Here is a 72,089-nt window from a genome sequence, read left to right on the forward strand (position 1 = left end):
TTTTGGCTAAACCATAGCCCCAAGGCGAACGCTCGCCCTAGGGAATGAGTGCTCGACCCAAGGTCGATTCTTGTGTTCCTTAGCTCCATAAGTGCCAACAAGGCCTTAAAACCCTTTTTCGTTATATGGACCCTCATAAAGTTTTCTAGTATAGCTTATAACGATGAGTCGTGTTTCGTTATAGCAGGGATTCACGATGTCGAAAAACTTAAGCGAGCGTACGAGGTAAGTAACCAATTGCGAACACTTTCCTTAAAAACGTGGGATATGTCAGTTGACTGATCACACGTATGATATGAGCATGTATACATTTTTGTATCCCTTGGTAACTACTTTAATAACTTATTGATAAGATGCATTGTATGACATGGTATACTGGTACGTGCGGTATAATGGCTATGGGTTTACTATATAAACTTGATTTTATGGTCAAATGTGTGTGTGATATATGCAGCTTAGATCCAATGGCTATTTCGTGAATGACACAGCCTTAACGGGCGGTCACTAGAGGACTTACATCATTAGTAGCGTACAATATTCGGTCGGGCTGCTAGAATTATAGACCGTAGCGTATAATATTTGGGGCACCGGTATTGTATTACAGGTTCTTCGGAACAGCGTCAACCCTACTGAGAGGGGGTAAGATCTCGGGTAGACCATATATGATAGTTATGACCTATAAATCATTAGTCTTTATGCATTAAAATACTTAGGCGATTACCAATGGGAGTACACCACCCTTTATTAAATCGAATCATATTTTTAAGGTATATTAACGGAAACAACATCTCTTTTTAAAGTTTACCAAGAACTGCACGTTTAATTCTACCTAATAATATAGAACTTATGTCATACCTAATTGTAAGGTTTACTTACTAAATCGTTAGACTTACGATGTTACTATCCTTTTAGGGAATTGGTTATCGAGATTATGGATTGTTTAGGGTGGATCCAATAGCTTTTGCTCATAAAATATAGTGTTTACATGCTTATTATATTTGAATTTTTTTGCTGATGTGTTACCTTTTTATTGGATGCTGTAAAAGATGGGTTTTACACTACATCCTATTGAAGGTATTCTCCTATTTTTATATAATTTTATCTTTTCTTTTTGGGAAAAATATAATTGTATTTGATAAATCAATCAAAAGGAGAGAGTAGATTGCTCCCTCAAAAGAATATTACAGATACATTCTAGAGCTTCCTCCATCCAAACTTTATCTATGACACCCTGTTTAGCCAAATTGGCTAGTTTACGGGCTGCTATATTAGCTTCTCTACTAACATAAATACCTTGCAATCTACGTAGAGAACGAAGAATTCCTTTGATGTCAACCACAATATGCCCAAACCTGGTTCCACTTTTCTCTATTTTGGACACCTCCTTTACCTCCAGCAATGCATCACCCTCCAGGATTATATAATTGTTAAATCTTCAAAAGTATTAATTTTAGTTAACCACTTTACTAAAATAACTAGGTTTAGACTTAGATGATCAATTGTATTAAATCATATCTAAGGAATATCTATATCTTTAATCTAGACTATAAATTCTATATAAGAATAATTATTTACACAATCCTCAATATCAATTACCCAAAATACCAAGATATTGGCCATGTAAAATCTCATTCATTGATTGTTCACATTTGAGTCAACACATTTGAGTCAACTATTCACTTAGAATTGAGTATTTATACAATTTAGAACATAGGTACTTTGAAAACTCTGTCCTCACGGTGGTCCAGTTCAAGTTCAATGCATTCCACATATACTAACATACTAACTTGAACTTTACTTCAATGACCAAGGCCAGGACAAGTCATTCTGATTCTATCATATAATACTTTAATATATTATAGCCTAATTCATCAACGATTATGAATTCAATTTTTTTTTTTTTTTTTTTTTAATGAATTATAATTGCCCAGATTAAATATCATAATTCTCTAAATAAAATAACATTATTTGAATAATATCAAATTAGTTTTAGGACACTCTACCCGAAAGAGGACCCATTACCTTTTATCAAATGCTACCAGAGTTCATCAACTCAAATCCAAAACTTCTTTTAACACTCGAGATACCTCCACCGTGAATAGAAATTATAAAAAAAAAAAAAAAAAAGAAATTATCCCCACCGACAGTTTTTCTTTGAGAAATCTCGAGGTTCGACAGGTCGGAGAGCAGAAACATATTAACACAACCACTGAGGCACCTATCTTAGTGAGTGCTAGCATCATATCCAACGTTCCATCAATGAACATATCAATTAAGTAAAAAAATAAATAAATAAAAGTACTGAAAAAATATAAATGTTTCAAGCTTCTATGTATTGTACTCTGCTCAGACAAAAAACATAATACCAAATCGACACACGGAAGATCCTTATCATAATTAAATTCTCAACTCAATGGCACAGTGCCACGTCAATCTTACATATCAATGAATTGTACTATATCACAAGTAAAAAAAATAACTAACAAAAAAGACAGACTGGCTTCTCATTGAAGGGCATGATTCCCAGAAAATACTACTTTACATCAACAAGCCATTCTGGATATCATACACATATCTTTGGAGCCCCAATAAGCACTGGAGGAACATCAAGTAGGGCAATAGAAAAAACAGAACACGACTCGGGCATCTCGGTGGCTATATAGAAAGAAGCCTAAGATTGCGGTAGATACATTTTCAACTTCAATCAAATTCAGTAACAATATGAAAGTCCCATAACAGACGTTCGTTTCCCTTTCCAGCAACTGGTGCAGTTACCCAATGAATTAATTTGAAGTGGAAAAAACCTCATAAAATTTAAAAAAGCTCCTCTGAATTGAATTTGTTCCAAGCTTCCTGTGACAATATTACCAAACTATTCATGTGCACAAGCCCGATAAATGTAACCAAAGTACTATTAACCTATCCAATAACAAAATAAGACCAAAAAGGTACATCAACTTTTGCAAACGCTTCTCGCTTAAGGTACAATTACAAGTTGAATATCTGTGTGAATTACATCATCGAAGTTCCATTAATGATTGCGAGTGAATGCAAGAACATACGCGATAATGCCATATGCATCATTCTATGTAGGCAGCAGCTCCTATAATCTGTGGTTGTTTATTCTCTTTTACATCCATAATGCATAAATGAACTCAATGTTTGACCAGTTTACTAGCATAAATATGTACATCTAGCAACAAAAAGCCAACGTATCCACAAATTACTAAGTAAATATATCAATTGCAAAGTCAACGGACCATGGCCAACCCCCATGACTTTTTTTTCCCTCTTTCCCCAGAAAGACTAATTAAAAAAGATAGGGCAACAAAATTGTTTAGATGGATTTGAGATTAAGTACCTTAAGGAGGTCAAACACCTTCTCCGCAACATATTTCTGTTGAAGAGTGGCACCTTTTTGTTGCACCTTATCAGGGTGGATGCACAAGGTAGCCTTCCTATAAACCTTTTTAACTGCAGGCGCTGTAATCATATCAGTTAAAGAAACTGGCTGCCAACCACATTCAGGCCAGAGCACCTGGTCATCAACAGAATTGAATCCAGTCAATATAAATTACTAACATAAAGAAAAGACAAATTTTACAGGTAAGGTAATTTTGAGAACTTAATAACAGATCATAATTTCCATGCAGAACTGAGCAGAAGTACCTTTAAGTTATTATATCATGGTAGGTCTTTCTGTATAAGTTATTTAATTAAGACACTTCAAGCTGTTGGCACCCTGACTATTTTTCTTTTCTCCCTTTCCCAAGGGCCAAATGAATTATCCCTACGTTAGGGTTTTTGAAGAAAACCAAACTATCTCCAATCTTTTCAGCAAAGACCTGCACTATGCTTCCTATTAATCAACTGGACCTTATACAGTTTTTGTTCTTTCCAGTCCCCTTATTTTTCTCTTTAATATTTCTCTAGAGCTGAGCACTCTTTCATAATCCACAACCCAGCTTTTTCCCCTCATTTTTACATTTCTCCCACCACCTTTCCTTTGCAAGATGTCAAATAACCTTTGGATCACCAACTACCAAAGCTATCCAGCATCACGCCCTTTAAGGGAAGGATGTACATACATAATTTAATCAAGCCAAAAATCACGACGACATAAATTTTAAACAAAAGTATAAGAAAATTACATAGATCCCATACAATTTGAAAGTTTGGTATGTAATATACCAAGCATAAAAAATTGCAACTCCTGAAATTTCCAGCCAGCTTAGCTCATGGCATTGTAACAAAGACTTCAATTAACCAGGGATAGAGGTTTCAAAGAATGGAGAACATAACTGTACAGGCCCTGGGCTCAATGGACCAAGAAAGGCCGTAAGTCTTCCCACATTAACTCAAGGATGACTCTGTCATTCCGGTTTCACCATATAGAATATGATTTTTAAAAGAATTAAAACTCCAAAAGGTGAATGGATTTTGATAGACAACCACATTTATAACCTGAGATCACTGGATACACATCATATAAGAATTTGGGACAGATAAAACCAGGATCTGCAGGTTTGGAACTCTATACAAGAGTTGTTTCCTTTCAAATGACAATTGCCTCTTCCTGCTGCAAGGGCGTATAAACACCCCCCTGTGCACATGGGGGGTAGAGAGAGAGAGGGGGAGAGAGAAACTAAATCATATCCTTCATTTGACACTCCTCATACTTTAAACTCACATAATGCCTACAAATACTAACGCTTTATTTCTTATACATCCATCATCATTGCCCAAAATGCATCGGATTAGTAGTACTAACCTTTCTAACTCCCATACATTGTCCTCAATGAGGCTGTCCAAACAAAGAAAGCAACCATTGGAGGCACTCTCACACACCTTAACAAAGCCCAACCCACCAAAACAGTGTCACCCCCATATTTTAAACCCACCAAACGCATTCAAAGACTAAGCATTTTATACATCATACCTCGACAATCATTTCCCAAAATGTGTCTGATTAAGAGTACTAACCTTCCTAACTCCTAAATGCTGACTTGATAGGAGAAAAAACATCTAATCCAACCAAGTCATATTTGAAATCATTGCCCAAGCTCCCACAAAGAAAGTCCTCTTTAGTGTATTAAGTCCACTACCAACAGACTGGCATAAAAATAACAGATACAAGAAACAAGTAGGGAAGTTGGTTTAGGTAATATAAGCATAACTTACACCTTGGAGTGTTTGTTTTAGCCTGCCATCTCCTCTCCATTATCTTAAACTCAAAATTCTAAATCAAATAGCTTCATAAAATAGAGCCTAAAGCAGGCCCAAAAATGTCTCTTGAGAGAACCGGCCTTACAAGACAATGTGTCAACAATCTCTCTGACACCATGAACCACCCTAATCAATACCAACTCACTCTTTCCTCAACAGATATTTAGACAAAAGGAACATTCAAAGAATAGAAACAATACTCAAACACCTAAGTTGTTTAAGATGTGACCCCACTGAAAAATTATGGTAATGTCCACAAATAGAATTTTGGAAATAATCATCTTCCTTGCTTTGGATCAAAGGCCTTAAGCCACCCTCAATTTCCTTGCTGTTATAATGTTCAGGGCCTTCACTCTGCAAAATGACAGAGAGAGAGAGAGAGAGAAAAGAGGAAAGTGGAAAAAAAATCCCCTATCAAAATAGTGGCTCACCATCGATTGGATGTTCCTACTCTAGCAAATTTCATGAATTTATTTTTTTCTTCTTCCGATTAGGGGCTCAGCTTTGTATACTCCCTGTGTAAAAGGGTTGTACCCCTTCACGCTTTATTAATGATACAATTTTTTTTTTTTTTTTTGATAAGTAAAATTGTAATATATTAAGAAAGAGTTATTTTGTATCTTTATCTTTTATTATATATCTATATATATATATATATATATATATATATATATATATTTGACATGTCCGCACAAGAGGGGGAGGGGGATTCGAACTAGTGACCTTTGCTTCATGAGGTGTGGTCTCCAGCCGATTGAGTTAATGATACGAAATTACTAATAAAAAAAATAGAAGCATGACAATTCACGAGGACTGAATCTCTCTATGGCAAAAATGCATCTCCATTTCAATATGAGTTTCATTGATCCCACAAGTACCCATCAGCAGATCAGTACAAGTAATCAAGGGCATATAAGCTTTGAAAAAGAATTATTTTATTTTCTCAAACTCGTCTTCAGTAAAATACAGGGAAGAGAATATTCAATAATCAAATCCCCTATATTCAACATGATGAGTTCATTTTCTAAGTGGATCGCAAATTTTGACTCGCATCAAACACCTAAATTCAAGAATGACTACTATAGGCTGCTAAGTACTTTGTTAATATATACAAGCAGCAACAAGCTGATGAGCAATATCGAACTTGGCTGTTGAAATAGAAAATAACACATAAACGTATTCATCCCAAACAAACTTGGTGGATCTTGAACCCACAACCTCACCCTCCTTGTTCTTACAAAGAGAGGGGACACCTTTTCAACTAGAGCCCATTGGCTTCAACATGGCCAAGGAATTTTAAAAAGGCATAACAGTGCTGCACCTATATGATCCACACACACACACAAATACAGACACAAACATATGTGTAATGTACAAAGAGAATGCAGGCCAAAATACTAGAACGCATTAAATATATGTCAGATGCGAAGCATAAAAGAATATCTGAATGTAGATTAGAAAAATTTACGTATTGCATCGTTGAAAGCAAAGCACGCAAATTCCCCTCCTTCCCTGCAGCCCAACGCTTGATCTCAATATCCAGGGTTTCAGCAATCCTCTGAAATTAATGCACATCAGAACCACACAATTAGTAATGACTCCAGTAACTTCATGTTAGTTTTAGATAGCCTAGCATCCAAGACACACGAAAGGAATGAAGTTCTTTACATACATAAATACATATACATATATGTACACACGTTGACACGTGTGTGTGTGTGTGTGTGCATGTGTGTGAAGTATTAATTGCTTATCATATATATATGAAGTATATGAAATACATTGAATGAAGATAACAAAATACAGCAATATTTACAACTATTTTTTGCCAAACTAGTATAAAGACGCAACAACGATAAAGACAAATAATAAATAATTTTTTTTTAAAAAAAAGGCACAAACTGGCAGGTTAGCTGGGTTAAGGTGGGTCATAAATGTGTTGGGTACATCAAGATCTATTTACCCATTTATTACTAATTTAATAATTGATTAATACCTATACTCAACCCATTTATTTAGAGTGGATCTAGTGTAGCAAAAATATCACACCAGTTGTTCGCGGACAATACCTTGGTTTTTTGTGGGGCCCAATCCTAACTGCCTTCTCTATTAGAGCTTTATTTTTATGTTTTGAAGTTGTATCGGTTTAAAGGTTAACCTAGCTAAGTCAAAATTAGTTCTTGTGGGTATTGTGGATAATGTACACAGGCTGGCTGGCATCTTGGGTTATGGGGTTTCCTCTTTGCCTTTGAAGTATCTTGTTCTTCTGCTGGGGGCCTCTTACAAGACCAAGCCTACTTGGATTGGTGTGGTTGAAAAGATTGAGCGTCAGTTGGCTAGTTGGAAAATGATGTATTTGTCTAAGGGTGAAAGGGTCACCCTGATAAAGAGCACTCTTTCCAACTTACCTAAGTACTTCTTGTCACTTTTCCCTTTTCCCCCTTCCTACTGGTCTGGCAAATTGCATAGACCAAGACGAAGCCTACTTGAAATGGTGTGGTTGAAAAGATTGAGCGTTAGTTGGCTAGTTGGAAAAGAATGTATTTGTCTAAGGATGGAAGGGTCACCCTAATAAAGATCACTCTTTCCAACTTACCCAAGTACTTCTTATCTCTTTTCCCCCATCCTGTTGGTCTGGCAAATTGCATAGAGAAGCTCCATCAAGATTTCTTATGAAGTGGGATAGGTAAAAAGTTCAAATATCAACCGGTGAGTTGGTCCAAGATTTTCTCTCCAATTTTTTAGGGAGGGTTAGAGATTCAGAACTTGAGGATGTTCAATCGTGCTTTTTTAAGGAAATGGTTGTGGTGCTATGTGCATGAGAGAGAGGAATAGTGGAGAGTTGTTATCAAAAATTTAGCAATGCTTGGGGTGGGTGGTGTTCTATTGATCCCCATAAGCCGCATGGAGTAGGGCTTTGGAAGAATATTAGGAGGGGTGAAAGGATGTTTTCTACTCATACCATATTTGAGTTGGGAGATAGCTCTAAAATCAGATTCTGGGATAATATGTGGTGTAGAGAAATGGCCCGTAAGGAAGCTTTCCTATATTTATATAGCATTGCTTGTGTGAAGGATACTTCTATTGCATTTCACTTTGACCTATCTAGTGGTTCTCTTCAGAGCAATGCAAGCGTAGGTGAATGTCTAAGCTTCATTCTTTACTTTGTTGTATTCCTATAGAGCAAAATGGGAAGGGGAAGACAAGGTAGGCCCCTTCACACAAAGGGAAGTTCGATGTCAGCTCATTTTACAGGGTCCTTGCATGTAATGATGCTATCCCTCTTCCTAGGAAGATTGGCTTTTTCGCGTTGAAAGTGGCCTCTTTCACTTGGTATGGCCCTAAGAAAGATCCTTACCACGGACAGTCTGAGGAAGTGGCATGTCATTGTGGTCAATAGATGCAACATGTGCAAGAAGGATGGGGAGTATGTAGATCATCTTCTTCTACATTATGCCTTCTTCAATCGCTTTGGGTTGTCCTAAGTTATGCCTAATCGGGTTGTTGATTTGTTTGCCTGTTGGTAATAGGTGGTCACTCTCAAAGTGTTGTTGTATGGAAGATGCCCTATTGCCTTTTGTGGTGCCGCTGGAAGGAAAGAAACGATCAAAACTTCGAGGACCAAGAGATGACGTTAGAAGAGCTCAAGTCCTTTTTTATTCTCTTTATACTTGAACAGCTACGTTTTTAGCTCTTTTGGTGAGTAGTTTTAATTCCTGTGAAAGGTTTCATTAACTCCTAATTCATCTCGAGTAGACCTTGTTGTTGCAAGAATTCTTAATTCATGAGTTGTAGGGAGGCCCCGTCACAGACCATCACAAGGAAATCTCTAATCAAAATCCTAGGCTTTTCTCTTGTATAATTCATGTGTACCTGGATTGTGTTCTGCGCTTTTAATGATATTTTGATTACTTATAAAATAAAATAAAAATTTATTTAGGGTGGATCCCTATCCAACCATTTTTTTTTAAAGTAAATGGAATTCAACCAAAGGATGCACCCAAGTACAAAGGAATTATACAAGAGAAGCATCTAACCAGAAAAAAATAAAAGAGATAAAAATAAAAAATAAAAAAGGTCATCAAAACTAGAAATATGAAATCAATCACTGAAAAAGGGTATGGAAAAAGGCCATTAGCTCTAGCCCCATCCTCTCACTATCTTCAAGTCTCCAAATGCACCACATCAAACAGAGCAGAATCATCTTCCACATAGCTTCAAGAATTACCAAACAGCCTTCTCCAACAATCAAGGAGATCTCTCATCCAATGAGGCACGACCTACACTAAACCGAATAACCCAAAAATAGAGTACCATAAGACACTAGCTATCTCGCAATGGAGTACAAGATGATCAACGGTTTCCCCACTCTTTTTACACATGCAACACCATCTACAACAATGATTTTCCGCTTTCTTAATTTGTCCAAAGTGAGGACCTTACCTAAAGCGGCCAACCAAGCATAGAAGGCCACTCTCAAAGGGGCCTTGCTATGCCGTATACACCTCCAAGGGGAGGGATTTTTGTGATGGTGGATTAAGACTTTTTTTTTTGATGAGTAATAAAAATTTATAAAAAAAGCATAAGACACCCTTAAGAAATTTTTTTTTGTCTAATCTTCCGACTTACTTTTTATCTCTGCTTCCTATTCCTGTGTAGCAAAAAGACTTGAGAAAGTCCAAAGAGATTTCTTGTGGGGAGGGATTGGAGATGAGCCTAAGTAGCATTTTGTAAGCTGGAATCAAGCCTGCTGTCCCTTGCGTTCCAGTGGTCTTGGCATTCGGAAGATGCATAAGTTTAACCAAGCTCTCTTGGGAAAATGGCTTTGGAGATATGCGAATGAGAGTGAGGTTATTTGGTACAAGATTATTAAAGCCAAGTATGAAGATCAGGATGGTGGGTTCTGTACAAAGGAGGTTTCGGGTTCTCATGGTGTGGGTTTATGGAAGCATAGCCAACAAGGTTGGAACTTTTTTGCCAAAGCTATTCGGTTTGAGGTGGGAGTGGGTTCGAAAGTTCGTTTCTGGCATGATATTTGGTGTGGGGAACAATCTTTGAAGCTTGCCTTCCTTTCCCTGTTCAGTATTGCTAGATACAAAGAAGCTTTGGTGAAGAATAACTTTACTTGGAGGAATGGGGTTGTCGAGTGGAATGTCATTTTTGTGCGGCCCGTCCAGGATTGGGAGATGGATATGGTCCTTTCTTTCTTTGATCGGTTGTACTCTTGTAAGATCTCCCTTGGTATTGTGGATCGTATTCGCTGGTCCTCATCCAATAAAGGTAAGTTCGAGGTGAAATCGTTCTATAAGGCTTTGTCCAACTTCGACCATGAAGTGTTTCCTTGGAAGAGTATCTGGCGTACTAAGGTGCCATTGCGAGTGGCTTTTTTCGGGTGGATTGCGACCCTCGGTAAAATTCTGACTCACGATAATTTGCGTAAGAGGAACATTGTGGTAATGGAATCGTGTTGTATGTGTAAGAAGAACGGAGAGTCAGTCGATCATCTTCTTCTTCACTACGAGATTGCAAGTGCTCTTTGGCATACTACTTTTAGTCGGTTCGGGTTGCTTTGGGTTATGCCTTGCAGGGTAAGGGGCTTGTTTGACTGCTGGTAGACAGGAAGGCGTTCTCGAAGTGTGGTTGTGTGGAAGATGATTCATCTTTGTCTTATGTGGTGTTTATGGAGCAAAAAGAATGCTAGATGCTTTGAAAATTCCACTAGGACTTTAGAGGAACTTATTCATTTTTCCCTTTACTTGGACAGCCGCTTGGTTAGCTACATTAGTAATTAGTTTTTCTGACTTTCTTTTTCATTTTTCTCCCTCTTAGGCGCTCTCTCTTTATACTTCTTGTGTAATTGGATTGCACCCCTCTGTGCTTTAGTTTTATATCAACATTACTTATCAAAAAAAAAAAAAGTACACAAGAAAACCAAAGTTAACCCACAAGAGTCCCCCATAAGAGAAACTTCAAACCCAAAGAAACCCTATAAACTGACTAGAACCACTGCCTCTAGCTCCCCAAAGAAACCCTAACCCACAAAATAGTGCTACCTAAAGCCCGACTAGAGCCACTGCCTCTAGCATCAAAATTAATGGAGCATTCCAAATTCTTGAGCTCCCTCTTTCCCTTGGTTTTTGAAACAGAAACCCCGTCTTCAATATACCGATCCTTTTCGATAGCCGACAAAAGATCCTTAAGTCATTATAGAATGGTCTAACATTAAACAACACTGAGAAGTTCCAACAAAGCTTGTTTTGCACCGTCCTGTTTCAAATTAATGGATTACAACTAATTGAAAAACGAAGAAAAGAATTCCAACTCCCAATCATATGCCGCTCTATCCGACCATTAACCCATTTATATTATCACTTTATTTTTTGGCTTTTCGGAAATGTATTAATTGATGAAGCTGTCCCCCAATCCTCCTAATCGGGGGCTAGATGGCAATGAAGAGGACGATCGGAAGTTGGCATTGCTGAATGAGGTGAAAGCAAATTTCCTTTGGGAAACAAAGGTCGCGCAGCCTACGACTAAGGGCAAGAGAGAGCTGCTAAATTTAGAAAGCTCCATTAATCACGGCATTGTTAGCGCGTCATCTTGGGGAGGGAAGGGCAAGATTATTGTGTTGTAACGATTCGTGTGGGTTCTGAGGGCCTTTGGGCTTCTCTGAGTGTTTCTTTTTAGGGAATTTGGGTGGGTCTGTTGGGTGTTTGTTCTTGAGGGATTTTGGGTGGCCTGTTGGGGTTCTTTTGTGGGTGAGCTTCGGAATCTTCTCTTTCTTTTTCTTTTTCTAGTTAGGTGTTTCCGCTTGAAATACTTCCAATGTACGTAGGGGCGCCTTACGCTTTTAATAAAACTTGATTATTACTTATCAAAAAATTAGTTGATGAATTAGTAGTTGCTCCTTTTGTTTTTTAAGTACCCAGAGTAGTTCCTATACCTATTTTGTTACTTGGATCATTGACAAGCAGTATTCAAGCTCTCTTTTTTTCCAACTTTAGCTGCCACTTATATAGGCAAATCCATTAAGGGTCATCATGGACTAGTTTTTGAAATAGGCTTTTTATTTTCGTTTTAGCTTAAGACTTATGCAACTTATGCAATATATTCACAAATCAAGACAACCTGCTAAGGAAAGATAGCATAATATATATAAATATATAAAATTATATAATAAGTTATAAATAAGACATATATGATCTAGAGAGTAACAGTATTAATATCTTCAAGATATTAGGGACTTGCAACAAACACAAAAGTAAACAAAATTAAAAAAATAATAATAATAAAAAAAGGGAGATCTAAAAGATCTTTTTCCTAAAATTTCAGTTTTTTACTACATTGTGAAATGATTGATGCCCTATGGAATACCATCTTCACCCTTGCAGGGTTGCCGTTGGCTATGCCTCGTCAAGTGGTAGATCTTTTTGCTTGCTGGAAAGGGTTTTTTGGTGGAAGTCAGAACAGTATTATATGGAAGACGATTATGTCTTGCCTTATGTGGAGTCTCTAGGAGAGAAATGATCGGACCTTTCAAGACCGTGATTGGATTGTTGAGAAACTTATGGATTTTTTCTTTAAGATTCTATTACTGGACAGTTTCTATGAAGTTAAGCATTTCTAGCTTCCATTTTTTTTTTTCTTTTAATCTTTTTTCCTCCACTATCTAAGGGTTTTTCTTGTATACTTCCTGTGTATTTGCACTTTTTAATGAATTGTGCTTACTTATCAAAAAAATTTCCAGTTTCGTCCATTTTTTCCCTCCCCAGTGAATATTCTCTTTATATTGTATTATTTAATTCGAATATTCAATGTTGTTAGCTATCTGAAGAAGAATTGTTATGGATATATAATATTACGGTGTGCTATTTATAAAAAGGTTGTTCTATAGAATAATACCCATATATACATATACCTGTACATACATACATATTTACTTGCAAACATATAATTTCAAAGATTCATTATTAGTTTTTTTCTAGCTTTGAAACAAAAAAAAAAAAAAAAGGAATTATTTGTTATTGTATCGTGGTACATATCCCTCCGCAGTGGAATCCCCGTCACTGATTGCTTTTTCGTTTTCACTCCATCTCCCCCTTTCTCTTTCACAAAAGGAAAGAAAGAGAAAGCTAGAATTCAAAAGCCTTTTTCACATGACAAAAAAACATACAGCTCTCTGTTTTTGTATTGCGTTTCAGGCTTCTCTTTTTATTTTTATCACAGAGAAGTACTAGTGTAATCTCTGCTTGAGGAGCTTTTCTAATGGCAGAAGAAAGGGATCCTTTTCTTTTGGAGTAAGAGAAAACCCAACAGGGTGAGCAAGATCTAATTGTCTCGGCCCAACTGGAGTGGTATAGTAACAATCTCTATTTTTACCCTAAATTTTCTTAAGCAACCAACCAAAGCATAGATTGTTGCTCTGATGTTTCCTGTTGCTTTGGGTTTTCAAGAAATGAAAAGGTCAATGGGTCTAGGTGAAAAAAAAAAAAAATCAATTTTAAAATTTTCCACCTCACTCTCATGGCTGAGACTTTACTTTATCTTTTATTTTCTGTTTGGCTGCCCAGAAATCTTAAGATTAGGAGAATTATGTTTTATGTCTTTTTTTCTCCTAAATTCATGAATTCAACTCAGAAAAGAGTGGGTTGACATTTAAGAGTGAGCAAAGAATTGATACAGATGGGTAAAGCAACTCTTTTAAAAATAATAGGTACCCATTTATTACCCATGTAACTTCCAGCCATGATGAGTAACAACCCATCTATATACCCATTCTTAAATGGGTATTACCTGTCCCAGAAATCTAGGGCAGGTGAATGGACATTGGTTTATTTTTCCATCCCAAGAACAAATGAATCTAGCCAGTCAGTTAACACAGTTCTACTTGAGCAATGGAACATTGATGGAAACTACAGGTACTTACATGTCTCTCTGCTTGATCTCTCTGAGTTTGAAGGTCCCTCTGATTCTTCTCAGCCAATGCTTTGGCCTAACAAGAAAAGTCAATAACAAAAACTTCAGAGAAATTGCACTGATCATAAACACACCAATCCAAGTGGAATATGTACTTTAACCTCATTCTTCACTCGAGGGAACAGAGTATAAATTATGAATAGAAACAGATCACATACCGCACGCTCCTGGGCCCTCTGGTGGCGTTCCAACCTTGCCCTTCGTCTTTCTTCACTTTCCCCATCAATTTCCTGGAAATCTCCAGATGATGGAGCAGCTTTCCCCCCCCAAAAGATAAATATCAATAATAGTATCATCCAGTAGCAACATGAGATAGAGGACTAGAAAAGAATATTAGTGTGTTATTACTAAAAGCTGCACTCAAACTACCTCCAAAAATTGAAGAAAGATCGTCCACAATATTTGTTGTTGAATTAGCTTTCTTAATGTTTGAAGAAGTCGAAGCAGATTTCCTTGCTACTTCAGGCTCTTGCCTGTTCTGAAATTGGGTATCAAACAGCGGGTCCTGAAACATACAATCAGAAAATCAACAACCCAAAATTGCAGTACAGAGTAACCATATGTTTCAACCTCAGGTCCTCACCGAAGGGTTAGCCCTAGGCCTTGGTGCACTGCTAGCTCGACCAGCGCTAAAGAAAGATTCGAGATCACTTTCATTCTTTTGCTGATTCATTCTAGCGGATGCTGCCCTTTCCCGAGCCTCAGCCGCAGCCCTTTCCCGAGCCTCTGCAGCAACCCTTTCTACAGCAGCTCGTTCTGCTCTTGCTCGTGCATCAGCTTCAGCCCTTGCTACCGCATTTGACCTTTCCCTGGCTTCTGTAGCAGCCTTTTCTGCTCTTTCCTTCGCATCTGCTGCTGCCCTTTCACGAGCTTCAGCATGGGCCCTCTGGACAGCAGCCCTTCCAGCACGATCCCGAGCTTCAGCATTTGCCTTCTCAACAGCTGCCTTTTCAGCTCTTGTGCGAGCATCAGCAGCTGCTCTTTCACGGGCTTCCCTAGTAGCCCTTTCCACAGCATGTCTGGCCTTTTCCCTTTCCCTCTCAATCTCCCTCGCTCTCTCCCTTTCCTTCTCAATTCTCCTTTGTTCTTTCTCCTTCTCCTCCCTTTCCCTCTCAAGTTCCCTAGCTCTCTCCCTCTCTTTCTCAAGTCTTTTTTGTTCCTTCTCATCTTCCCTTTCCCTCTGCAATCGTTCACGGTCTAACCTTTCTTGTTTTTCTCTTAGTGCTCTCTCATCTAGAATAGGTCTCTCATCTTTTTCTGGCTGCACAGCATCTCTACTTCTAGCAGCTTTTGTGTTCTCTCTCTCCCTTACTTCCTTTGCATGTCTGAATTTAGCCTCAGCTCTATCCATAGCCTCCTTCATGGCAGCAGCGGCTGAGTTCATTCCCAATTCTTCACTAGAAAGACCATTTGAACTTTCATCAACATTATTTTGACTCCTACCCATGGCAAAATCTTCCAATTCATCAAAGGGAGATGCCACTGAGTCCCTCGCTGCAGCAGGAGCTGACTGAGGACCCTGAAAGTGTTGAGCAGAATTTGGGAAAGAAGTATACTCATTCACCTTCTTTCTTGAATTTGTGTAAGCAGGGGAAACTAACCCGCCCTTTGAATTTGAAACCTGTACCGGTCTTGGAGGAGGGGGTCTTGAAGGTGGTGGTGCACTTGTGGGTTGTGTGAAAAGAGGAATCTCTGATACAGTCAGCCATACATCATCAGATGAATCCGATTTTTCTTCTGATCTAGGAGACATATCTACCTGAACATTTGCCTCCTGAGAACTAGCATTCATATAGGAAGGGGGAGAAGCTGTTTGACCAAAAGATTTATGGGAATCAGTTGAAAATGTTGGCATGTTGAATGGGTTCTGGTGAGACTCCTGATCAATTTCAACAGGCAACTTCTTCTGTGAGTGGATTTCAGTACTTCTAATTGAAGTCTTCTCAATTGATTCTTTACTAGCAGAACTCCTATTCCAACTTGTGTTCACATCTGTCCTTAAAGGGCTCTTGTTCTTTCCCCTGCTATTCCTCTCTGATGAAAATGCTGGTACAGATTTCCCAAGGCCATCAAAGGGATCCATATCATCGTATACTCCACCATTAGCTGGAAGCGAACCCTCATTTTTTGTGCTTCGCGAACTGCTGAGCTTACCAATATCTTCCAATGGATCAGAATATTGCTCAGGAGATGAACCCACATGACGCGAAGTTGATTCTAAAATTTTGAAGGGGTCTTCCATCACGTTGGAAGTCGATTTAGCTGTATTGATAGTTGGTGCTGAGGACCAACTGGCCTCTGAAGTTGGCCTGTGAAAAAAGAAAAAAACACGGGTGATTCATCAATCAATTGATACTGGTACATCAGAGTGAATATATAGATGAATATTGGCATGGCGTCACACAAGATGAACAGACTAAAGAAAACCATAGCGCAAAAGTAGTATAACGCCATCAATTCAACAAATTTTTATTCCTTTGTTTTTTAAATACTTTTTTTTTTTTTTTTTTTATGACAAGGAACCCCTTCAAGGTAGGGTCTCTTCGTATACCCACCCCTATCAGGTGAGCCTCAGACCTGTGTAAAGCCCCTCCACACAGATCGGATAATACTCCAACTTTACCCACGGATTGGCCCCAAAGAATTGTTTGCACCTAAAGGGATTTGAACCTTAAACCTGATGAAAATGCCACAAAGATCAAGGCCCTTACCACTTAAGCCAACCCCTTGAAAAAAAAATGACAAATGAAACTGCATATATCCCATTTTTACACAATCAGCCTTTCTCATTAATAATATTGGCAGGAATACAGATATGGGACACAACTGGCACATTAATGCCAAAGAGAAGGCCAGTAAATGTGCAAATTCATCTCATAAATAATTCCATGGAATGATACACACAAGACACATAAAAGACACTTGCTCTTTTATGCCAAAGAAAAGACATGTTTATGCCCAATATCAGTATACTGGAATTTATTCTACACCTGAAAGCTGTAGCCTGTCACTTCCTTCACAAAGTGTTCAATAGTTTCTTATACAAGAGGTCATTTTGATAAATTCATTGTCAACATGGAAGACGAAACAAAATGCGTTCATATCTTTGCATTTCTTTGCATGGTATTTTGCGCATTAAATGCATTCATATCTTTGCATAGCTTTAGTAATTACACAAAGATTGCTTAAGAGAAATGCTATGAGTACTAATTTTTTTACCAAGAGATGGGTACCAAAATGATGTGAAGCTTATTCATTAGTACCTATAGCATTTCTCTTGATTAATTATTTTGATCCTCACAAATAAATAAGCTCCACATCATTTTGGTACTCATCTATTGGTAAAAGACTTGATAGCCCTAGCATTTCCCTATGTTGAATCATCTTAAGAAATAAAATTTCCTCCGAAGTCATAAGGTATAAACATGTAGCACCCCCACAAACACAGAAATATACTTACCTAGAAGCCCAAATTTATAGACATATGCAGTAACTTTCATGATTTCCAACCCATTTATCTCCTATTTATTTACCTCAACTTCAGTAAAATAAAAGCCACCGCCTAGCCAGTACCAGAAAAGGATCTTCTCTCTAGGGTTTGCGGCTGAAACCTAGAGGAGGAGAATCTTCTAGCCTGTATGAGGCTGTGAAGGATTTTCCTTTTTTTCTGTTTTACTTATTCATGCATCTTAAATGTGCACTATATGGGGAATATAGTGCACATTTAAGGTGGAGGAAATTGAGTGGCTCTCTCTCTCTCTCTGCTCTCTCTCTCTCCCTCTACATTTTTTAGGTTAGTAAGATAGTTTTCTGCCCTAGCGGCGGCGCTGTTAGGCGCTGTGCGCTAGGCTCTGGTGAGCCGCAATGGAAAGGCGCTTCTCCATAGAAGCAAAATCCTTTTGCCTGTCAGCGAAGGAAGGGTGTCCTGATTTTCGATTGGAGGAAAAGAGAAAAGGGTTCGTAGGGGTAATTTTCGTGAGTCAACCTTGTGCTTCATGGTTGGTGGATACGGTCGAGGAGGCGAGTCAATCTCTGTTGAAGGTTGATATTGCCAAGTCATATTGCGAGGGCGATAAGGCTTTGATGGTGCATGGGGGTGTTAATAAGGCAGGTAGTTTCCTGGAGGTGGCCGTCTTTGCTGAGGGAGGTCGTAAAGGAATCATTTGGCTACCTGCGGGCCGTGGTGTGAAGGGAAATGCGTTGGTTTGCAAATGAGTTGCGGAGGATGTTGGGTCCACCAGCCCCTGCGCACCCTGTTCTGGGGACGCAGCTCAAGCTTGGTTTGGGAGATTCCATCTTTGGATGTCACCCTGGGCGCTCTTTTGCGGAGGTTCTTCGACTGGCGTCTGGTTTTGAGGAGTCTTCCGTTGGGAGGAGGGTTAGATCTTCGCAACTCATTGATCTTTTCCCGGTGAAGGAATATTTTGAGCCCGGGTACGGTGAGTATGAGTCGCGGGTGATGGTGGATTGTTTGGAGTTGGAGTCGCCGGATCCTGCTAATCCTGTGGTAGGTTCCATCCCAGCGGCTGATCATACGAAGAAGAAGAAGAAGTATAAGATGATGCTAGGTCTTTTACGTTCTGTTTTGGGCCGGGTCCTAGCTGGGTTAGTTAAAGGACTATTAGTTGGGCTGGGTGTATTACCTTTTAGGAAAAATCGATGGGTTTTCTCTGCTTTCTTAAAAAGCTTAGAAGGCCTCGAGTTTGGGTCTTTCCATAAGCCCAAACACGCTGGGTATTTCAAGTCATGTTGGCGCAAGGGTATGAAGCGTCATGTTAAGTGTTTGTCGAAGTCTCAACAGTGCGGGTCTGCCTCACCGAGAGATTTTGTTTTCCGGCCGATCGTAGGGAGGCGTGAGAATCTGAGGCATTTGCGCCGGTCGCCAGTGGTCTCGCCGGGGTTTGCAGCGATGATTCCGAGCTTGCAATGGTGCGGCTGTCGTTGGCGGAGGTGCATCCGGAGTTAACTCAACAAGGTTGTGTGTCGGGGTCTGTGTCTCACAAAACGGCGACAGTCCCTATATCTCCGACGAAGGCTGCTCTGTTGCCGGAAAAAACCCAGAACTGGTTGTTGACTCTGGTGAGTACCCCTGTCTCTCCTCTGTCTCCGGTGGTGGTCTCTGCTCCGCCGGTGGAAGCTGGTGCTGTTCCGACGAAGAAGGTTGAACCTGTTAAGATTGCTCCGGCGAAAGGGTTGCTACGTCGGGGGTTTTTAGGGTCTAGAAATGTTTCTTCTTCCTCTCTGCCTGGGATGAAGGAGGCTTCTTCGTCGGTAAAGGGCTCTAAGGTTGTAGTCGAAGATTCACAGACCTATGCTATTTTAGAAAAGCATGCGGCTGAGCTGGGTTTGAGAATAAGCGAACCTTTTCCTCGAATGTCGGAGAGTGGAGCTCCGATTTATTCCTCCGTTTCCAAATCTCAAATAGGGTATACCCGGAGGGTGAAGGAGAAGCTTGCTAAGCAGTTGCAGAAGAACAAGGAGCTGTTCGCCGAGATTGTAGTGGAACCTTCCAAGAAGGGGGTGGGGAACTATTCGGAGGTGGTTGTAGATGCAGTGAATTTCGCCTCCAATGTGGGACTGTCTAATGGTGAAGGAGGTGATGAGAAAAGTCTTTTGAACCTCTTTTCGAATATTGAAGAGGAGAGGGAGCCCTTTACCTCTAAGGTAAAAGGGAAGCGAGAACTCAAGAATTTAGAATGCTCCATCAACTATGAGGCTAGAGAGAGACTTTCTCCGAAGCAGTGCCATCGTCGTTGGGGTTGTGTTGGGACCAAAAATGCATTTTCCTTTCCTCCAGAGGTGCATTAGGGGCTTGGTATTTTTTAAGGGCCAGTGGTGGGTTTGTGGGCTTCAGTCTTTGGGTTTTTTGGGTTCTTTCTTTGGTTTATCGTTTGGTTGTGGATACTAATTGGGTTGGGTTTCTTTGGGGTTTTGTTTTTTGGGTTTAAATTGGGCTACCTATGTATACTTTCTTGTGTACTTAGAGGCGTTTTGCGCCTTTTTTTTTTATATATACAATTTACTTATCAAAAAAAAAAACTATATGGGGAATATGGCAGAGGACCTCACGAAATTATGGGGGAAATTCTCTTTATTTGAGGAGGAAAGTGTGGGAGTTGAGATTGAGGAAGATGCACTGGCCGCTATAGTGGCAATAGGGAAACTGTGTCTCGTGGAGAAGCTCATCACGAATAGGGTAGTGAGCAACGAAGTCATCAAATATAATTTGAGAAGGGGATGGAAACTATTGGCACGACCACTTTCAAGGTGTTGGGTGAAAATCTTTTTTTCTTATTTGGCACCAGGTATCCGGAACTTCGTTCCGACTAATCCCGGGGGTGCACAGGCCCATGGCAAGGAGTTTTCCACAAGTGCACCTCTGTTAATTCAAGGGTGAACCCCCAGTCCAATGGTCCAAAGAAGTAGTTTACACTCGGTGGGTTTCGAACCTAAGACCTTGAGGAGCATACTCAAAGTCCCAAACTGTACAACTATTGAGCCAACCCCTTGGGGTTTTGGGTGAAAATCTTTGCATTATCTACTTTGAATATGAACTAGACAAATCAAGGGTTTTAGAGGGTAGACCCTAGATTTTTTATGGGCATCTTTTTTTGATGGAAGATTTTAACGGTCTCACCCCGCTTAAACAGATTGAGTTCGAAAGGGCTGCTTTTTGGGTTCGAATGTACAATCTTCCTTTGGCTTGTATGAGCACCGATGCTAGCTTCAAAATTGGATCTTCAGTTTGGATTTGTTAAAGAAGTAGATGTGACTAATGATTGAGTGGGTTGGGGGGAATTCTTGAGGGTCAAAATAAAATTAGATGTGTCAAAACCTCTTGCTAGGGGATGAATGCTGAAAATCAAGGATAAATTGGTTTGGATTGCATTTCAATATGAGAAGACCCCAAACTTCTGCTTCCAATGTGGTATCATTCGACATGGAGTGACGGGTTGTTTGCAGAGTCGAGGGCGGAGGAGCCTTGGAGAGGGAGCTAAGAACCAATATGGGTCGTGGCAAAGAGCGACTTCTCCTAGCAGAAGGCCAGGCAACGGACAGGGATGGAGAGGCAGTAATACGGCAGCATAGGCAAACGCGAGAGACCACACTAGTAGAGGCCGCTTGGCTAGCTCCTTTAGTGATTAGTTTCTCTGATTTTCTTTTTCATTTCTCTCCCTCCTAGGCGCTCTCTGTTTGTACTTCCCGTGTATGTGGGTTGCGCCCCTCTGCGCTCTTTTTATATATCATTATTACTTATCAAAAAAAAAGAAAATGAATTTACTACGACGAGATATAGTTCCTGATAGCCACTACCCTATCTGTGAGAGAGAGGAAGAGACAGTGAAATACACATTCTATGGAGTTGCCCATCAGCACAAGATGTCTGAGGTTGTGGTCCCAAAAAAGGCTCCAAAAATGTACTGACAAGGGGCTAACCTTTGTTAATGTGATTGAAAATTTGATGGGTGATGTGATATAAGAGATCTTGAGCTTATGACGGTGGTGACACGCAAAATTTGGTTTCGTAGGAACATTGTGGTGCATGGAGGTAAGTTCACTCATCCTAATCAAGCTTTCTGAGAACGAAGTAAGTCTCTGGATGATTTTAGGAGGATTAACATACAAGAGCTGGATACAAGGAGTCCTATCCATGAAGAATCTCCAACACTTTGGAAGAAACCCCCCATTGGTATGAATAAAGTTAATCGGGATGTAGTCGTAGAGAAGACTCATGGGCGTATTGGGATTGGTATTGTAATGCAAGATAATGAGGGAGTTGTTTTGGCTGCACATAGTACTACAAGGAATATATTCGTCGATCTTGGTGTAGAAAAAGCTTTGGCAGCTTGGCATGCAACAGATTTTAGTAGGGAGATGGGCTTTTATGATAGAATTTTGGAGGGGGATGATCTACAGAGTGTAAATGTGGTTAAAGGGGCAGGTAAAAATCGGAGCAAAATTGGCCACATAGGTGATGAGATTATGAAGAATTGCGCCAACTGAGATCTTGGAGGATTGAACATGTTAAGAGGGATTTGAACTCAACCACTCACTATTAAGCTAAAGAGGTTATTCTGTGTGTAACAAATAGAGTTTGGGTTGATCAAATTCCAAACCGTATCTATGGTATTGTAACTAGTGAGCAATTTGCCCCTGTTTGATTGATGTTTCATCAATAAAAATGTTGTCTGTTCAAAAAACAAAAAAAAAAAGCCCCCACCTTATTTCTTTTTCTTACTACTTAAAAATGTGTTTTCCCGATTTTCCCATCCCGCCAAATAAAATCAAATCCGACATTGACCCACAAATCCGAATCCAAACCAGATACTACTTACAATCTAACCTCACTCCACGAGGACTCGAGTCTGGACTCAATTATCCATCAGTACAAAAGGTCAATCCAATTGTACACCATAAGCAATATAACAAGCACTTTAACCACAAAGTATTAAATGGCATTTTGTTCAAAATCGAAATGCACCAAATTCAGTTATGAAATAAACTTATATAATTAACAAAACATCAATCTAAAAATTAATACAACCTTCATTTTAACAACCACAAACGGTTAAGCAGGTATTAATCAAAAAGAACAAATTTCATGCTTAGTCATTACCTAAATAGCTCAAAATTCGAGTTCAGCATCTCCTGTCTTGTACAGGATCATGCGAGAGATCCTATGGAGTAAGAGGATTGGAAAGTACCGTAGAGTTAGGAAGCTCTCTTTTTTGGAGAAACTTCGTGTTCAAAATTCAAGTTCAGCAAACGTGTTATGCAATAAACTCAGCTAACAAGGTACAAACCAAAATTATCGCTACCACAAAAATGTGAATCCAACTAAACATCAAAACCAAATTTAGCACAACTCATCCACAAAGAGCTAAATGGATTATGAATCAAACTCAAAATTCTAATACCTAGACTGTTTAAAATTCAGGTTTACTAAACATAATTAGGCAAAATTACCTTTGACTAGGGGCACTAGAAGCACCAAAACCGGGTAACAAATCGTCAAAATCCGGCACACCCTTCTCCTCTCTCTCCGATCCCTTTTCGCCCGAACCCTTTGACTCACGCTCCGCCTTTCCAAACCCCCCAAGAAGATCGTCAAACGCATCACTCCCCTCCGGCGGAGACGAAGAAGACACGAAAACGTCGTCGTACTTAGCCCTCGTCGACGAGCTCTTCAGCCCCGGGACGCCGTCAAAAATGTCGTCGTCGTACAGGGGCTTGTCGTAGACCGGAGGCGCAGAAGCCTTCCCCGCACCTGAATCGCGAAAGGTATCGAAATCGAACGACGTCGTCGCGGTGCTCTCCGATTTGGCCGGGTTCCGCCCCGAAACGAAGAGATCGCCGAATCCGGCTCCGAAATCTTGGGATTTGGGGTGTGGGCCCGTGGAGGAAAACAGTGAATCGTGATCGTCAAAGGAATTGGAGGAGCGAGGGCGCGATGATCCCAGATTAGAGGAAGAGGACGAATTGGAGGCCGCCATTGGGGCAGATTTGCCCTGCGGTTTGAAGCCCAAATCGGCGGCAAAGAGGCCCTGAAAGTCGTTCATATCGGGAAAGTTTGGGAAATTGGAAATGGAGATTAGGATTAGATTGGAGGATCTGATAGGATAGGGTGGGGCATGAGGTGGGAGGATCGGAGCCGGACGGTGGAGATGGGCGGAGATCCTCCGAGTCCTTTCTTCTTTTCGAGTTTTTGAATTGTTCTCTTTTCCCTGTTATTCTTTTCTTTTCTTTTTTTCTTCTTTGGGGTCCGTTCCTCTTTCGCTGCCTCGAGGCGTCGTGGTGGTGAAAAAATGTGTCTCGAGAGAGAGAGAGAGAGAGGCTGAACGCACAGCCAATGGGTCTATTTTCGGGTTAAAAAGTACACTAAAGTCCAAATTTTATGAGAAGGAAGCCACACCAAGAAATGGAAATACAAGCAACACCAAACCTCAAATATCTACTGCCCTTTCATTTTTACCTGTCTTTTTTAATTTTTCTTTGAATCCTTGGATGAGTTTACTTTTCTACGAATTATATGTATTTTGAACTAGTTCCTCTCTTTTTGTTTTCTTTTATCTTTTACTTTGTTTGAATCCTTGGGCATAAGAAATTTAGGGATAAATGTTAAATTAGTCCAAGTAGTTTCAGGTTTTGACAATTAGTTTTTTCAGGGTTTGAAAATATGGAGTTAAAAAAAAAAATCCGAACAGGTTTATATATATATATATAAAAGAAGAAAAAATAAGAGGTAGTTGGACCACTCCCTCTTGTCAGCTGGGGCTGGCCAAACCACCCATGGCCATTTTGCTTGGTTGGGTATTGATTATGTAGTAGAGGAACTAGATTTAGTTTTGAAATTTGGGGTTTCTCTGCTCTCATCCGGACCCTGCAGCTAGGCCAAGCATGCACCAAGTTGTACAATTCTTGGAGGGTGATGTTCCTCTTCCAGAGTTATCATCGCTTGCCCCTCTGTGCCAGCGGCTTAACATTTGCACATAAGAGAGGTTTCACTGATTTTGCCATGTCCCATTCGTCTTCAATGGACACGTTGTTCATGCATTCCTCTTATGTTACAGAATCGCTAATTCAATGGATTGGCTCTAGGGGTTGTTTAGTCACCTCCCTCTTATGTTACAGAATCACTAATTCAATGGATGGGCTTTAGGGGTTGTTCGGCCACCTCCGTTTGGCCGAAGGGGTGGCTCAACAACTCCTTCATTTTTTTTTTTAGGTTTATATATATATATATTGGAAAAACTTTAATTAATCTCTTAAGCTTTTATTATTTTTTCAATTACCCTCTGAAGTTCAAAAACTCTCAATTTATATATCGAACTTTCAATTTTTTTTCAATGTCACCCTCGGTTAGATTTTTCGCTAAATCCTAAGAGATGGGTATCGAAATGACCAAAATACCCCCTTAAAAAAAATTGTAAAGATTCAGGAGTTGCCACGATTTAACGAAATTTGAAAAAATGCCCAAGCCTGAATCTTTATAATTTTTTTTATTTTTTTATAATAAAAAATAGGGAAGTTATATCAAAACACTTTGGGTAATCACGCCAAAAAAAATTTGTCCCTAAGTTTTTTTTTTCGATAATTTATTCCTGGGTCAATCGAAATGCCACAAAAATCCATACCATCAAATTTTTTTAATTGCCGTTAAATTGGTCGAAACGTATCGTTTTGCCACGTCAGTATAATAATTTTTTATTAATTTAATTTAAAAATTAATAAAAAAAATAGAAAAGGTGGTAGGAAGCCACCCTTGGCCACCCCCATGGGTGGACTGCAAGCCACCCCAAGGGTGGTTAGGGGTGGCCTCCCAAGGGGTGGCTACGAACCACCCAAAACCACCCAAGGGGTGGCCGCAAACCACCCTCAGAGTGGTTTTGAAGGCCACCCCTAACCACCTAAGGGGTGGCTCGTAGGCCTCCCCTTGGGTGGTTAGCGGTGGCCCGCAAGCCACCCCTAACAACCCTTGGGATGGTTGCAATCTAACAGCAGTTAAAAAATTTTGACTATAGAGATTTTCTTGGCATTTCAATTAACCCAATGAGTAAATTGTCAAAAAAAAAAAAAAAAAAACTTAGGGACAAAAAATTTTTGGCGTGCTTACCCAAGGTGTTTTGATATAATTTCCCTAAAAAATAAGGATATTTTGATAATTTTGACAAAATTTAACAAAAAAACCTAACAAAGAAATGACATTGCAAAAAATTAGAAGTTCAATACACTAAATTGAGAGCTTTCAAAATTTGAGGGGATAATTCCAAAAGTTATGGAAGTTTATGGGGTTAAGTGAAGTTTCCCTGATATTTTTATATTTAGTTTTTTGAATATTTTTTAAGAAGTAACACATGTCACAATATGATTGATGCTGATGTGGCACATCAACAAATCTTTTCAACTTTTATAACAGCAAAGACCTTCTCTTTTTTCTTATCTCTAGGAGTGTTGAATCACTTTTAAACAAAAGCATGTTTAGCTTATGATGATGATGATTTAATGCTAGATATACCAATATGTATATGACCGAATGGAATAGAGCATATGTATGCCATTACAGCTAGAATTGTAACACCCCGAAAATTTAATTAACTGGTAATTAAATTATCGAGCGCTTCCTAGACTTATTTACTAAACTAATAGGTCCATAGGGATCTATATTCCTCAATTAGAATAATAAGGGGTAATTACATTTTTCCCCCATAAACTACAACACTATGTCAATTTCCCTCATAAACTACCAACCTTATTGCCAGACCCCATTAGACTACCCTTTTCTTTCCAAAACCCCCCTTCCGTCAATCAAACTCATTAAATCAAACGGTCAACCCGTCACGTGTGCCCCACATGCCATTTTATCAATTTCTATCCTGCTTTTGCCCTCACTTTGGACTGTTAAACCAAGCTAGAACATTTTACTATACTCACCATGTGTAAGTGCATGGTTAAATGAGAAAAAAAAAATTCAACAATCGCATGCCTCATCAAAAAAAAGCTGTGGGTTTTTTTTTTTTTTTTTTCTTATTTCAAGTAGAAATGTCATGTTCACTGAAGAGTGAAGCAACATCTGTGGAGCCCATGTGCCGTTGTGGAGTACTTGCATGTTTGAAGACTTGCTCTACGAAGGAAAATTAAGGACGGAGGTTTTACGGTTGCATAAATTATGCTGTAAGATTTTGAAATTTCTCTACTTTTCTCTTCTTTTCTCTTCTTATTCATAATGGGTAACATTTTTTTGTTCAATAATTGGATAAATTGTAGATGGGTAACCCATAATTTTTTTTTTTAAGAAATGTATAATGTTGCATGTGCTTTATAAACAACTGAGTTCACCATTTAATGACGAGTACGTCATGTTCATTTATACTCACTAAGTCGTCAGACTTACCCTTGTATTCTTTTCATTTTTTCTCCATATGTACAACTATGCTGTTATAGATAGTTTAGCAGAAGATGGATACCGTGGAGCATCCGGTTATCTTAGAGGATTCGACCCGGGAGATGCTTAAGGACTTATTGCAAGCTTAGGCGAATACTCATCGTAACTAGTAATTTTGAGTTATATTGTAGTCTTAGAGCTTTTATGCATGCTTGTATATTAAGGTATAACATGAATCCCTTGTAAAGATGATGGTGTGTATTAGTATGATTTTGATGTTCTTTGGTAAATGCTCTGGCTGTAATAATTAATGCTTATAGAATCTTTTTATTTCTGCTATTTAGTATCCTCTGTTTTTTAGGATTAGAGGTCCCTGAGTCTTGTTTGGAGTGCAATAAGGCTAGGAGATGAACCGTGAAATTAATTACCAGTTAATTAATTTATGGGGCGTTACAAAAGCACACATACAAACTCCCAATCCATCATATAAGACAACTTCAATAATTAGTATAACACAGGTTGGTAATAATGAGAAATAATGAGAGATTCATAAAGAGCGCAATAAGTGTTTGAAAAAAGCACTCAACAAGATCTAGGGAGAGAGCACTCCAAAAGAAAGACACACAACACACACACACACAAAAAAAAAAAAAAAAAAAAAAACTATAAAAGCAAGGGACAAAAATAAAACAAAACGAAAAATACCCAAAGCATGCACTAGAATGCAATAAGATAAGCAACAAAACTTCTAGTCATGCTAAACAAAAATGGACAAATAAACCTCTTAAACATGACTCTGAAACGAACCTTCCAAAGTGCAAAATCACTTCCAATGAAAATGGAAGGAGCACTTGGAACAGAGGTAGATCGTCTCAAAACAATGGGGGTCATTGAACACACTTAGGACGTTAGTCCAAAACTAAGTGAACTAGGCTTTGATACCAATTGAAAGAACAATGAAGATCGTGTTCTACCCCCAAATTGCTAAATAAACAAAATATGGAACTAAGCCATTCAACAAACATATAATATGCACAATGGAATTTAAAGCAACATCACCACAAAGTTAAATGCATATGCAATTTATATAACCAAAATAAATAGCTATACTTAAAAATAAAGAACATTCACACAACCACAACACAACATTTGTTGACGAAGTGGAAAAACCTTTGAGCACCTCAAAGAAAAAATCACTCAAGGGCAGCCAAACCCGGGAAATCACTATATCAAGATTCAAAGTTATAAAATAGACGATACTCTCTCCCTTGAGGACCTCTAAACTTAGTAAGAACAACAAGCTTACCAGATTGTCTCCATCGTGACCATTTTCAAGCAATGCATCTCCTTACCGACCCTTCGGTAGACTTCCTTGCAGTTGAGTGATGTGTATGGTGTGGCTTGAAATCAACGAAAAACAAAAAACCCAAGTGAGAAAGCACGAAGCTTTTTAGGCAGCCTTACTTGGTACACAAAACAGTGAAGGGTATCACTTCCATGAGTGATAGTAGCAACCCTTTCTTCACCGAGAACCTCCAAGCTCAAAGGAGCATAAATGAAAATGAAGAGGTTCAAAGAGTTTTGCATAAATAAGACAGGTATTTATAGATCTACAACTTTACTTCTTTTCGTCCTAACGGGGATTTTCTTCCGTTAGGACGAGAAGGCCAAAATTTGATATTTTGAGCCATTCCCATCATAACGAGAGTTAATCCTCGTTAGGACACAAAGAGTAAAAAAGTAGATCTAAATACCTGTCACGAGCCTGTCATGACGCACCTTCTAACCAGAAAACAAAAGCTTCAACTTTGCTCCCATTACTTGTCCCGTTCTGACAAGATTCCTGAATAGAAACCAGGGAGTCCAACTTTGCTCTTGTTACATGTCTCGTTCTGACAAGGTTCCCGACGAGGAAATAGTAACCTCCCGTTACATGTCCCGTCCTGACGAGGTTCCTGATGAGGAACCAATAGCTCCCCGTTACATATTCCGTTCTAACTCAACTTCTAACGGAGAAACAAAGACTTCCCATTACATGTCCCGTCCTGACGGGGTTCCTGACAAGAAACCAAAGAGCACTCCTTCAGTGCCGTCACGAGCTCGTTGTGACGCCCCATCCAACAAGGAAGGCAAGAACTCTAACAACCATCCAATCTTCACCTCGACACTTGGGGAAGAACGGAAAAATACAAACAAATGTTTTGATCATTCAATCAGGCCAAACTAAACCTAACACATTCGATTAAAGTGGCCCCGAATGAATGATAGTGCATTATTGTGTTGTTGGTTGTTGATCCCCATTAATTGTTTTTTTATTATTATTATTCATTGTCCAAATAACTCTAATTACCAACACACCAAATGTAACCTTGTAGTCACTGTCTACACATGTAGCATAAGAACTTGACCAAATTAAGAAATATCAACATTGACCACTTTTGGTTGATTAAGAGGTTTGCTTTATAACAAAATGAATCAATATAGTTTTAGACCTTGATTTTTTTTTCTTCATTTTTTGGAGCTTCTCTTGTATAGTTACTCTGTGCTATAGAGGTGCCCACTTTTCAATCTTTTCTTTTATAAATTACTTGGTGTAAAGAATGTGCCTTTCTCACTCACACATCAAATATCATTGAAATTACAAGTCTACTGCTCTTAAAATAAAATGGTTGATAAGTGTTAAAATATTCATATTTTCAGCCCTTAACTTGCATGTTTTAATCCTTTGGTTTTAGTTAATTAGGCCATTTTAATTTCTTTTTGTGTTTTTCATGTTTTTACAGGCTTTTGGAAGAAAATGAAGTAAAACTGGGTGATTTGGGCATAAAGAGAGAAGATGGGAAAAGTTGGAACTCCCTGATATTGTGAACAATCGCAGGGTACCTGCGATCGAGCGCAGTACTCGAGAGGACATAGCATAAAGCAAGCTAGGAACGATCGAGCGCATCCCAGAAGAAGGATCGATCGCAGACCTGCGATTGAGCACACACGAGCTGTGATCGAGCGCACCTATGCGCAGGAGACAAACCAAGGTGGAGGCTAAGATGTCCCTGTTTCCATATTAGGGTTTTCCAACTCCCAATTGTAATAGAATTGAAACCCTACGAAATCCCTAGGGCTTACTACTTTTCCAAGGACTTCTAAAGCCTATAAATAGACTCTTAAGCCTTTAGAATAGAAGACGTTTGCAATGAGAGAATAGGAGCTCGTCAAGTTCAAGTCTCGGGTTTATTCTTTTCCTTTCTTTTATTTTATTTTATGAAGATGTTCAACATCAACTTTATGTGTAGCTAATTTAATTAGTAGGGCTTGATTGAAGCCCTAGTTATGTTTTGTTAATATTTCAATATTGGCGCCTTTGTGATGATCTTGTTGTGCTATTTAACTTGATTAATACCTGCTTGCATGAATTCCTCATATATGTGTGCCTGATCAACATATGCATGTGGTATGTACTAGTTAGTTAAATCATTTTGGATGGCTGAGTCCTGGGTTTAACATAAGTAACAAAAGATATCCACGCCGGGTTCTTGGGTTATTCAACATGGGGAACCGGGAGTATATGCCATGCCCTAGGCCTCGTGTGTTTGTCGATTTCCACAGAACATATGCTTTCCTAAGGAACAACTTAGTATAAATCATGCTAAATCCCTTAGGAATGAAACGAGTTAGAGTATATGCCATGCCTAACTTGTTGCTTAGGAAAATCTATATCTTTAGGAGTATACACCATACCCTAAGGTTGACAAACATTAGATATGCATAACCTGATCAAAGCATTGGCATATTGTTATTTTAGCTAAATATAATTAGTGGTGGATATCCAAGCCCTACCCTTTATTATCATCACTTCAAAAATCAATCTTTGTTTTGCTTTTGCTTAAGGAATCTATTTTTAAACATAAATTCAGCAATCCTCGTGGGAATGATCCTGTACTTGCACCATATTCTACTATGTTGACCTTGTGCACTTGTAGGTAAAACGTACAAATTATTATCTATTAATTTAGGTAATATTTTGCACAACAATGGCACTCTAAAATGTCCATCAACATCTAAATTCCAAGAGTTGAGCAATAATCAATTAATTTGCTGTAATGGGCACTCTATATGCCTTATTTATTTAGTATGTTTGTACTTAAAAGGGATAGTATCGTATTATAAAACTGTGGGTACCCAAATGGCAGGTACGTTAGAAATTTTGTTTAATGCATTTATTTTACTTGAGGCACCTTTTAGTTTAAGTTGAATGTGGTTAAAGTAGACTGTTAGTTGAAAGCATGCTAATTGCCTTGTTTAGTGTTTGGATCTGATTTTATGAATAAATGGTTTCTATTATGTGACCCCCCCTCTCATCCAACATGTCCTCATCACCATCCCCATTTAATCATAAACTCTTCATAAACTAAACTTATTGTTTACTTTTTAAATTTTTTTAATAGTCATTTATTTTACTCTAAGGCTCTGTTTTTTTCGATGTAAAGTGGTTTCTAGAAAATGATTTCCACATTTTACGGTGTTTACTGCAACATAAAATAGTGGTGAACGAAAAATATTTTCCTTTTGACTGAAAATTCTTCTTTAATTTTCGAAAAATTGTAAACCATTTTTTGACTTTGAGCATCTCATTCTCAAATCGAAGGACCCTTCCAAGAGCCACCCAGGACCTTACCAAGACCCGCCCAAGACCCCGCCGGGACTTGACCGAGACCTACCCGAGACCCGCCAACAACTTGACTAGGACTTGCCTAGGAACCGCTCAGGACCCCACTGGGTCTTGCCCGGGACCCGACCAGACTTGGATGGGACCCGCCTGGACTTGCCTAGGACCTGCTCGAGACTTGACCAAGACTCGCCTACGACCCGCCTGGGACTTGACTGAGACACAACCGAACCCGCCCGAGACCTTGTCGGGACTTGACTAGGACCCGCCTAGGACCCCGCCGAGACATGACCGGGACCTGCCCAACACCCGCCCAGGACTTGACCGAGACCCGCCTAGGACTAGACTGGGACTTGCTCGGGACCCGCCCGGGACCCCGCTGGAACATGCCCGAGACTCGCCCGGGACTTGACCGGCACTCGCCCGGAACCCGCTGGGACTTGACTAAGACCCAACTGGACCTGCCCGAGACATGACCAGGACTCGCCTGGGACCTGACTAGGGCCCGCTTAAGACCTGCCTAGGACCCACCCGGGACCTGACCAAGACCCGCTCGGGACCTGACCGGACCTCCATTGGACCTGCCCAAGGCCTACTCGAACTTGTCAGGAACTGCCCGGGACTTGCTTGGGACCCGCCCTGGACTTGATTGGGACCCGCCTGGGACCCTGCCGAGACTTGACTGGGACTTGCCCAGGTCCCGCCTGTGACTCGTCGGAAAATATTTTCATCAAAAAATATTTTCAGCGGAAAACATTTTCCTTGAAAATGATTTCCTAGAAAACATTTTTCGGCATTTGGCATGTATGGAAAATCAGCTGGGTCCCCCAACGTTGGAAAAATTTTTCAACATAAAACATTTTCTTGGAAAACATTTTTTGGTATTTGGTGTGTACGCAAAATCATATTAAACACTAAATTACGAAAATGTCCCTGTCAAGTCTTGGGTGGATCCTGCCAGGGTCTCAGGCTGATCCCGATGGGGTCCTGATAAGGGCTAGGTGAGGTCCGGGCGGGTCCTAGGTGAGTCCTAATGGGGTCCTTACGGGACTCGGTTCGGACACCTCTAAGACTTGGTAAGGAGTTTTTCGTAATTTAGAGTTTAATATGATTTAATGAAATATATACATATATTAAAAAAAATGATTTTCCATGCATGGTAAATGCCGTAAAATGTTTTATGCAGAAAACATTTTCAAGAAAAATGACTTTCCTGAAAATATTTTCCGACCAACCATTTTACATCGAAAGAAACAGAGCCTAAGTCTAGTAAAATATCATATCTTGGTTTGTGTTCTGTAGGGTCCAGCATTTCATTCACATAATGGCAATTGATGATGTCATTTTTACAGTTCATTATGGGGTTAGGTTTAATAGGCGGTATAAGTGCACGTATGTTGGTGGAAAAATAGGGGTGTTTGATGAACCATATGATCTAGACTGTCTTTCATTTATTGAAATTGAAACCATAGTTAAGAGATTTAGATACCAACTAGGTGACTTGATTTATTACCTTCAGCCTGATAAAGAATTGGATGATGGGTTGGTGCTTCTAACATGTGATGATGATATTGTTAGAATGAGTGAGATCTTTATAGGACATAAAGTTGTGGTGTTGTACACTGTGGCATTTGGGCATGGTAATGAAGAAGTATGTGCAAATGATGAGGATGAACCTTGTGATGATGATGAGAGAAGGATGGCTGTTATAAATGACCTATTTTGGAAGTCATTGATAAGCAGTGACGATGATGCATGGGACGACAAGGCTGAACCTGGGGTCAGTACATCCACTTTTGGGGAGGAGGATGGTGAGGATGATGGTGAGGATGGTGAGGAGGATGATGGTGCTAAGGGGGATGGTGAGGACGAGGATGCCGATGAGGAGGATGTTGAGGAAGAGGATGGTGATGCGGAGGTTGGTGATTATGGGGATGGGGATGGGGATGGTGATGAGGACATGGATGGTGATTATGGTGATGGTGATGAGCATAGTGAATCTACTGACAGGAAACCAAGGAACTTCTTAGAAGACCATAAAAGCACTAGGAACACCCCCAAACAAACTCTCAAGTTCTAAACTCATAAACATTATATGAACGGTCATTGAATTAGGCCAATCTAAAACCTAACATCCTAGTAAGTCCCTTTACCAATGATGATGAGAATGAGGTAGATCGTAGGCCTAGGTGTGCTCCTAATGTTTCAGAGTTTCATGAGGCCAACATGGTCGACCCTAAACTGACTGTTGGGCAGAAAGTTATTTCAATGAAGCAGTTCAGACAAGCTGTCAAGACATTCAATTTGTTAAGAGGGAAGGATATTGAATTCACTAAAATTGATGGGGGCAGTTTGTAGGAGTTGGAGTGATGGTTGTCCATTGAGAGTTTATGGTGCATTGGTAACAGGTGAGACGACATTCATGATTAAGTCATTAAATCCTACTCATCGGAATCCAGCGAATGGAAGCCAAGAAGAAGAAACAGAAAAGACCTGCTTGGCAACATTGATGGGCACTAATGTTTGAGGCTTTTAGACAATATTTTGTTATGAATGACACTTTTGGTTGTAACTTTTTGGGATTTGTTGAACTTTTGGTTGTAACTTTCTGGTTTGGTTAACTTTATGGGATGTGTATGTTAGGCCCCTAAAGTAATTGTTTTTTATGTTGTTGTTAGATGGTAGCATGGATCAATTGGGTGGTTTTGGGGATGATATGGAGAAGTTGTAAATGATGCTAAGCTTATTGTGAATTTGGGAAATATTTTGTGCTGTACTAAATTCAGTGAACTTTAACTTCAATGAAATTCCAAGATGTGAAGATCTTTTTGCTATCTTTGGTATAAAGTCTTGTACATTCATTTCACATGTATAGCACTTTTTAATTTGTTTATTGGATTATTGCTTCTTTAGCATATGCTTTTCCTCCCTACACTTTAATTAATATAAGTGGGTTAGTAATACACTTTTGTTGGACATAATCTAATGAGTTTTATTGATGTCTTCCTTTTCGACTTTTTAATTGAAAAAATTAAATAATATGGGCAACCATTTATAGTACACAATTCCTTAGAAATTAAACATTAGCATTAGAAATTAAATGCTCATACTACACATTTCCTTCGAAATTAAACATTCGTATTAGAAATTAAACATTCACATTAGAAATTAAACCTTCATACTACACATTTTCAAGGTAGCTATTTGTAGTACATATTTCCCCATTAGATGCACCATAATAGTTCCCCCAAAACACAGCTACAAAGACAACAATAAAAAAAAATCCAGGAAAATGCCAAAAGCTGACTATGTGTCTTCAAGACTTTCACTTGCATCTCATATCGAGTTGCTTCAAGCACCAACTTAGCCTTCAAATCTTTCACCTCATTACTCAGCTTCTCATCCCTTTACTGCAAACGTTCTAACACTCATCTAGCATGGTCACACAGTTCATCAACATCTTTCCACTGGAAGAATCTACACGACCGACCAAACTATTCAAATTAGGCAAAAGCGGTAGTCATTAACTGTTGGCTAATAGAAGAAAAAACAAATAAATGCTCCACAACATTAATACAGATGAAATGCTCCAAAGCTTTCTTAAAAAAAAAAAAAAAAACTTCACACTCCCATTTAAACAAAATATTTAACTAGTTCAAATACTTAAAAAAAAAAAAAATGTTAATCTACTGCTTGTTAAAGATATATCCTGTCTACTGTTACAACTACTTGTTATATATAAAAAGTGTTTTTATTTGTTTATTTTATATATATATATATATATATAACAAATTAATATCAACAACTCGCTGATTTAAGAAAAAGAAAAAACCTAAACCCTCAACAAACAGTAAAAGAAAATTATGTCTCTGAACTCACAAAACACTCACACAGGGGTCTCCAAAAGGTTTAGGGGTGGAAATGAGCATGAAAGGGCGAGGGGGTAAGGGGGTATTTATAGGTGAGAAAAAGTTGAGGCGCTGCATGGCTGTTCTAAAAGGCAGCGTACGTTTGGTACTATTTATCTAATGGTCCAAAGGCTGTAGCGTATAGCCAAGTATTATCCAAGGGTTAACCCAAAAGTAGTATACGTCCGGTGGTCCCCCTACATACGTCCATTGATGTACAAATTTAATTGTACTCACAAGCGCAGGAGTCGTGTGCAATATAGCGTGTGTGCAAGTGCGAGGTCGATCCACAGGGATTTGTGTTGTGTAAACTAATTTCTATTTAAACCAACTCTATTTTAACCTAGCTCCGAATTTCGTGATTGTTGTCGTGCAAAAATAAAACATAAACTAAAGAAAATGATGAAATAAAATGGTAAAGAACACTAAGGTTTAATAATTCACTTCGCCAAATCTTAACTCTATATTCTCGTATTTGTTCCTACAATCGACAAACTATTACGCTCAAACTGTTGTTCGATGTTTTACAAATATCTAGTTTAAATCATTCAATGAATCCACCCATTTTTTATAAATCACAACAAATATCCGATTTGAAATTAAATCATCCTATGTATCCGTTTGGTTAACGAATCACAACGGATATCCGATTTCAATCGAATGATTTGATGTATCCGAAGGGTGAAACACATCAAATATCCAAATCTAACACATAACAGTTCATCACATTCAATTAAAAGATATAAATCAACCAATTGAATGAAAATCTACAACATCCTTATTCAAAGTCAAAATTTTATAAACAAAATACGAGAATACATGAGTTTGTCAATGACGAAGCTTCATCTTCAACCTTAGTTGAAAGATTTAGCCTCTCATGATAACAAAAACAATCCACAATTAAATTGACGTCATGAGAAAATAAAACTTACAATGGAAAAATGAAACAAACGCTCCAAAAACCCAGAAAACACCAATTTTGACAAAGTACGGCGCCCCCGGCTCGTCTCCATCCGTTACAATAAAAAAGAATGGTATTTATAAGCTAATTTTTTGGTTTTAGTTCTGCCAGGTCGGCCGAGTGTGCTCGATCGCACTCTAGGTGCGCTCGATCGCACTCGTGCAACGTGTCTCCTATGAGCAGGGCACGAGTGCGATCGACCGCACTAAAAGTGCTATCAATCGCAATTCCAGAAGGAATTAGCCTACTCTTGTGAAATATGACTTTGTAGATCTTTGCGTTAGCTTTCCAATGACACCAAGATCGCTTCAATCCGAGTTATACAACTCTAGATATGGCCTTTTTAGTGGGACTCGTCGAGTGCGAATCATCGCTCGATTCCAATTTGCTACCAATGCTCCATGAAGTGCCTTAAGCCCCAGAATGAGTTGCAAATATCACCTTAAAGCCGCATTTTCCTCTTAACGACTTGTAAATCACTAAAACACCAAAACTAACCAAAACATCAGAAAATACTAAAGCTAAAGGCTTAGCAAATGCAAATTAAGGGGTCTAAATATGCAATATTTGGCACTCATCATCCATATACTATTGTCAAAGTCTGTGTACTATTTTGCAGGTGTACATACGGTGGTCCCCCTGCATACGTCCTTACTAAAAACAAGAGCGTACATACAGTGGTCCTCAGGCATACGTCTGGTCAAAAAGTCTAAAATTCTCAAAATGTCTTTCCAGCTATTCCTAGTGACCTAAAGTCCAAATTAACATTCTAACTAAGCTACCTAAGCTTAGTTAATTATTTGGGTCACTACACTGCAGTAAGACGACAAGAAGTTAACATCATAGGTTGTTAATTATGAGATAGTAGTCTCGCCTAGGTCATAGTAATCAAAAGTGCCTCTCCTTCGCCATGGGCCCTGCTCCCTACGGAGGGTGTTTTTAATTACATAGACTGGGTTGTCGTTACAATATCTTTATATATGTTTTATGATTGGTTTTCATATATATGTTGATTTGCTAAATATATGTTCTAACTATTTGTTCTTTAATGGGAAAATTACAGTTCACCCCTCCAAAGTTGACAGCGTTTTTCAATTCGAACACCAAAGTTTCAATTTTTGCAATCCACCCCCCCCCAAAGTTCCAAATTTTTACAATTTGACCAATTGTGTCCAAAACTTCTCATATTTCCCTTAATTTTTATTTTTATTATTTTTTTTTATAAAAATTTTTTTTTTAAAAAAAAGAATTCAGGGTGGCTACGCCCATCTGGCCATTTTTGCACCCCCCAAATTTTTTTTTTCATAAAAAAAAAAAAAATCAGGGGCAATATGGGAATTTTGGGATAATATTGGTCGAATTGAAAAAAATTGAAACTTTGTGGGGGTGGATTGCAAAAATTGAAACTTTGATGTTCGAATTGAAAAATACTGTCAACTTTGAGGGGGTAAACTGTAATTTTCCCTTCTTTAATATTTCAGTTTATCAATCATATGGTCCTTATGAATTGCCTATAAATCCTATTTGTCAAATATCTGTCATTACTGATTTGACATATGAAGATTGGAGACGATAACATATCTTGTCTATGACATTGGAGGGGCACAATCTTTTGCAGACACGACCGGAAAAACCTACTCTGGACTCTACTGAATGTGACATAGAAACATACAATCAGTGGGAACATGTTAATGATGTTGCAAGAGACTTCATCTTGACATCATTGACACCTGGGCTTTATGAGAAGTTGTAAAACTTCAAGTATTCTTTAGATATGCTGGAATATTTAGAAGCAATGTTTGGGGAGGACTATCATGTTCCCAGACAGAAAAGTGATACAAAAGTGACTGAGACGATTTTAGTTAACTATGAGATAGTCAAACTGAAAGATCTTGGTTTGTTGGAAGCTAGATTAGATAGTCAATCTATGATTGATAAGATCCTGTATTCTGTTATAAGACGTTACGAGGAATTTAGACATGAAAACAAAGGCAAAGGTGTTTGCACTACGTTAAATTAAAAGATAATGCAACAGAAAGCATGATAGAACCATTGTCTGGTATGGATATTGGTAGCTCTTCAGACTTAGAGCCGAAAGGCAAAGAGAAGAGTGGATCCGACACAGTTGTCAAAACATTTGCCGAAGGTATCAGTAAAGCTCAGAAGAAGTCCAAGGGCAAAGCCAAGGGGATTTGCTATGACTGTAAGAAGGATGGTCATTGGTTGAGAAACTGTCCCCAGAATCTTGCATTCAGACGTTCAGGTAAAAGTTTTTTTCTTAACAAGGTACATGTATTAAGTAGAAATCCACCAGTATTCTTGGTGTGTGGATTTTGGTCTAATACATGTTTAGAAAAATTGTTTTGCAAAGGTTCCAGGAAATCAGAAAACCAAGAAGAGAAAGTTAACTGGGAAGTATGAAGATGGAATGGAGATTCCAATACATGTCAATAAATCATCAAAATAAAGGCTATGTAAAAATTAGAAAATAGATATTTTCTAAAGAATAAATTGGATATTATATAAATATGCCAATTGCAATAAAGGATTGAATTTTATTCAATAAAGTTGTTGCTTGTAGTCTGATGATTTATAATTTGTTTAGAATCTTATTATTATGTTTGTCCTTAAAGCTAATAAAATCATTTAAATTGTCATAGTAATATTATTGTTAATTTCATCAAAGTATTCAAAAGACTATGATAGAATTCAAGGATCCTTTGAATCTTGATAGATCATAGTTTTAAAATTGTCTTGATGATAGATATGAATAAGATAATCTTTTCTATGGAAAAGGATGGCAAGTAAATATGATTTTGATTAGAATATTATGATATGTTATAAAAGGAGATATTGAGTGTAGTCACTGTGTGATAACTGTTGTGCAAATATCCATCTAATTAATAGGCAAATAAATGTACGTTTTACTCGCAAGTGCACAAGATCAAAATGATAGTAGAGAAAGCAAGTACGAGATCATTCCCACGAGGATTGAAATAAATTATGCTTAAAAAGAATTCCTAATTAATGAACTGAATAAAACGAAATAAAAGATTGGATTTAAATAATAAGAATGAAAGGATAGGGTTTTGATATCCACTGCTAATCATACTCGAATAAGTTAAACAATGTGCCAATGTTCCAACCATATCAGGATACCTAATGTTTGCCAACCTAATGGCATGGTATCTACTCCTTAAGCTATTGATCTCCCTAAGCAACGAATTACGCATGGTATCTACTCTAATTCTTTTCTTTCACAAAGGATTTAGCATAGTATCTACTAAGTTGTTTTTCAAGAAAGCATAAATCTATGGAAATCGACAAACACATGAAGCCTAGGACATGGTATCTACATCCGGTTCTCCATGTTGATTATCCAAGAACCTTTGATGGGGTTCTTTTGTCACTCTATTAAGCCCAGGGCTTGATCATCCAAATTGACTTAAATAACAAATCCACACCACATGCATATGATGATTAGGCACATTCGTGTGAGGAATTCAATAACATAGGAAATAATAAAGTTAAGTATCCAAAATATAATTGTAGCAAAGGCGCCAATATTGAAATCCTAAAGAGATATGATTAGGGCTTTGATGAGAAGCAACAAGCACCATTAAAGGATCCATTGCATGTTCCAGTTGGGCCTATTACTAGAGCAAGATCCAAGAAGGTCAAAGAAGCACTTAATGGGCTGATTCAAGAGATTTGGGCTGATTCTAAAATGGGGCATTCCAAACCTGGACCAAAGGGAGAGAAGGTGTAATAAATTTGATCAAAGCTATTGATGGAGCTGATTGCGCATAATTTCCTTAGCAATGACATGAATTAATGGTTGATTATGGCTGATTGACTTTCCAATTACATATCAATTAATTGGATGATTGACTTGCCAAATTATATGACAATTAATTGGTTGATTGACTTAAATCAACCTTAATTTTAGGCTTTTATTAGTTAGTCCTTTTTTACCTTATTTACTTTCCAATGTTGGAATCAATTTAATTTCCTTTCCATAGCAAGTAGGTAGTCATATTTTCAGCCATGCTTTATAAATAGCATGCACTCATTGTAATTAACATCATGAATGAAAATACAAAAGTGAGGTTTGCTTCTTCTATTAGTTCTTCAGAGAACTTGTGAACTTATCAAGGATTCTTCCTTGTGGCGTTCAAACTTTATACCTTCGGTTCGCGTTTCGTTTATAAACGTTGGGTCGAAGGTTGTTACTTTTTATACCTTTGGTTCGCGTTTCATTTATAAATGTTGGGTCGGGGTTTTCTATCTAAAATCTGATTTTTAGCTTTCTTGGGTTAATTTCCAATATTGTTTGTTGGGTCTCAAAGCGTGTCGATTGAGGTTCGCATCAGGCTTCAATTGAGCCATAACTAAAGTATTAGCTACACATAATTTGGATGAAAATCATCCTCATACAAAAATAATAAAATAATAGAGAAGAGAAGAAAAACTCAAAATTCTTCTTGATCTAGCCTCCAATTCTTCTCCCGAGCTTGTGTCTGCTCCTCCCCCCTCTATTTGGATGAATAGATGGAGTATTTATTGAGTTTGGAACAACCCTAGACATTTTTGTGTAGCCTAACAACTCAAAAATCGAGTTGGAGTTGGATTCTAGACTTCCAAACCGTGTCAAACGTGTTCTTTGCTACTCTAGCGCACGTCTGCATTCGATCGCAGGATGGCCGCTCGATCCCTTTGGTTGGGGCGCTTGACCGCATGATTGCGCTCGATCCCAATGGCTTTGGCGCTCAAGCGCATTTCCTTCAGCTTGTGACTAAAATATCTTTTAAGTACGAAACTTTCCGGAAACGCTTGCTTTTCTTCAAAATCCTAAAAATGCAAGAAAACACAAAAACAACACAAAACATCAACTTATAACAAAACTAAGAGATCAACATATGTGAATTAAGGGGCTTGAATGTGTAACATTTCTTATCAATAACTCAAGACTGTTCAAATATAAAAGTTTTTCGAAGAAATTCAAAGAAGAGTTGTATGTTGAAAATATCCTTTTGGAGAATAACAAGTCATATTGTGGATAAAATCCAAAGTGGAAACACATATTGGTTTTGTTGAATCAATTTTTGGTCCAACAATCTCGAATTGGTGTGATCATTGCGTTCTTCAAGGCATCTTTCTTCTTCGATCTCTGGGCTCCTATAAAATAACAAGAGCGTCAAAGGGGTCTCCGGGCCTTTGCCGAAGTCTCTCTGATGCTTAAGTTAGCAATCATATATGAAGTCTGAATGTAGCATGAGCTAGCAATATATTGAGAATTAATTGGTCGATCCCCTCCTACTAATGCCTTGAGTTCCCTTTTATAGGGTTTTATTTGTGTAAGTGCTCTCTCAATCTTCTCCCTTAAGGTGATTGAGGGATAATTTGAGATAGTGGAGAGATAATGTGAGGTAGTTGAGATAATGGAGTGATAGTGGATGGTTGTTGCGAGATAGTGGGACCCATTGTGGATTTTATTCTCAATAGTTACCCCCTGATTCCCATGGCTGACTTGTCCAGCTAGTCGAGCATCGGGAATCTTATGTAAACTTAGGAAGCGCAGGAGCTCTCAAAGGTGGCTCTTCTGAGGCTAAAAATTTCTAAAAAATCTTTGAATATGCTTAAATGAAAAAAAGGTCTTTCGCTCAACTTTATTGTCTCACTTGTTCCCTTTATCTTTTCACAATCTTAAAAATAAAATTTAAGAGTTTAATGTTTGTGATTGCTTGGCAGAATGCTCGGCCATGGGAAAGCGCCTTTGAACAATCCTTCTTTAGGGGCTTTATGTTCTCGGCTATATTTCTCTGAGGTAGTTTAACCCTTGAACAATCCTTCTTTAGAGGCTTTATGTTCTTAATCTTCGAGGTTAATCTCAGGAAAGTGCCTTGACTATATTTTACCGAGGGGTTCAGCCTGAGAATTAACTTGCGTGGTTTTAAATTCTTAGTTTGGCTGAGTTTAGAAAGCGCCTTTACGGCTGTATTTCACAAACGTTTATGCTCGGGAAAGTGCTTCGGCTATATTTCCCGATGAGTTTGGAAAGCTCCTTTACGGCTATATTTCACAAACATTTATGCTCAGGAAAGCGCCTTTACGGCTATATTTCCCGATGAGCTTGGAAAGCGTCTTTACTGCTATATTTCACAAACATTTATGCTCGGGAAAGTGCCTTTACGGCTATATTTCACGATGATTATTTTTGGGTAAAGTGCCTTGTCAGCTGTATTTACTTGAATATTTCATCTAGTGCTTGAGGTGTTCAGCATTTTATGGCCTCAGGAGTGCTTTCGCTTCAGACTCCACGGGATGTTGCGCTCCAACTCCTCGGCGTCCTACTTCCTTGTACGATCATTCCTAATTTGGAGCTAGTTTTCCCTCGGCTGGGTCCTTGGTGGCGACGGTGACTTCGGTGCTTGACCTTTTAATTGAAGTACCAAGTCGCTCTCTCCTGGTATGCTGCCATAATTACTTGGGGCTGGTCCTGCTTCTCTTGTAGCAAGTCAATGAGTAGCTTGAGGCCTTCATCATTGCACTTGGGCCGATGGGTCTTTACGCGGAAGCTTCTCAATCCAACCTGAGTTGGGATGACTGCTTTCCTTTGCGCTCACCAAGCCGTTTCTTCAAAATTTTGAAGATGGTCTTCAAACCAGACACCCCTCCATGGTCTTCAAACCAAACAGAGCCCTAATGGCAAGGCTCGGCGATGGCAAGTCTTGGCGAAGCTCGGCCATGGTGAGGCGCAAGGTCCTTCCTCGGCATCCTACTACCTTGTATGGTCCTTCCTAATTTGGAGCTAGTTTTCCCTCAGCGAGGTCCTTGGTGGCGATGGTGACTTCGATGCTTGACCTTTTGATTGAAGTTTCGAGTTGCTTTCTCCTTGTATGCTGCCATGATTCCTTAAGGCTGGTCTCGCTTCTCTTGCAGCAAGTCAAGGAGTAGCTTAAGGCCTTCATCATTGCACTTGGGTTGATGGATCTTTACGCGAAAGCTTCTCAATCCAACCTCGGCTGGGATGACTGCTTTCCTTTGCGCTCACCAAGCCGTTTCTTCAAAATTTTGAAGATGGTCTTCAAACCAGACACCCCTCCATGGTCTTCAAACCAAACAGAGCCCTAATGGCAAGGCTTGGCGATGGCAAGTCTTGGCGAAGCTCGGCCATGGTGAGGCACACCGAAGCTCGGCTAGGTCCTTCCTCGGCATCCTACTACCTTGTACGGTCCTTCCTAATTTGGAGCTAGTTTTCCCTCGGCGGGGTCCTTGGTGTCGATGGTGACTTCGGTGCTTGACCTTTTGATTGAAGTTCTGAGCTGCTCTCTCCTAGTATGCTGCCATGATTACTTAGGGTTGGTCCCGCTTCTCTTGTAGCAAGTCAAGGAGTAGCTTGAGGCCTTCATCATTGCACTTGGGCCAAAGGGTCTTTATGCGGAAGCTTCTCGATCCAACCTCGGCTGGGATGACTGCTTTCCTTTGCACTCACCAAGCCGTTTCTTCAAAATTTTGAAGATGCTCTTCAAACGAACCAGACACCCCCATGGTCTTCAAACCAAATAGAGCCCTAATAGTGAGGCTTGGTGATGGCAAGGCAACAGCAAAGCTCGGCCATGATGAGGTGCAGTGAAGCTTGGCCATGGTGAGGTGCAGTGAAGCTCGACCATGGTGAGACGCAACGAAGCTCGGCCATGGTAAGGCTCAGCGAAGCTCGACTGACTTAGCCTCGGGATTTTTCTCCTCGGAATATTTTTCGAGATGATTTTCCTTGGAAATTTATCCTCTGGAATTTTCTCCTCGAAATATTTATACTAGGAAATTTATCCTCGGGAGTTTTCTGCACAAAGTGAGAAAGAAACGAAGCAAGTGCATCCATCCAAGCAATAGAAGAACAAATAGAGCATTAATAAACTTGGATAATTGTTGCCATTTTGGTTCCTTGAAGCTTAGGATTGGTGCTCTCGGATTCCTCGGAATTTTGACTCCTCGGATTCCTTGAAATTTGTCTCCTAGGAATTCTTGGGAATGTTCACTTCCTCAGGAAATTTTTCCTCGGGAAACTTTTCTACTTGGAAATTTTTACTCGGGAAATTTTTCTAGAAAAATTTTCCCTCGGGAATTTTTTCTCCTCAGAAACTTTTCCTCGAGAAATTTTCTCCCCCAGAATTTTTTTTTTCTTTTTGGTGGCGAACTGTGAAACTCGGCCGCGACAAGAGTTTGGCGACCATGGGCTGGGTCGACGAACCTTTGGGCGAGGTCATTACGACTCCGAAGCTGGTTGGACGAACTTTTATTCAAGGTCGGGTGAAGGTGTTTCTGAGTTGAGAATCTCATATTGGCGACCTTTAGGTCGGACTTGGGTCGATGCCGCATGCGGGGTGTTGGCGAAACCGTAGCGTGGCAAACCTGTGGTGGGTTCGGCAAGCTTGGAACTTGGTAGCTAAACTTTGACACGAGGTCCGGCCATCTTGACATGGTCCACCGACGAACTTGAGAAGGGATCAGCTTAGCGACCCTAAACGCAGTCGCGGGGAACAGAGATGACGGGTGGGCAACCTTGAGGAACCACGCGGTCTGAGCTCGTTTAGGTGAACTTATGGAGGGATCTGACGACCTTAAGATGCGGGCAAGGTCTAGCGACCTTGAGTGAGGCAGTCCAGCGAAGGTTCACTGGTGAGGCAAGGTGTGGCGTTGACTATCGCAGAGTCGCTTGCGGGGTTCACTGCTTGCTGATTTGGACGTCGTGGGAGAGTCCGGCGACCCGCCGAAGTATACTATCAATCTGTGATGGTGCTCAGCGAAGAGGACTGCATGGGTTGTTAAGAAAATTTTTCCCCAAGTGAAGAGGGTGTGCTCCTTCTTTTCTTTGGGGATACTTTTAATTGTTTATACTCCTTTTTGCTGTAGCGAGCACCTTTTCTTTGTTGCTACATGCTTTTTCAAAGACCCATGTTTAGTTTTCTTCTCTTTTCTTCTAAAGAAGACATACGTCATAGGCTTTTCCTCTACTTTTTGACTGCTACAGTAGAAATTGTCCCTGATTGCCCTTTCTTTCAATAGTCTCAAGCGACCAATCCAAGACCTTGAGGATCTAACGAAGGTAAACACTGATTTGGTGTATGTACACTCAAATCGCCATGGAGTGGATTTGGGATCCGTGACTATAGATCTGTGCAGATTTGATTCTAGCTGGTTGATGTTCGCCCAAATGTATGATCACCACCATAATGAGTTTTGATTTTGCAAGAACATAGTTGTTCCCAAAGACAGCTCTAAATTGTTGAAGCATTTTTTGGTCCAACAGTCTTCGATTGGTGTGATCTTCGTGTTCTTCAAGGCGTCTTTCATCTTCGGTCATTGGGCTCCTATAAAATAACAAGAGCATCAAATAGGTCTTCGAGCCTTTGCCGGAGACTCTCCGATGCTTAAGTTAGTAATCGTATATGGAGTGTGAATGTAGAATGAGCTATCAATATATTGAGAATTAATTGATCGATCCCCTCCTACCAATGCCTTTAGTTCCCTTTTATAGGGTTTTATTTGTGTAACTGCTCCCTCGATCTTCTCCTTTTAGGTGAGATAGTGGAGGGTTGTTGAGAGATAGTGGGAGCCATTGTGAATTTTATCTGCAACAGGTTTAAACCAAAGAATGTTGGGATTTTAAGGATTAAACTATAAATAGGTTCTACCTTATTTTCTTTGAGAAAATATCACGATGTAAATGATATTGGATGTTTTGAAAGAAATAGAAGGTTTTGATTAACAGTATGAAATCTTGATTAGGAAGATACTGGATTATAACGAAGGTCATAAAAGATAGATTACATGTAATCAAAAGAAAGAGTGGGAAATTCTAGAAACATGTAGATACTTAACAAAGGGATAATTGCTAGATTATCTGAAGACATTCTCAATGTTTAAGATATACTCTATTAAAGTATCTAGTACTTACCATATTGTGAGTGGGAGTTAAGATTCTTTAAATGAATCATATCCCAAAAGACAATGACATGGTGTGGATGTAGATCATTAAGATCAGGCTATGAAAATCTAGTTGGTACTTCAACTAAGTCTGACTTACTTGCAAGGAAGACCTTAAGGGGTGTTCACTGATTGTAATTAAATCATCAAGTAAAAGGAATAATAGACAGGGAGGATAAAACCTTCAAAGTAATGGTGGTTAAAGAAAGTTCTTCTCAAAAGGATGGGATCGTGGATGAGAAAGTTCTTTACCGGCATAGACCTTGCTAGAAGTCTATTAAAGTCTAAGGTTGATCTTGGAGATCAACATGACTAGTGTATCTGGAGATACAGTTAGACAACTGTATTAGCATACATTCATGATATGGAACATCAAGTTTGATCTAGTTGTGATCAAAGCTATGCTAAGGACATTAGTACAAGAGACATTGTTGCCCAGTATTGATGAGACCCTAACCAAATGATGTAGGAGTGCTATCAGAAGTCAAAGATCCAAAAACTTTGGATTATAGACAAGTTGTCATACAGTTTATGTCAAAGTAAAGGACGTTACTTTTGAAGAGGATAAACAGTGTGGTGGAAGTTATAGACCAACAGAGTGTTGTTAACCCCACCATGGACCAAGGAAGCGTAAGGCATTTCAAGGAGATGCAGACACTATCTCATGGAGAAGATTTCTCTAAAAGAGAATCTCTCAAGGAGATAAAACATGGCATGATTTTGAAAGGGCTAAAGTTCTATCATATCTTGTTCACAAGATACTCGCCTCAGTGAGAACATAGGTGTTTTACTCTGTAAATAAAGATAGCAGATAAGTGTCCGATTGGAATTAACGACAAGTGGGAGTTTGTTGGAAATGGTGTCCAAAACTCCAATTGATTGGATAATGTTTTAAATATTATGATAAAGAACAATAGACATATACGGTTATATTCTTGCATGACATATATGTGTGATTGTGCATTGTCCGATTATATGTATCTAAGATCCCTAACATGCATTGTATTTGAGTAATGGTGTGTGTATCATAGAAGATCATACTCAAAGGTCCTTGCAACATATAAACTAATTGTTCATAGTCGTAAATGGAATTTGGAACCCCATCTAGACTATAACAAATCAAACCTCAACGACTTGTCTTGGTTAGGAGAAGCAGGTAGGCTTTGGGTTGATATGTTGGGGTATTGGCATATTTGGACCATACACCAAATAGGACCACGTGAGTCATCACTTTGTACTAATATTGTCTTAACAGTGATGTACGTGCACAACGGCTATAGTATTTACTCTAAATCTTGAGAAGTTTTTTGAACTCAAATGTGAAGTGTAGATTACTTTGATGTATTAAAAGAGTGAGACCTATTAGCGATCGATCTAACCTTAGTATGTTGGGTGATCGCATATAGCATTGTGGGAATACTGATTTCAAGAAGGAATCCAAATCCTTTGTCTAAGACAAAGCGATAAGGAACATTCCCCTTGTTTGAGATTAATGGGAAAGATTATCCCAAAGCTCGGGCCTGAGTGTTTTAGTAAGTATAACTGAAACTTATACATGTACAAGGTGAGAATATTTCTCACAAGGTACATAAGGATAATTATGAAGTTAAATCGGTGACTTAAGGAAAGATGTAGTGAACAGAGTGGTTGTATATAGACTTTGGTTCAACTACAGAATGATTCCATGGAGGGGTAACATACATAATAAGCATGTCACGAGGATTAATTGATTAAATCAAAAATATTCATTAGATTACAGTCACAGTTATGTAGTGATATTAATTGTGATTAAATAGAATCGTGTAATATGATCAATGTAGACATAGTCGCAGACCTATTAAGCTAATTATATTTTTTTTCCTTTGGGTCCCTCTTTGAGCAAATGTAAATTAACTAGTATAAATTTTGGGCCTCAGTTATATTGTTACTTTGGATGTTTTAGTTTATAAAACATAGGCCAAAGAGATTTATTAATCTAAAGGGCCAAGTTGGAGAAATTAGACTTAGGGAATTAAATAGAGCAATTGGGATTATGATTCAATTCCTATAGGCTAAAGAATGAAAATAAGCTTTGGGCTTTTTGGTTTTAATTCTTGTAGCTAGTAAGTAAACTTTGGGCCCAAGGGAATTAAATCCAAAGGGCTAAAGTTTAGTCTAGGGAGCATTGGGCTTGAGGATAAATCCCAATCCCAAGCCCAAGTGCTAAACCATGTGCTAGTCCCACATGGTTAAGAATTAGTTTTCTCCTGAGATCCCAGTAGTATAAATAGAGGTGCCAAGGAGAAGCAAAAGGACACTATGAATTGAGTGTGGAAACACATCAGACTTACAGAAGAATTGAAAAATTGTTTTCTCTCTTCTGAAAGTAATACACGGCTAAGGGAGATAATTACTCTCTAGGCCTTTGCTTCTAGTTTTCTCTACCCTCTTGAGAAATCAGTATGAGCCCACACTCACGGTCATATTCAGTCGTCGAAGAGAAGATTTGATGGAAGAATTGAATCCTCAATTCTCAGAGAATCTTGAAGTTCTTGGAGAAATCCAAGAAGATGAAATTGTTCATCAAGATCATTTTGAAGATCAACCACAAATTCATCAAGAATGCGAAGAACGCGAAGAACATTAAGAATGCAAAAAACATGGAATGAGTATTGACTCATACCATAAGTTTGCAAGTTCGTTGGAAAAACAATTGCTCAGCCCTACATCATGGGAAGAATGGTTGTACGCTCCTACACCCCAATGGCAAAAGTGGGGCTCTCAAACAGCCTCTGTGCAGCAAATCGAGGGTTTTGGTGTCACTGAATCATGGGCATTTCCCCTCCGTGGGATAGAGATATTTACACTCTATTTTCGGAACCATCTAATTTTTGGGAAATATCGAGGGTTACTGTCAAAAAAGTCTTCCTTTTTGGCACTTTTTGGAGTTTCCTTACTTCAATAGCTAGTGCTATTTTTGTTTGCTTCTTATGACCAATAAGAAAGAAAGAGGCAAGCCCACTAACTCCGATCCGGAAAGACCGATCATAGTGACCTTAGCCTGGATAGACCGACTTCTATTTTCTAGCAAGAGTCTCTGTGCTATGGCACTATCGGACTAATCATACCATAGGTCTAGAGTCTGCACGATCTTCATTCTAGTAAAGTATAAAATACCAAAATCCCGTTCCTGAGCTTCCCAATCTAGTATGTGAGTAATATTAACCTCCAGCTTGTCTGGTTTACTGGGCTACCTCTACCAAGAGAGAGGCCGAAGCTACATGTAAGTAATATTACTTATATGTTATTAGATCTAAGCATGTTTATCTTGTTGGAAAAAGTTCTTGGGGACTGTATTTTTAATCCGCTACGTAAAAAGAAAAAGTTTTAAAATTTACGCAAACGATCCCAACAGTGCTTTGTCAATAGATTCAATACAATTGTAGAAATGGAAAGGCTAAGGCATGTAAGTGTTGTTTGTGGCAAATTCCACAAGCGAGGACACAAACTTACATAAGTAAGGCGGTTGTTGTGAGTTTTAATGTTACTCGCAAGTGCATGAGTCGTTTGCAATATAGATTTTGCAAATGCGAGGTCGAATCCACAGGGAATTGTGTTGTGAAAATAAATTTCTAGCTAAATTAATCCTATTTTAACCTAGTTCCAAATTTTGTGTGATTTTTTCTTGCAAAAAGATAAACTAAATGAAATTGATTAAATAGAATGATAAAAAACACTAAGGTTTCAGAATCCACCTCACCAAATTAAAGCATACATTCTTACGTTTTGTTCATACAACCGACAAGCAATTAAACCCTACGCAAGTTCTATTTTTTTGTATAAAATTAATCTATTGAAGCATTTCATGAAGCCATCCTTAATACAAATCATAACGAATACCCAATTGAAATCAAATCATCCAATGTATCCGTTTGATTTACGAATCACAATGGATATCCAATTTCAATTGAATGATTCGATGTATCCGTCGAATGAAACACATCGAATATCCAACATTTAATCAAACAATCAATTAAAAGGGTTTAATCTAATAACTGAATTGAAATCATTCAAACTAACCAACTTACAAGAGAGAAACGAGCTCAGAGCTACAAAGTGTCAAAAAGTTAAAAAAAAAAAATACACTGAACAGCGCCCCCTTGGTGAGTTTACAATGAAAAATATGATGTAAATACTAAACAATTAGCGCTTTGGCACTTCCAGGTCAGCCTAAGTGCGCTTAATCGCACACTAGGTCCGCTCGAGCTTACACGGGCATGCTTCAGGTCTTCTGCGGCGCAGCGCCTAGGCTTAGGTGAGGATGTGCTTGAGCGCTTCCCTGTTGGGCTCGAGCGCAGATACTCTCAAGCGTACAGACTTGCGCTCGATCCCACTTCCCAAAAATGAACTTTTTCCAATTTCTTTGATCTTTCACAATAATACCGCAATTTTCCCTTATCAACCTACAAAACGCTAAAACACCAAAACTAACACAAACATCAGAAAATAATAAAGTTAAAGGCTTAGCAAATGTAAATTAAGGGGTTTAAATATGCAATACTTGGCACTCATCAGCGATAAACGCATCTCATTAAAAAATAAGATAATCCTTTAGCACAAAGGTCAAACCCTTTTCGCTGGGTTTCAATAAAAAGTCACATACACATTCTTCTTCAATTGTCCAAGGAAAGTTTTACAATTTAAATCTCGTAGGTGTTTCACCTTTTTCCGCAATGATTTGGCACTGGCTCTTTCTATAAGGACTTCAAAAGCAAATTTCTAACTATATGTTTAGTCAAAATTTTTATAAACATTTGATCTTTGATCATATTTTGCTTGTCATTGAAAGAGATGATGCCATGAAAATTTAAGCCTCAGGTTCGATTTGCGGGGTGAATTTCAGCTAGGGTGAATCAAATTTTTACGCAAGAGTGTTTACCAAAACTAGCACATGTAGTTACCACAAGCCTGTGAGAAAGTGTACAAAGAAGATGACAATGCTTAGACAAGCCATTATAAACAATTGCACACACACATTTAAACACAACCATCATATATATGAATTTTCAAATGAAAAGGTACACACTATGACATGATAATTGAACCAATCAATGAATGACAAGAGGAAATTTGGAAGCTTTAAAAGTTCATTTAAAGAAACAAGGCCTTCTCTCATTTTCTTTCACAAAAATAAACACAACCACACACAAAAAAAAAAAAAAAAAAAAAGCAAACAAAAGTAAACAAAAGACTTAACTCAAACTACAATGATATGCATGCAAAGAAAATAAAAATGCATGTCCTTGGATGCATGAACAAATGCAAAAAGCTCAACCCTAGGCATGCCCAAACCACCTACCATAGGTAGGGATTCTATCACTCCCTCTCAGTGGGTGAGGGATTTCCACTTCCTTGGACTTATACCTTTTCCTCCTAGGAATAGTCCAACCACCTTCCAACTTATCCAACCTAAGGGAAACATCTCTCAATACGGAGAGAAGACTCTCCAAATCCGTCCTGAGTGGAATGGTCTATTTCTTAAGTCTCTTAGCCCTAAGCAAATGACAATGAGCTCTAATGTGACCCACTTTGCCACATTGGTGGCACGTAGGGACAAACCTTGGTGAAGGTTGTCTCCTAGGAGGGTCAACACCCTCAACCTTAGACTTCAAGGGAATCTAAACCTTTTTCCCTTGGCCTACAACCTTAGGTCCAACCAACTTTAAAAGACTCTCTTCCCCTTATTCAACTTCCTAGAACAAGGACTAGGACCATTAAAAACTGTAGGGGACCTTAACAAGAAACAATTTGGTTGAATATGACCAACTTTGCCACATTGATGGCAAGTAGGAAAAAACTTTTGATAAGCTTGTCTCCTATGAGGAGGAACATACCTAGACTTAGATTTAGTCACACAAGGGTCAATACCAACCCTCTTACCCTTATTCCCAACAGGAGGGCAAATGTCATCAACACATGGAGGAGGAGAAAAAATCATTTTTCCTTTGTTGACAAGTGTGGTTTTCAAAGCGGAAGCAATTTTAACAGAATCAAGTTCAAACTTGTTTTCAATGGTTTTCTTGGAACTCAAGATACAATCAAGATTATCATTAGAAGAGCTAGACAATTCATATATGCAAACATCTTCAAGAGATTTAACTTTATCTACAAGAATTGAGTTCTCATGTTTCAAGCAATCATTAACAACATCCATATCATACAATTTAACCAACAAAGATTCCTTTTCAATCTCAACCTTGTTCAACTTCATGAGAAGTTGATTATAGGCTTCTTGGAGATTAGTCTCCCCTACCAACTCAATGTGTTATATTTCAACAAGCTTATTGATATGCAAATTATAATTACTCGCAAGCGCACGAGTCGTATGCAGTATAGCATGTGCAAGTGCCAGGTCGATCCATAGGAAATTGTGTCGTAAAAACGAATTCTTATCTAAACTAATCTTATTTTAACCTAGTTCCGAATTTTGGGATTTTTGAATAAAGAAATAAACAAACATAAATTAAACAAAATGACAATAATCAAATGATAAACGACTAAGGTTTCAGAATTCACATCACCAAATCAAAGCACACATTCTCATATTTAGGTCATACATATCCGACAAGTGATTAGACCCAATGCATGTTCTATTGCTTTTATAAAATCCTATTGAATCATTGAATGAATTCATCTCTATTACGAATCACAACGAATATCCAATTGAGATCAAATCATCCACTATATCCGTTTGATATACGAATCACAATGGATATAAGTCTCAATCAAATCATTTGATGTATCTGTTGGATGAAACACAATGAATATCCAACGTTTTCACGAATTATAAACAACTATCAATCACAATTTTGTCATACAATTGAATTGAAACGAACATACATTACATTAAATGACGGAAGGGTATGAACAACTCATAAAAATAAGCAAACAAATCAATGGTGAGGCTTCATCTTCAACCTTAGTTGAAGATTTAGCCTCTCATGACAAAATAAATCATAAAGAAACTGAAATACTTCATTGAAATTGACAAACTTACAAAACAATTGGAGTTCAAAGCTCCAAAAACCTAGAAAACTTGAAAATTGACAAAGTACGGCACCCTTGGCACATCTTCGTCCATTTACAGTCGAAAATAATGATATTTATAAACTAATTTTAGGGTTTCAGCATTGCCAAGTCGGCCGAGTGCACTCGATCGCACTCTAGGTGCTCTCAATCGCACTCTAGGTGCTCTCAATCGCACTCGAGCATGCACTTTCCACTTTCGATGGGTACGAGTGCGCTGGAGCGCACTACCTTCGAAATTAGCCAACTCTTGTGAAATATGACTTTGTAGATCTTTGAGTTAGCTTTCCAATGACACCTAGGTCGCTTCAATCCGAGCTCTACAACTCTAGATATGGTCCTTTTAGTGGGACTCGTCAGGTATGAATCATCGCTCGATCCAAATTTGCTGCCAATGCTCCCTGAAGTGTCTCAAGCCCCAGAATTAATGGAATGAGTTGCATTTTTTCCTTTAAAGGCACAGTTTTCCCTTAGCAACCTACAAAATACTAAAAATAAAAAACTAACACAAAACATCAGATTATCACATAGCCAAAGGATTTACAAATGTAAATTAAGGGGTTCAAATGTGCAATATTTGGCACACATCACTTATTTTCAAGGGAGTTAACATTCTCATTCAACCTAGAGTTCTCAGAAGTTAAGAACCCATGCAAGAAATGTGAATCAAAGAATTCAACACGTAAGGATTCTTTAGAGTCCATCAATTCATTCTCAAGAAATTTAACCTTATTTAGAAGCATTGAATTATCAGACTTTAAAGCATCAACCAAAGCATGTGAATCAGAAAATTTAACAAACAAAGATTCATTTTCATCCCTTGCCTCCTTAATCATTTTATTAGACAAAACATTAATCTTTTGTAATTTTGTGCAAAAATTAAAAAGTTTAATGTAGTGTGCTAGACAGTTCCTCTCCTCTTTGGAATCATCATGAGATGACTCACTATGGTCAAGTGTGTTATCCATACTAGACTCTTTATCCCTCCTCAAATAATCATCATCTTTCTTGATCTTATTGTTTCTCTTACACAAAGAATGCACATGAGCTCGAGAAGAACCCATAACAAAAGAGGGTTAAGAAACACACTCAGGACATTAGTCCAAACACAAGTGAACCCGCTCTAATACCAATTGAACGAACAACGAGGATCGTGTACGACCCCCAAATCAAACCCATAAGCGATTTATATATAGAAAATAAATAACAATGCTCAATATTAAAACAACACAACCATAGAAACATCCACACATTCACAACATAAAGATTTGTTGACAAGGTGGAAATCTCTTTGAACACATCAAAGGTAAAAACCACTCCATGGAAAGCCAAACCCGGAAATTCACTAAATGAAGATTTAGAGTTACAAACTAGACGATACTCACAACCTTGAGGACATTTAGACCTAGTAAGAACAACAAGCATACCAGCTTGTCTCCATCATGACCATCTTCACCGAGTGCATTTCCTCACCGACCTTTCGGTAGACTTCTTTCTTCAAGCTCACAAAACCCACGATCTTTGAATAGATGAACGAACAAGGCCAACATGCCAAATCAAGAGCAAAGGACAAACTGAAGCTTTATCATGAACAAAACACTCCCTAGACACAACTCCCGAAGAGAAACTTTGAGACTACACAGAGAAAAATCCTCCCAAAATGTCTGCAATGAATAGTGATAGCAAAATCCTTTTATAGCATAACATTTTAGTCTTCATGTCCTAACGGGAGTCATTTCTCATTAAGACGGGATGAACAAAATATCAGATCTGAGAAATCCACGTCCTAACGAGAAAGTAGTCTCGTTATGACGGGAAGAACAAATGTCACCTCTTCATCACATGTCCCATCCTGGCGAGGAAACAGTAGCTCCCCACTCCATGTCCCGTCCTGACGCAACTCTTGACGAGAAAATAGTAACTCCGCGTTACATGTCCCGTCGTGACGAAACTACTCATGAGAAATCAACAAAAATCAGTCGTGGTATTTTGGCCCTAACTTTTACACCCTAGCTCCAAATGACACAAACGCAATGGCTCTAGAAAGCTCTTTCCCTAATCTACAACTTTGTCTCTAATGGGATTCTTCAAAAACAGATGTTTGCCTGGTTAAAAATGGCTTCGAACTTTCTATAGAAACCAGCTGCATCCTAACGGGAATTCAACTTCGTTAGGACGGAAATTGGGCAGTAACTTATTGTTTTCTCGTCACATGTCCCGTCATGATGCCAAAGTGACGTGAAAAACATTCCCAAGTGATGCAATCACTTCCAAGTGATGCCCAATGGATGTCCGAGTGATGTTTGGGTTCTGGAACATTGTAGAACACTTCCGTAGACACATCCAATTCTTTTCCAAGAACAATGGGAAGATACAAAAAAATGTTTTAATCATTAAATAAGGCCAAAATAAACATAACAAAAATCACCATTGGGTTTAACAAACCCTCTTTTGATAGTAAACCAAATATTATCATTCAAATCTCTCAAATGGTCTCTCATTCGAGCCTTCCAATTTGTTTAATCACTTCCATTAAAAATGGGAGGAGCACTTGAAACGGAGGTATTTAGTTCCATAGAGATGGAGGTCATAGAACATACTCAAGACATGAGTCAAACAACGAGCAAACTCGCTCTGATACTAATTGGTAAAACATAAGGATCGTGTTCTACCCTTAATTACAACTAGCACAATAAATAAAGCAATACAGATTAAAACTTGCACATCAAAAAGTAACTTATCACAACCATAACACAAGAACTTGGTTACGAAGTGGAAAACATTTTGAATGAATCAAAAAAAAAAAAAAAAAAAAAAAAAAAACCACTTTGGGGCAGCCAAACCGAGAAAATCACTTTAAGAAGAACCAGATTACAAAGAGTGGAAAATACTCACAAACTATTGCAAGTTTCTAGACTCTGTAAGACAACAAGCTCTCTACTTGCCTCCTAGTTAAACATCTTCATGAAGTGAATCTCCTTACCGGCCCTTCTGTACACTTCTTTTTGACTAAAGAGGGAAATGTTGTAGATGGTAGAACAATCAACACATCAAGAGAGGGATAGCACAAAGCTTTCTCAACATCCTCTCTTAGAACCAACAACTAAGAATTATTTGCTAAGAGAATATTTGAGACTCTCAAGAAAAATTCCCAAAAGTCTAGAATGAACAGTGACGGGAAACAAAATTTATACATGAAGATTTTTCAGTCATCGCGTCTTAACGGGATTCAGGTCTCGTTAAGACAGAAAGAATAAGAGATCTTAGAATTGAAAGTCGGAGAATTTCACATCTTAACGGAAATTGAATCGCATCATGATGTGAGGAGTAAAACGTTTGCATTCCAGTCATGTTCACATTCTGACATGCCATCCAACGGGGAAGGCCGAGGGCAATCTTGACATCCTGTTACTTGACTGTTTTGACATACATCTAACGAGTAGGTCTGAGAATTATTCTTTGAGTCCCGTTACTTGCCCGTTCTGACGCCCATCCAACGGGAAACTCATTTGGCACAAATATGCTTGCAACCTCACACCAGGATTTTAATACAAATACAACTCAAGAGCAACTAGAAACATTTGCATTGAATACGGCCAAACCAAACCCTAACACAATGGAATCTACCCGAGACTTCATTAAACCTTCACACCACGTTCTCGTTGTGATGGGCTTCTAATGGGAGACGACTAAGAGAAACTTTGTATTACATTTTTCATCTTGAAACTTAAGAAAGATGACAAGATATACAAGCAAAGTTTAGTTCGATTTTTAAAACCTAACAAAGGTGACATTTGTTCCTGCTTCTAGTTATAAGGGTAAGAAAGTCTTTGTTGACTATTATGTGCCTAGATATAAGTCTACGGTTGTTCACTCTCCTATAAGACAACTTTCTCAAAGGTTTGTCCCTACTTGTCATTATTGTGGCAAAGTTGGTCGTATTCAACCAAATTATTTCAAATTGAAACCTCATGAGCATAGAAGTGGTAGTTCCTAAGGGGTTATTCAATATGATGAGAGTGGTGTTCTCTAGGTTAGATGAGTTGGACAAGTGTCATAAATATGCATCTAGTGATTAGAAGGTTTGGGTTAGGAAGAATGATACCATTCACCCATTAAGGAGGAGTCGTTGTGGATTCACCTAGAGTTAGGTGGTCTTATAGTATGCTTAGGATTGGTTGTCTTGAATATCCTAGAGCATGTAGAACTTTGCATTGCATATTTTAGTTTCATTGGTTTCTTATTATTTACTTAGTTTCTATTTTGCCTATGCATTGCATTATTTATATGTGTTTGATTTCCATTTTTTTTTTTAAATTAAAAACAAAAACCAAAAATATTTTTCTTAGGTTGCTTTCTTCTTATCTTTGTCATATGCACTTTGAAAGTGTTGGGATTGTTTACGTAAATTTCAAAAAAAAAAAAAAATCTTTTTACGCAGCGGAATAAAAAACGATCACCAAGAGCTTTTACCATCAAGACAAACATGTTTAGATCTCAGGCAAACATATAAGTTAGATTACTTACATGTATTCGGTCCCTCCTAGAGTTTACATCCATTCTTCCAATGGTAATGGACTAAGTAGTTGAAGTTCACAAATGTTGGAATACTTCAAGTATGAGTCCATACTCATCTCACCTTCATCGCGTTCTTCGTGTTCTTCATGAACTTGAAAAACATCTTTATGTTCTTCATTGTATTCATAAAGAACTTCTTTAAGACTTGGGAGTTTATCAAGATCTTCGAACAATTGGGGAAAAGATTGCTCCATTAAATCTCCTCTTTCATGACTGAATATGATTGTCAGTGTGGGCTCACAAAGTTTTCTCAAGAACAAGAGAAAACTAGAAGCAAAAATTTGAGAGAACAAATTGTCCCTATTGGCTGTGTATTCAGTCTTGTGGGAAAGTGATGTGTTTTTTTTTTTTTTTTTTTTTTTTTTGGTTTTCACAAAAATCACAAGTTTATGAATTGTTGACACACTTTGCTTCTCAACTGAACCCTCTATTTATAATATTGGGATCCCGGGAGAAAAGTATTTTTAAACCATGTGGGACTGGGATTAGAAATCCAAGTCCTAGGGGAAGTCGACCAAGGAGTAATTACACTCCTTGCCACTCTCCTAGTGGCCGGCCACGGGAAGAATATTCTATCTCCATGTGGCTCTAGGCCATTCCCACTTAGTTTAGCACTTGGGCTTGGGTTTTATCCTCAAGCCCAATGCTCATTTCTCTTAACTTTAGCCCTTTGAAATAATTCTAGAAAGCCTAAAGTTATTTTACAAGCCTAAAGAATTAAAATCATAAGCCTAAGGCTTATTTTAGTTCCTTAGCTTGTAGGAATTAAATTATGAGCCAAGTGCTCTAGTTAATTCCCAAATCCAATTTCTCCAAATCTACCAATAAGATTAAATAAATCTTTCGGCCCATGTTTTATTAAAATAAAACACCCAAATAAATAAATAAATAACTGAGGAACAATATAATCTACCAGTCAATTTATATCAGCTCAAAAAGGGACCTAAAGAAAAATATCATTAGCTTAATAGGCCTGTGACCATGTCATCTTAGACCATGTCACACCACACTGTTTAATCACAATTAATTCCACTAAATAATTGTGACTGCACTCTAATGATTATTTTTTATTTAATCAATTAATCCCCATGTTACCCCTCCATGGAATCATTCTGTAGTCGAATCAAAGACTTTGAACTGTCACTTTGTTCACTACCTCTTTTCCTTGAGTCACTGATTTAAATTCATGATTATTCTTATGTATCTTATGAGAATACATCTCACCTTGTACATGTATAAGTTTTCAGTGTACCTACTGAAAACACTCGGGCCTGAGCTTTAAGATAATCTTTCCCATTAAATCTAAAACATGGGGAATATTCCCTATCCTTTTGTTCCCTGACAAAGGATTTGGATTCCTTCTTGAAATTGTGTTCCCACAATGCTACATGTAATTATCCAACGTACCGAGGTACTATTGACCGGTGATAGGTCTCACTCTATGATACATCAAAGTAATCAACACTACACATCTTATTTCAAGAACTTCTCAGGATTTAGAGTAAATGTTAAGTCGTTGCACGTACATCATTTTTATGACAGTATAAACAAATGACTCACATCGTCATGTTCGGTGTATGACATAACCTTGCCAATACCCCAACATATTAACCTGAAGCCTCCCTGCTTCTTATGACCAAGACAAGTCATTTGAGGTTTAACATGTTATAGTCTAGATGGAGTTCCCAGTTCCATTTACGACTACGAACAATAGGTTTTATAAGTTGCAAGGACCTTTGAGTATGATCTTCTATGATACTCACACCGTAACTCAAATACAATGCAACTTAGAGATTTCACATGCATATAATCGGACAATACACAATAACATATAAGCCATGCAAGACTAAATGTATATATGTCTTTTGTTCTAATCAAGACATTATCCAATCAATTGGAGTTTTGGACACAATTCCCAATAGAAAGATCATCAATCTCTCATGTAATTTTTATATTAACGCAAATTGTTTTGCACTTAGGGTGTGCTTATTATGCATGAGTTGACTATTTTTTCCACGGACTATATGTCTTTGCTTAAGCATGAGTTTTTGTGGTACATTTCACCTATGCTTGATCCTTTGTGAACTTTAAAACTTCTATATGGGTTGATTTTGTTTGCAAGAGTGAGTGTTAGTTGGGCAACCATGTGAGGGAGATCGACTAGCTTTTCGATCAAATTGACCAACTCGCTAGTTGAACCAAAGACCTAAAAACTCCTGCATTCTTTACGTATGTGTTGTGTCAAATTAAAATACTCGCAAGTGCACGAATTGTTTGCTGTTAATGGATTGCAAGTGCAAGGTCGACCCCACAACGAATTATGATTTTGAAGAACAAAATATATCTAAACTAATTAAATCTTAACCTAGTTCCAATAAAGGTTTGAATTTTGCTTTTTATAACTGAAAGAAAGCATAAACTAAATAAGATAAAAATAAACAAAAGATAAATGTACAAAGGTTGTGGAATTCACGCTCACCAAATCACAGCAACATATTCCATGTTCATCAATATTATCCAAAGTTCTCATAATAAAATCGTAAGTATGTTTTACTTTCACTCAAAGAGTTAATCAAAATCATCCCATGTATCAATTCTTCTACACAAATCACAAAAGAAATCCAATTTAAATCAAATCATCAAGTGTATTCATAAATCACAGCAAGATATCCAATTTAAATCAAAACATCAATTGTATTCGTAGAACAAATCACAAGGGATATCCAATTTTTTATGAATTAAAAAACAAGCAATCAATTAGTTGAAATTATCTCAAATCATCAAATGTATCCTTGAATCACAAAAGATATCCAAGAATCACTCCACAAATTGATTAGAAGTAAAACAATTGAAATAAAAACTCAATAAAATTGGATAACATTGACTTACATGAACACAATGTTGCTCTTCATTGATGAGGCTTCATCCTCAACCTTAATTGAGAATTTAGCCCCACATGATTATTGAAAATAAAACTTAAACCTAAAGAAAAACTAAACTAAAGAGAAAAGCTGTGGATCTAAATTGTCTCCAAACTTGTCTCTTTTTCTTGAAGGTTTAAAGGTCTATTTATAGGGCTTAGGAAAGTCCTAGAAGCCATAGTAAACCTAGGTAATTCAGAGGTTAGTCCCCTAGTCCAATTAGGATTATGAAAACCTAATTCTAGGTGAAAAAAGCTTTCTGCATCTGGGTCGTACTCTGACTACGCGAGTGCGCTCTAGCACATGGCCAGTGCACTCGATCGCACTCGTGCCTACAATCAATCTCTTGTGGCGCAATGCCCGCGCACTGATGCTTGTCCGTGGGTGGGGTTGCGCTTGAGCGCAACCCTGCTAGGCTCAAGCGCATATGCGCTCAAGCACAAGGCTGTGCACTCGATCCTAAGCCTCCAGATTGCTCTTTTTCCAACTTTCTTCAAAACTTTGCAATTTTTCTCTTTAAAGCTGCAGTTTTCCCTCAACAACCTACAATACACTAAAAACAAAGAACTAGCACAAAACATTAGATTATAACACAACCAAAGGATTAACAAATGTAAATTAAGGGGCTCAAATATGCAATATTTAGCACTCATCAAACACCTTCAAAACTTACATTTTGCTAGTCCCTTAGCAAAACAAAACTAAAAATAAAATGAATGCAAGAAACATAAATCCTCTTTCGTGGGAGAGACGATTGCATTTAGCATATGCAACAGTCCTTTTAAACCCCTAAGCATCCCAGTGGACGAGTGAAGTCTCGTGAGGGTTTAACAGAAGTGATAGCCACAAACATTGTAGCACTATGTTGTTGAAAAGAATGAAATTTCACACAAACCATGGTTCTTATTCATGAGCAAGCTTAAAAAGACAAACACCATCATCACAATCATTAGGGCATTCAAAATCAAATCACTCATAAATGGACAATTAAGACATCATATGTTTTGATCAATGCAAAGTGAAATTAACATACAATCATAAGGCTTCAATTTAATCTCAAGATAAGAACCTCAAAATTCGTTGAAATCCCTATCAACTAAAACAACCAAGGCAAGATATGCAAATATATTTACTTTCTATTTTATTTTTTTGTGTAGGTTGTTCAATGCTTAGCTCCCTTAAGCTTTCTAATTGACTCATGTAGCGAGTGTTAGGCCAATGACCCCCAAACCACATGGTTTTAAGGCACTAGATGTAAAAACATCCCTAAGGGCTTATTAACTCAAGTCAAAAAGGCTATGAAGCCAAGCTAGACATACCATCAATCAACTTAAACTTTACACCTTCTGACACGAACACTTACTTAATGAGGCAAGAGGTCCGGTTACTCAGTGAAAAACTCAAAATGATCTTTTTATATATATCTTGCAAGCTAGGGTTATTCATCAATAGGTCATCCAACAAATCTTAAAATAAACATGATTAAGCTCAAATATCATACCTCACAGAATATATGCTAATCTATTTGTGATAATTCAACTCAAAACAAGTGAAGCCTTTCGAGCCCAAAAATAAGTCAAAGGACTCAGATTCCTAATGATGATGACGTGTTCAAAATGTTAAGCAAACCAATGAAATGCAAACCACAGTTACAACTTAACTCATACTTAACAACAAAATAACACTTTTTTTTTTTTTTAGAACAAAAAGCTAGATAAAAACAAACAAACAGACAGAGTGTCTTTCCATACCCCCAAACTTGAATGACACATTGCCCTCAATGTGTAGTATAGAAATACATTACTAGAAGTAAGGAAACATCAGAGTTTGCAAAAGGACAGGGCGTCCCCCAAACTTAAACACCAAGACACCTGTCAAAAACTCACAGCAATATTGTCTCACAGAAATAGGCATCATATGATTAATTGAAGAAAGAACTTGTGGAGTGAAGTGCAGAAAATAAACTGGAAAAGAAAACTTTACAGTGCTTCCCCCAATCATTCAGATGTCCAACCAATCCCTTCCACCCTTTCTTCTTCAAAACTTCATAGCATTCTAGAAGGATGTTTCGCCATCTTATGTAGCCAACTTGCTTGATTCGAAGGATTTTCTTAGGACGACGATTCCTAGATTTACGCGCTTGTGTGCATGATTCCTTGAAGATCTTGGCATAAGATGGCTCTTCGAGACATTGAGGAGATGAAGCTTTGGGTTCTTGATGTGTCTCAAGAGGGACTATGAAGAAGGAATGAGCTTCAACACTCACTTCTTTGTCATTGGACAGATATGGATTTTCTCAGGACTCACTGTTCTCTGGGTGCTCAACTTGTTCCTCTTTTTCTTCCTCCTCATAGTTATCCACAATTAAAGGTTCAGCTGCTAATAAAGATGGGTTAGGGAATGATACCTTAGGAGTGGAATCCAATAAGGCCTTAGCTTGCTCATACATCATGTCAAGGTCCAAATCACATTCAAATTCAACAAAGTATTCTTCAAAAGGATCCTCTAGACTTGGCTCATTAAAAGTCTCTGCTTGCTTAAGGACCTTTTCAAGGTCTAGGTCACATTCAGATTGAGCAAAGCACTCTCCCAAAGGGTCCTCAAGATTTGGTACACTAAAAATCTCCTCAACAATTTCTTCACTCCCAAGTGTGGTGGTGGCTTGGACATGCTCATGATAAGAATTGCTATCATCATCCTCGTCAATCATGTAGTGTCATTTAGCCATCAGCTGAATTTGAAACTCTTCTTCCTCTATTCTATTGAATTAAGCAACTAGATGGCCGATTTATCCTTCCAGCCTTGACATAGCTTTATGAGTGAAGTTTTTAAGTTCTTGTATGTCTTGGCTAATGACCATCGTGGAATTTTTCAGTTCTTGTATGCCTTGGGAGTTGAGCATGTTGGTATTCTTCATGTCCATGGTGGTATTATTCATCTCTAATAGGAATGCTTGCAACTTGTCTTCCAATGATGATTGTTGAGGAGGATAATCATATGATGAAGGATGGAGGACTTGGTTATCGAACTGTGAATATTCTAAATGGTGCAATTCATCAACATGGGGCGCATAATTTCCTGTAATCTTCTAGCATGCAAATATCTGTTAAGTGCCAAAATATTTATATTTTAGCCCTTAACTTATATTTTCTAATTCCTTAGTTTTGTTAGTTTATGCCATTTAAGTTCTTTTATGTGCTTTCTATGATCTTGTAGGCCTTTGGAAGAAAATGAAGCAATTTTGGAAGTATCGGGCATAAAGAGCAATTTTGGGAAAAGCTAGAGGCTCTGGTAGTGCGATCGAGCGCACTACAAGCAAGGACCAAACGAATGCAAGGCGTGCGCTCGTGCACATAAAAAGCAACGCGATCGAGTGCCCAACACAGATGATCAATCGCAGTCCTGCGATCGATCACACACGGGATGCGATCGAGCGCACTCGTGCGTGAGGAGCAAGCTAGCCGCAGCCTTTTTATGGAAAGTGTTTCGTTTAGGGTTTTAAAGCCTTGTGCGAACTAGGGCTCAAACTCTACATGTTTTAGGGTTTCTAGAGTGTTCCTAAGGCCTATAAATAGACCCTTAAACCTTTAGAATAGACACACAATTTCTAAGGAGAAGAATTGGAGCTCTTCAAGTTCAAGTTTCGGGTTTATTCTTTTCATTTCTATTTTATTTTATGAAGATGTTTAATATCAAACTAATGTGCAACTAAATTACTTAGTAGGGCTAGATTGAAGCTCTAATTATGTTTATTTAATATTTCAATATTGGCGCCTTTGTGATGATCATGTTGTGATATTTAACTTGATTAATTCTTGTTTTCATGAATTCCTCATATGTGTTTGTCTGATCAACATATGCATATGGTATGGACTAGTTAATTAAATCAATTTGGATGATCGAGTATTGGGTTTAATAAGAGTAACAAAAGAAATTCACACTGCGTTCTTGGGTTAATCAACATGGGGATCCGGGAGTAGACACCCATGCCCTAGGCCTCATGTGTTTGTTGATTTCCACAAATTTATGTTTTCTTAAAGAACAACTTAGTAGACACCCATGCTAAATCCTTTAAGAAAGAAAAGAATTAGAGTCGACACCCATGCCTAATTCGTTGCTTAGGAAAATCAATAGCTTAAGGAGTAGACACTCATACCCTTAGGTTGGCAAACATTAAGCATTCATAATATGATTTGATCATTAGCATATTGTTATATTATCTAAATATGATTAATGGTGGATATCAAAGCCCTACCTTTTATTATTATCAACTCAAAATCAATCTGTGTTTTGTTTTACTTACAGAATTTATTTTAAGCAAAATTTAGCAATCCTTGTGGGAATGATCTCGTACTTGCACCATATACTACAATATTGATCTTGTGCAGTTCCGAGTAAAGTGTACAATTATTTGCCTATTAATTTAAGTAGATATTTGCACAACAAGTTTTTGGCACTGTTGCCGGGGATTGCGGCAAATTTTGTTTAGAATTATTTTCCTTTAGTTTTGTTATTGTAATTTTTAATTTTAATTCTGTTTTTATCAAAAATCAAAAATATTTTTTGTTTTTTTTTTTATTTTTCTGTTTTCTGCTTTGTTTCAGTCTGCGGCACTTGCAATCTGTTACTGCGATCGAACGGAGACCGCGTACGATCAAGCTTACTAATCTGTGATCAAGCGCAATTCCAGGGAGCATCCGGACATCAGCACTAAAGCTGTTATGACTGCAGAGGCAAATCAACTTATGCAAGGTCGTCGATCTCAAGACTCAATCATCCTTCCACTAGATCCCAAAATTGAGCGAACAATTCGAGAAAGGCCTAGAGACAACTCCGACACAGAAGAAGAGGAAGAAGTTGAGGAAAAAATGGAAGATTGGTAGGCGAACCCACCACCAGTGCGAAGACCAATGAAACAGGCTTTTATCCCGAAAAACCTCAACCAGCCATCTTGCATAGCCTATCATCCGGAGGTGGAAGGCAATTACTATATATCCCCGCAGATACTTAATGCATTGACTCACTTCAAGGGCACAGCTACTGAGGATCCTAACTTGCATCATAAGGAATTCTTCGATCTATGCAAGCTTCAACACATATAGGGCCTAACTCCAGAGAGACTCAAGTTAGTCCTCTTTCCTCACTTCAAGGGCACAGCTACTGAGGATCCTAACTTGCATCTTAAGGAATTCTTCGATCTATGCAAGCTTCAACACATACAGGGCCTAACTCCAGAGAGACTCAAGTTAGTCCTCTTTCCTTTTTCTTTAACAGATAATGCTAAATTGTGGTATAATTCCTTGCTTCCAGATTCCATCCATACTTGGGAAGAGTTAGTCACTAACTTCCTAACGAAGTTTTCCCAGCTCAAAAGACAAGGCATCTTAAAAGCGAACTTCAAACGTTCCAACATAGAGATGGAGATCTTTTCTTCGAGGCATAGGACCACTTCAATGCGCTGCTTCTGAAGTGCCCACTTCACAACATCCCTCAAGATGATCAGGTACAATTTTTTTATGAAGGGTTAGATGACACTAACAAAAGGATGATTGATTCAGCTTGTGGAGGTGCACTTATGGAAAAGAGTAGTGAGGAAGCCGTGGAGCTTTTCGAAACACTAAGTGAGCACTCCCAACAATTCTGTTCTAGAGGAAAGCGAGGAGTAAAAAGTAAAGGCATGTATGAGGTGAACCTAAATGGTTGATCTCCAAATCAGATGGCTGCTATGGAAAGATAGCTAGATATGATTGTCAAAGCCATGACTGCTCAGAACATTTCACCTAGTCAACAAGACGCACAACTCCAGGTATGCGCCATATATTCTCATTTTGATCACACCACTGAGACTTGTCCTTTGTATCCATTTGCAGATCTAGAGCAAGCAAACTATGTGGGACAAAACAATTATCCTCCCATGAATAATCCATACTCCAACACCTACAATCCAGGGTGGCACAACCACCCCAATTTCTCATGGAGTAATAATCGAAATGCTCTAAACCCTAAAAGGCAGCAGAGGAGTTCCCAACAAGCAGTCCAACTAGTTCAGGAGTCGAAGAAGAATGACCTGGAAAGTCTGGTACAACAATTTATGCTTGCGCAACAACAAGTTAATGCAAAGAACGAGCAAGCTATTCAAAGACTGGAAGTACAAGTGGGGCAAATGGCTAAGGAGCTGAGTGAAAGAAAGCAGGGTGAATTTCCATCCTAAACAATACCTAATCCAGGAGGTCACCAACAATTGAAAGTTGTCACAACTCTTAGAAATGGCAAGATCATAGGAATAGACGAGACAGCTCAAGAATCTCCAGAGGAAGCCTCAACATCCAAGGTAAGTAAAATGGAGAAGGTGAATGAACCACCCTTCCCTCAAAGGTTAGTAAAGCCAAAGAAAGAAAAACAACTTCTTGACATTTTTGAGACCTTGAGAAAAGTAGAGATTAACATTCCTTTATTAGATGCAATTAAACAAATTCCCTCACAAGCTAAATTTTTAAAGGATTGTTGCACTCATAAAAGGAAGTTTCAGGAGCATGAAGCAGTTGCTTTAACAAAGGAGGTAAGTGCGGTGTTGTTAAGAAAACTACCACCAAAGCTAAAAGATCCATGAAGTTTTACAATCCCTTGTAGGATAGGAGACCATCTTTTTGAGCATGCATTACAGGATCTAGGAGCAGGGGTCAATTTGCTGCCATACACTATATATGAGACACTAGGTTTGGGGGAGCTTCAACCAACTTCTATCACCTTGCAATTGGCAGACAGAAGCATCAAAAGACCAAGAGGTATACTTGAGGATATCTTGGTAAAGGTAGATAAATTTATTTTACGTGCTGATTTTATTGTATTGGATATAGAAGAATCTCATATGCCATTGCCCTTACCCATCATTTTAGGAAGACCCTTTATGAGAACTGCTGATACAAAAATTTGTGTGGAAAAGGGTACTATAAGTATGAAGGTAAATGGTGAGAAGGTAGAATTTAGAATATTTGATGCATTGAAATTACCTCAAGATGATCTGAAATGCTTTAATGTCTATATGATTCACGGTGTTGTTGAGAAAGTATTTCAGGTCCATCACATTGATCCATTGGATGCCACCCTCACCCATAGTTTCACAAGGTAGGACATTGAGCCAGAATCTGAAGATGTTACTTATGACATCATTGAAACTGTGCACCTTCTTGAGGCCTCTCCAAAGCATCCAAGTAAGTACACCCTTTCCTTTGAGCCTCTTGAGCCTACTAATACTATTCTTGTCCCTTCTATTGTCCAGGCACCAAGATTGGAATTGAAGCAATTGCCAGAACACCTGACATATGCCTACTTAGGAGAAAACAAGACACTACCGGTCATAATTGCTGCAAATATGAGTTTTGGGGAAGAAGAAAAGCTGTTGAGAGTTCTTAGAAAGCATAAAACTGCTTTGGGTGGGACCACTGCTGACATCAAGGGGATAAGTCCAGCCAAGTGCATGCATCAAATCTTCCTTGAAGACGAAATAAAGCCAACCAGGGATGCATAGAGAAGACTCAACCCACACATGAAGGAGGCAGTCAAGGTAGAGGTATTGAAATTGTTGGATGTGGGCATTATCTACCCCATCTCAAATAGTAAATGGGTCAGTCCAGTCCAAGTAGTTCCAAAGAAGAGTGGGATCACAGTGGTGAAGAATGAAGATGATGAGCTGATACCTACAAGAGTAACCACTGATTGGAGGGTATGCATTGACTATAGAAAGTTGAACAAGAAAAGACCATTTTCCCCTACCCTTCATTGATCAAATGCTAGAGAGGTTAACTGGCCATAGCTACTACTGCTTCTTGGATGGGTATAGTGGCTACAACCAGATTGCAATAACACCAAAGGACCAAGAGAAGACCACCTTCACATGTCCTTTTGGCACATTCCCCTACAGAAGGATGCCATTTGGATTATGCCATGCACCAACCACCTTCCAAAGATGCATGATGAGTATTTTCTTAGATATGGTGGAAAAATGTATTAAGGTATTTATGGATGATTTTAGTGTTTTTGGGTCTAATTTCGATGAATGCCTCAATCATCTGAAGAGTGTCCTCAAGAGATACGAAGAATGCAACTTAGTGCTCAATTGGGAAAAATGCTACTTCATGGTTCAACAAGGCATTGTGTTGGGTCATTCTATTTCCAACAAGGGCATTGAGGTAGATAAGGCAAAGATTGACATCATCTCCAAACTCCCCCCTCATGTGACAGTGAAGGGGGTGAGAATTTTTCTTGGATATGCCGGGTTCTATAGATGGTTCATCAAGGATTTCTCCAAGATCTCTAGACGCCCTGTGCATTGCTAGGCAAAGAGGCCAAATTTGAATGGACTGAAGAATGCATGATTGCTTTCAACACACTAAAAAAGCTTCTCACATCTGCACCAATAATGATGGCACCTGATTGGAATCTACCATTTGAGCTCATGTGTGATGCCAATGACTTTGCCTTGGGAGCTGTCTTACGTCAAAGAATCAATAAGGTATCTCATGCCGTTTATTATGCTTCTAGAACATTGAATGATGCTCAGCTAAATTATTCTACGACTGAGAAATAATTATTAGCTATCATATTTGCTTTGGAGAAGTTTAGATCATACCTGATTGGTTCTAAGGTTATTGTATTCACTAATCATGCTGCTTTGAGATATTTGTTTGCTAAGAAAGATGCAAAGCCTAGATTGATCAGATGGGTATTATTACTGCAAGAGTTTGACCTTGATATTAGAGGCAAGAAGGGCAGTGAGAATGTGGTGGCAGATCACCTATCTAGCCTACTTCATGAGGAAGAAGGAGATGAGCTTCCATTGAATGAAAATTTTCCAAATGACAGTTGTTTGCAGTTGAGGTCCAACTTCCATGGTATGCAAATATTGTTAATTATATAACTGCCAAAGTTTCTCCTCCAAGTATGTCTACTCAAGAAAGGAAGAGGTTGATGTCTATATCTAGACATTACCATTATGATGATCCTTATCTGTTCAAATTCTGCCCTAATCAATCATTAGAAGGTGTGTCTCAAAAGAGGAGCACTTGAGCATATTGCAGCATTGCCATCAGTTTGCTTGTGGAGGACACTTTGGGGCCAAGAGAACAACTCTTAAGGTATTACAATCTGGTTTCTATTGGCCTAATGTGCTTAAGGATGCCTTTTTGTTTTGCAGCTCTTGTGATAGATACAAGAGGACAGGTAATATCTCTTCCAGAAATCAGATGTCATTGCAAAATATTCAAGTGATAGAGCTCTTCGATGTATGGGGTATTGACTTCATGGGTCCATTTCCTAACTCATATGGTTATTTATATATTCTTGTGGGTGTGGATTATGTGTCTAAATGGGTCGAGGCTGTCCTCTCAAAGACTAATGATCACAAAGTGGTTGTGAAGTTTTTGTAGGATAACATCTTTGCTAGGTTTGAGACGCCAAGGGCAATAATTAATGATGGAGGTAGCCACTTCAACAATTATGCTTGCTTCTTTGATAAAGAAGTATGACATCACACATAAGGTTGGCACTCCATATCATCACCAAACCAGTGGTCAAGTGGAGATAAGCAACATAGAGATCAAAAGCATCCTAGAATGGACAGTGAATCCCAGTAGGAAGGATTGGTCTCTAGGCTTGAATGATACACTATGGGCTTATAGGACTACATACAAGACGTCTATTGGTATGTCTCCATATCGGTTGGTCTTTGGGAAAGCATGTCATCTACCAGTGGAGTTGGAACACAAAGCATATTGGGCCATCAAGAAGTTTAACTTTGATATGAAACAAGCTAGTGACAAGAGGAAGCTCCAACTAAATAAACTGGAGGAATTGAGGCATGATGCATATGAGAACGCCAAGCTCTACAAGGAAAGAACCAAAGCATACCATGACAAGCAACTGGTCAGGAAGGAGTTTCATGTAGGACAGAAGTTGTTGATCTATAATTCAAGATTGAAACTTTTCCCTGGTAAGCTTAAGTCAAGATGGTCTGGACCTTGTATTGTTGCCCAAGTGTTCCCTCATGGAGCTTTGGAGGTTCACAGCCCACAGAAAAATTAGTCATTCAAGGTGAATGGACACAGAGTGAAGCCATACATTGAAATGAACTTTGCACCAAGAGATCAAGATTTGGCATCACAAGATCTTGCACTCCAGTCTGTCCAATATGCAGCACCACTAAAAGCACTTGAGCCACAGTCAATGGAATTCGAGTGCATCTCCCCAAAATAGTAGCACTGAAGCTACTATTGCAAGGCTTTGAGTAGTCCAAGAACTCAAGCGAATCTGTTCAGATCAGTGGTACTGAGGCCACTGAGTGCGGTACAAATCTCTATCCTTTGGTTTCCTTCACATTATGTCAATTTTTATCTTTTCATTATTTTTCGTAGTACTTTTAGTGTTCTTATTTATATTTTGTGTCTGTTTTTCTTTATTTCGGTAAGATGCTGTCCATTTTGCATTTATTTTTATTTTTTTTAAAGTGTTTTACATTCTGTTTGTGCGACCGAGCGTACCTTAAGTGCGTTCAAGCGCACCACCACCACACACGCAAACCACTGCGCGAGTGCGATCGAGCGCACCTTGCGCGCGATCAAGCGCACTCGGGTAAAGGGTCACGTGACCTATTTTAGGTCATTTTTTTTCCCTATCACTCTTTCCTCCTACGCCGTGCACCACCACCAGCACCCTCCCCTCATTTAGCCGACACTGCACACCACCAACTCACTTCCACCGCCTTTCTATCGCCACCACTGCATCCCCACGTCGCCGTTCACCCTCCGGCCACCACTCACTGCCCCACAGCACTCACAACCCATTCCCTCATCACCTATCTCCACCCCAACTCCCATTCAACCCACTCTCATTTTTCCCCAAATTTTTTTTTTGTGTAAAAGCAATA

General features: G+C 38.6%; 2 protein-coding genes across 2 annotated transcripts; one reads left to right on the forward strand and one right to left on the reverse strand.

Moving 5' to 3' along the window:
* Positions 1-2,360: 2,360 nt before the first annotated feature.
* On the reverse strand, positions 2,361-24,048 carry LOC132165374 (auxilin-related protein 2-like). Its single transcript, XM_059575907.1, has 8 exons — positions 23,170-24,048; positions 14,786-16,511; positions 14,572-14,707; positions 14,361-14,458; positions 14,153-14,218; positions 6,695-6,784; positions 3,362-3,538; positions 2,361-2,853 (listed from the first exon to the last, which is right to left on the reverse strand). Exons 1-8 carry the CDS (start codon positions 23,760-23,762, stop codon positions 2,815-2,817), a joined length of 2,925 nt encoding a protein of 974 aa, XP_059431890.1. The 5' UTR covers positions 23,763-24,048; the 3' UTR covers positions 2,361-2,814.
* Positions 24,049-32,675: 8,627 nt separating this feature from the next.
* Positions 32,676-33,828, forward strand: LOC132165086 (histone chaperone cia1-like). The gene is made up of 2 exons (XM_059575590.1): positions 32,676-32,749; positions 33,051-33,828. The coding sequence occupies exons 1-2, from the start codon at positions 32,676-32,678 to the stop codon at positions 33,826-33,828; spliced, it is 852 nt and encodes a 283-aa protein (XP_059431573.1).
* The last annotated feature ends 38,261 nt before the right edge of the window (positions 33,829-72,089 follow it).

Source organism: Corylus avellana, chromosome ca11 (assembly GCF_901000735.1).
Source record: "Corylus avellana chromosome ca11, CavTom2PMs-1.0".
Taxonomy (NCBI): Eukaryota; Viridiplantae; Streptophyta; class Magnoliopsida; order Fagales; family Betulaceae; genus Corylus; species Corylus avellana.

Coding starts and splice junctions, on each gene's coding strand:
- LOC132165374 (XM_059575907.1), bottom strand. CDS start 23,762: ATGAACGACTTTCAGGGCCTCTTTGCCGCCGATTTGGGCTTCAAACCG. Junction 14,219..14,360: donor AGAGGGCCCAGGAGCGTGCG/GTATGTGATCTG, acceptor TTTTCTTGTTAG/GCCAAAGCATTGGCTGAGAA. Junction 6,785..14,152: donor GAGATCAAGCAGAGAGACAT/GTAAGTACCTGT, acceptor CATTAATTTCAG/AGGATTGCTGAAACCCTGGA.
- LOC132165086 (XM_059575590.1), top strand. CDS start 32,676: ATGTCCCTGTCAAGTCTTGGGTGGATCCTGCCAGGGTCTCAGGCTGAT. Junction 32,750..33,050: donor GGGGTCCTGATAAGGGCTAG/GTGAGGTCCGGG, acceptor TGTGTTCTGTAG/GGTCCAGCATTTCATTCACA.